Source organism: Pseudophryne corroboree, chromosome 12 (genome assembly GCF_028390025.1).
Source record: "Pseudophryne corroboree isolate aPseCor3 chromosome 12, aPseCor3.hap2, whole genome shotgun sequence".
NCBI lineage: Eukaryota > Metazoa > Chordata > Amphibia > Anura > Myobatrachidae > Pseudophryne > Pseudophryne corroboree.
In genome coordinates this window covers 95225941-95298029 of record NC_086455.1, presented here as the reverse complement: position 1 = coordinate 95298029, position 72089 = coordinate 95225941, and the positions used below count along the sequence as shown (strand labels likewise).

The 72089-nt window shown below is 44.6% G+C and overlaps 1 protein-coding gene across 1 annotated transcript; it reads left to right on the top strand.

Annotated features, from left to right (window-relative positions):
* Window positions 1–21125: 21125 nt before the first annotated feature.
* LOC134979935 (paraneoplastic antigen Ma1 homolog) lies at window positions 21126–55665 on the top strand. Its single transcript, XM_063946544.1, has 2 exons — window positions 21126–21342; window positions 54377–55665. Exons 1-2 carry the CDS (start codon window positions 21126–21128, stop codon window positions 55663–55665), a joined length of 1506 nt encoding a protein of 501 aa, XP_063802614.1.
* The last annotated feature ends 16424 nt before the right edge of the window (window positions 55666–72089 follow it).

The window sequence follows — 72089 nt, the reverse complement described above, 5'->3', positions numbered from 1 at the left end:
GGGTAGATAGATTGTTGGGAGGGGCTGGGAGAGACCCGGCGGTCTTGGTGCACGTTGGCACCAATGACAAAGTTAGCGAAAGGTGGGATGTCCTTAAGAAAGACTATAGGGACTTAGGAAAGAAACTGAAGGCAAGGACATCTAAGGTAATATTCTCAGAATTATTACCTGTGCCACGCGCTAGTCCAGGGAGGCAGAGGGAGATTAGGGAGGTAAATGTGTGGCTTAGAGATTGGTGCAGGAAAGAGGGGTTTGTGTTCCTGGAACACTGGGCGGACTTTTCAGTCAGGCGCCATCTCTTTTGTCGTGACGGATTGCACCTGACTGAGGAGGGGGCAGCGGTGCTGGGGGGAAGGATGTTAGAAGGTTGGAGGAGATTTTAAACTAGGAGCCTGGGGGAGGGTTTAGCTAGAAACTACGGGTCATGCAGTGAGAATAGTGGGGATGGCGGCAGTAAGCGAAATGGGGGAGAAGTTGGGGGGAGGGTAAGAGCAGGCGGTAAGGTTACTAACATGGGTACTAAAAGAGATTTTACCAAAGCACTAACCGACGATTACAGGTCATCATTGCTACATAAGGTGAAAGATGTCCCTAACGCAAGGGAAAATACTTATCTTAGTTGTATGTATGTAAACACCACAAGCATTACTGGTAAAAAGGGTGAACTAGAAATACTTGCAGCAAGCAAACAGTATGATATTATAGGCATTACTGAAACTTGGTGGGATGAATCTCATGATTGGACAGTCAATCTAGAGGGCTATACACTGTTTAGGAGAGGCAGACTAAATAAAAAGGGTGGAGGGGTGTGTCTTTACGTAAAGCCGTTTTTCAAACCTGATATACGGGAAGATATTCAGGAGGGGACTGTAGACACTGTCGAGACATTATGGGTAGAAATTGCATGCGGGGAAAAAGGTATAAAAAAGTTAGTATTGGCTGTATACTATAGGCCGCCTGGTATCAACGCATCTGATGAGGAATTGTTACTAAAGCAAATTGAAAGAGCAGCAGGAATAGGAGACATAGTAGTGATGGGAGATTTTAACTATCCAGAGATAAACTGGAAAAACGATTCATGTGATACTGCTAGGGGCAATATGTTTTTAAACACACTTAATGATAACTACTTAGTCCAACCAATTGAGGAACCAACTAGGTACAGTGCAATCTTAGACCTGGTATTAACAAACAATGGGGATTTGGTATCAGGTATTATAGTAGGGGAACCCATAGGAAACAGCGACCACAATATGGTCACATTCAATATCAGTTTCCATAGACAGCCCTATACTGGCTCAACTAGGACTCTAAGCTTTAGCAAAGAAAATTTTGAAAAGATGAGGATATTTTTCAGGGATATTGAATGGAAGGTTTGTTTTTAGGAAAAAATACTACGGAGAAATGGGAGGTACTAAAATTCCTGCTAGCTAAAAATACACTCAAATTTATTCCTATGAGTAGCAAAAAAAGGAATAAAAATCATAAACCGATGTGGCTTAACAAAAAGATTAAGGAATTTATGGGCAAGAAAAGGCGAGCATTTAAAAAATACAAATCTGATGGGGAAGCAGAGTCATTTCAGCACTATAAGGAATGTAACAAAATTTGCATTAAGGAAATAAGAGCGGCTAAAGTAGAAACTGAAAAACTAGTTGCAAAGGAAAGCAAAGCGAATCCCAAAAAAATCTTTAAATACATTAATAGCAAGAGATTAAAGAAGGAGAGTATAGGCCCTTTAAAAGACAAGTTGGGAGTCTTAAGCAAAAATGATAATGACATAGCAGACACACTAAATTAGTTTTTTTCAACAGTATTCACTAGAGAGGACCCAATTCAGGGACTGACACACAATCTCAATAATGAGAATATCCCACTGATAGGTACTTATTTAAGCGAGGAAGTAGTCTGTGACTGATTAAAACATTTAAAGATTAATAAATCACCAGGGCCCGATGGTATTCACCCAAGGGTTCTAATGGAGCTTCACTCTGAACTGGCAAAACCGCTATCTTTGATCTTTAAGGATTCAGTTATATCAGGTACCAGAGGCGGATTGGCCATAGGGTGTGCAGGGAAGATTCCCGGTGGGCCGGCGCACCCGCGGGGCCTGTTTTGTTTGAGGACATGTGGTCCTATTTATAGACATAATGAATAAGATGCCAAACAATTTGCATATATGAAAATGACTTTGCCACTTAGCCTGAGATTGCAGATGATCTAGTGTATGCTCTGTCTGCCTGCTTGGCTGACATATAAGATTGAGTGAATAGTGATTGGGATACGGTTGGTGTAATAAGCAAGAAAATATATCTTTCTAAAGAATGATATAGTTTCCTAAATGCTGAAGGTGTATCATATAATGTGCTCATAATATGTAATTTTATTTCTTTTTAACTTCCCCCTTGTTGCTGGACATGCCCACTATCTGGAAAGCCTTGGGGGGAGGGTGCCGCTGCCATGGCCCATGGCTAGACCTTACACCTCTGGTGCTGCCCATGTGGGGCCACTAGTACAAATTTTTCCAGGGCCGCTTTTTGTTCCCAATCCGCCCCTGTCAGGTACGGTTCCCAAAGACTGGCGTATAGCGGAAGTAGTGCCTATATTCAAAAAGGGAAATAAAGCTGAACCAGGTAATTATAGACCAGTTAGTCTTACATCTATAGTGGGGAAAGTATTGGAAGGTATTCTAAGAGATAGTATTCAGAAGTTCCTTGAAGTCAATAAGGTCATTAAAAGGAATCAACATGGGTTTATGAAGGACAGATCCTGTCAAACCAACTTACTTGGCTTTTATGAAACAGTAAGCGCAAACCTAGATCAGGGTAAAGACGTGGATGTAATCTTTTTAGACTTTGCCAAAGCGTTCGATACTCTACCACACATGATACTTATCTACAAGCTACAAGAATCAGGGCTAGGAAGCACAATATGCACTTGGGTCAAAAACTGGTTAGATAATAGGGAGCAGCGCGTTGTGGTTAATGGATCTTTTTCAACTTGGACTGAAGTGCTAAGTGGTGTGCCACAAGGCTCAGTATTAGGACCGCTATTGTTAAATATTTTCATTAACGACCTAGCAGAAGGTCTAGAGAGCATGGTGTCAATTTTTGCAGATGATACCAAATTGTGTAAGGCTATAAATACATAGGAGGATGCCGAGTCTCTTCAGAACGACTTAGTTAAATTAGAAGCATGGGCAGCCAAATGAAGAATGCGCTTCAACACAGACAAGTGTAAGGTAATGCACCTTGGTAACAAGAACAAAAATTATACCTACCTACTAAATGGGGTAAAATTAGGGGATTCTGTACTGGAAAAGGACTTAGGTGTCCTCATAGATAGCAAACTAAGCAGTAATACCCAAAGTAGGACTGCAGCAAAGAAGGCTAATAAGATATTAGCATGCATAAAACGGGGTATTGATGCTACGGACGAGAGTATTATACTCCCGTTATATAAATCACTAGTGAGACCACACCTTGAATACTGTGTACAATTCTCGGCACCATACTACAAAAAGGATATCCTGGAGCTTGAAAAGGTACAGAGGAGGGCGACCAAACTAATTAAGGGCATCGAGACGATGGAATACAAGGAAAGGCTTGAAAGACTAGGCATGTTTACATTGGAAAAGCGGAGTCTAAGAGGGGATATGATCAACATCTACAAATATATAAGGGACCTGTTTTTGGTTAGATCAACACAGAGGACTCGGGGACACTCGCTCAGGTTAGAGGAGAGGAGATTCCGCACAATACGGCGTAAAGGCTTTTTAACGGTAAGGACAATACGTGTTTGGAATTCCCTGCCCGAGGGAGTTGTAATGGCGGAATCTGTCAATACCTTTAAGAATGGGTTAGATAAATTCCTAATGGATAAGGATATCCAGGGGTATGGTGCATAGTCATGCATTATAGTTACTATAAATAGGGATAAAATGCAACGGCTGACAGCAGCATCAGTCAGAAATTTTAGTCAAATCATCATGCATAGGAGACCACAAATAGGTTGAACTCGATGGACAATTGTCTTTTTTCAACCTCAGATACTATGTTACTATGTTTTATATATATATATATATATATATATATATATATATATATATATTTACATATATATATATATATATATATATATATATATAATAGGGAGAGAGAATGGCCGGCACTCATGGAGACGGAAAAATAACTTGACACAGCACAGCAGCTATAGTCAACGTTTCAGGACAGAATCCTTTTATCAAGACCAACTGCATAATACAAATACAAACATATAAATACCTTACCAAACACCACGTGCAAAACGCCGTCCTCCGCTCTCCGGGACTCACAGTGACGTCATGGGCGCGCGCCGGCGACCTGCATCCACGGGGGGCGGAGCCGTTGTGAAGTGTACCCATCACCATGGAAACCGGGCTGTATAATGCCTAACAAAAAAACGCAGTGTGTAAGAATATAACACTAATGCGGGTACATGAGGCAACTAGTGCAGAAACAGATTGAAAAGACTGGTCTAGATATAACATGTGAATACACTTGAAGCATATAGCGAGAGTGTAACGTAATGCACTAAATCAGGAGTCTAAAGCCCTATATCATAGGGACTGGGAATATCCACGGGCACTAAGGGATGCACTTAGAGAAAGGGATAGATAAAAAACCATCACTGCCAATATAGCAGCGTTACAGGTATAGTCTGACATCAAAGAAAACAGGTGTATGAAAGAATCTCGTTCAAACCCAAAGGTTTAACAGTTTGTAGAGTATAAATCCAGCGTGCCTCTTTCTGTAATAAAATTTTACCCCGATCCCCACCCCTTTTGGATTCTGGCACACCATCAATGATTTTATAACGAATTGATGCAAGATTGTGGTGGCAGTCCTTGAAGTGGCGAGCCACTGGCTGATTGGAGCCTTTACCATCCAAGGCTGCTCTGATACTGGAGCGATGGAGGGCTATCCTCTCCTTGAACTGGCGGATAGTTTTGCCAACGTAGAGGAGACCGCATGGGCATTTGATGTAGTAGATGACAAAACGGCTGGAACACGTATAGGGGGCTTTGATCGTAAATTTCTTACCCGATCTCGGGTGATAAAAAAACTGTCCGGTTTCCAGACAGCTGCAAGTGGTGCAGCCCAAGCATCTATAATTGCCCGGTTTACGTGTAAGAAAGTGCGTTGAAATCGTCTTGTTGAAATTGGAAATATTATTATGTACGATAATGTCCTTGATATTTCTGCCCCGGCGGAAAGATGGGAGAATGGACGCTTCCTTAAATGTCGGAAGTGTTTTATCATTAGATATAATGGGCCAGATACGTTTAGCTGAGCTGACCGTATGCACGCTGTTAGTAGAAAAGTCCTGCGGCCACACTATATGATCCCCAGAAACTGTGGGGTTTCTTTTTTGAAGAAGGTCACTGCGGTTCATGGAAAGTACCTTTTCCTTAGCTTTTTTAAGATACTTAAGTTTGTACCCCCTGACCAGAAACTTGCGTAACATAGTATCAATCTGGTTGCCTGCATCCAAACTGTCACTACAGATGCGGTAAATCCTGAGAAATTGGGAATAAGGTAAACCCCACTTCATAGCCGGAGGATGATGACTATTGGCGTGCAGGGTAGTGTTCCTGTCTGTTTCTTTTACATAAAGAGATGTATGTAGGCAATGGTTGTGATCTTGTCTAACTGTCACATCTAGGAAGTGAATGGTATCGAAGTTGGAGGAAAAAGTAAATTTGATAGAGGTGTCTTGTAAATTAACCTGGCACATAGCTCTACTGAACTCCTCTTCTGTACTTTCCCACAGGATAAAAATATCGTCGATGTAACGATAAAATGCCTTAATTTTGCTTAATTATGCCCAGCTGTATACTAGATTTTCCTGATAGTCTCTGTCCACAGTGTTGCGTTTATCTTTTTTAAATTCAATGAGATCAGTTCTGTATTTAGCCAGATCGGCTGTTAATTTGTCAACAAGTGGTTGTGACGTGTCCAGATGGATCAGGTCACTGTAGGTCTCTTCAAAAACCTCTCTTCCAATTTCAACAAGACGATTTCAACGCACTTTCTTACACGTAAACCGGGCAATTATAGATGCTTGGGCTGCACCACTTTCAGCTGTCTAGAAACGGGACAGTTTTTTTTATCACCCGAGATCGGGTAAGAAATTTACGATCAAAGCCCCCTATACGTGTTCCAGCCGTTTTGTCATCTACTACATCAAATGCCCATGCGGTCTCCTCTACGTTGGCAAAACTATCCGCCAGTTCAAGGAGAGGATAGCCCTCCATCGCTCCAGTATCAGAGCTGCCTTGGATGGTAAAGGCTCCGTTCAGCCAGTGGCTCGCCACTTCAAGGACTGCCACCACAATCTTGCATCAATTCGTTATAAAATCATTGATGGTGTGCCAGAGTCCAAAAGGGGTGGGGATCGGGGTAAAATTTTATTACAGAAAGAGGCACGCTGGATTTATACTCTACAAACTGTTAAACCTTTGGGTTTGAACGAGATTCTTTCATACACCTGTTTTCTTTGATGTCAGACTATACCTGTAACGCTGCTATATTGGCAGTGATGGTTTTTTATCTATCCCTTTCTCTAAGTGCATCCCTTAGTGCCCGTGGATATTCCCAGTCCCTATGATATAGGGCTTTAGACTCCTGATTTAGTGCGTTACGTTACACTCTCGCTATATGCTTCAAGTGTATTCACATGTTATATCTAGACCAGTCTTTTCAATCTGTTTCTGCACTAGATGCCTCATGTACCCGCATTAGTGTTATATTCTTACACACTGCGTTTTTTTTGTTAGGCATTATACAGCCCGGTTTCCATGGTGATGGGTACACTTCACAACGGCTCCGCCCCCGTGGATGCAGGTCGCCGGCGCGCGCCCATGATGTCACTGTGAGTCCCGGAGAGCGGAGGACGGCGTTTTGCACGTGGTGTTTGGTAAGGTATTTATATGTTTGTATTTGTATTATGCAGTTGGTCTTGATAAAAGGATTCTGTCCTGAAACGTTGACTATAGCTGCTGTGCTGTGTCAAGTTATTTTTCCGTCTCCATGAGTGCCGGCCATTCTCTCTCCCTATTATATGCTATTGGCTAGCAGGGCACCGGAGCAAGTTGGTTTTTTGTATACTACACCGGAGTGCCGAATATCCCTTTGTTTCACTATATATATATATATATATATATATATATATATATACTGGTGGTCAGCAAAATTCTGCACTGTCCTCCTACTATATATTGCGCACAACTACAATTCAGCACAGATATGGATAGTGTACTTGACGACACAAAGGTAGAGCAATGGACTACTGTACCATACTGCTATGTACTGATAAAGCTAAATATTTATCTTATTTAAAACCCTTTATGAGGCCTAAGAACACTGTACACTATTTACGTATGGAGTACCGTAAGGGTACGCACGTTGCGTAGCGATCGCTTAGCCGAGGTCGAGACGCTCAAGCGTCACGTTCGCTCACGGCCAAGAGATCACAGGCAGGCACGCTATTGGCTGCCGATTAGATAAAGTCAAGTATTTATCCTATATAACAGACTATACAGAGGTTAAGAAACACTGTACGCAACTGGCGCACGAGGTACCGTAAGGGTACGCTCTTAGCGTAGCGGACGCTGTATCGGGAGCGAGCCGCTCGAGCGACACAAACGCTCGCGAGAATACGCTGTTGGTATCGGGCACACTATAGGTGAGCGACTACCGTAATGCTACGCTATCAGCGTAGCGGACGCTCGAGACCACGAGGAGATCACCAGCGGCGCAGACGCTCACAATGTTAAACCTTTAAATCTAAACCATAAACAATGTAATATGCTGTAAAACCTTAGTGTAGAGACAGGGTGTAGATGCAACACAGTGTAACCTTATTAACTTAAAAGCTGTTTGAGCGTCACCGACACTCTGTGAATACTTAACACTATAAGAAATACACAGATACCGTGCTTAGGGTCTAACGCCTTATATGAATGTTATACTTGCAAAAAGAATAATACAATACAAGTCACACACTACAATATAACATAGACTAACTAACCAGGTAACTACACAGTAAATACAATACAATACTATTACGTTTAAGAGAATACGAGCGAAAGAGAAGAGAGAGAGAGAGAGAGATATGGCCCATAATAACAAGAAAGACAATGTGATTGCGGAGAAAACTTACGCACAAGGGGAACGATCGCATGCGCCTCTGGACATCCAGCTCCCGATTTTCAGCAATGAGAACCGTTGAAGAGTGAGCTGGATGTGATCGGCTTGTCTATTTATGCCCCACACACAATACAATTCAATGGTCCCTACAATCTCATTGTTCATTGGACACAGGAATTCCTCCTCGCATTATAACAAAAGGTCATAGGTTGATTCATACAGGTGGGCTGTGACAATTTCCAACTGCTCAGGTGGGTGGGAAACTGGGTTTCCCGCCGCATGGATAAGTAAGTGCAAATAATAGTAAATGGACATAAACTTCTTATGTCCATAACTATTCGCACGAGCGATTAATCCGCTTCAAACCAACACCGGAATATTGCTAATTAAATACTCTTCCGATGGATACTAAACACCACTGTATTACTCCTGTCTGACCCTTCGTATCAAACAAAGAGGGATTTCTCTGTCCACGAACATGCTACATTAACTAAACTTTCAGATTCTATCAAAGGGACCATGATCTACAAAATACATTATATAGTGAAAATATGTAACGATTGAGTCGCACGCTACGAGCACATGAACTCTACCGTAAATGCACATACTGCGCGCTCGCGGGTGCCCGCAACAGCGAGTATGCACACGCACGGGAGAGCGCACGCATGCGCAGCGCGGACCTGTATGAGGTGCAAATATGGCAGTGTGCATCGTGATATTTTTCTGACTTTGACAGTACACTGCTCAAAAAAATAAAGGGAACACTAAAATAACACATCCTAGATCTGAATGAATGAAATATTCTTATTAAATACTTTGTTCTTTACATAGCTGAATGTGCTGACAACAAAATCACACAAAAATTATCAATGAAAATCAAATTTATTAACCCATGGAGGTCAGGATTTGGAGTCACCCTCAAAATTAAAGTGGAAAAACACACTACAGGCTGATCCAACTTTGATGTAATGTCCTTAAAACAAGTCACAATGAGGCTCAGTACTGTGTGTGGCCTCCACATGCCTGTATGACCTCCCTACAATGCCTGGGCATGCTCCTGATGAGGTGACGGATGGTCTCCTGAGAGATCTCCTCCCAGACCTGGACTAAAGCATCCGCCTACAACTACAATGCAGCACAGATATATATAGTATACTTGACAACACAGAGGTAGAGCAATGGACTACTGTACCATACTGCTATATATATATATATATATATATATATATATATATATATAGTGGTGGTCAGCAAAATTCTGCACTGTCCTCCTACTATATACTGCGCACAACTACAATGCAGCACAGATATGGATAGTATACTTGACGACACAGAGGTAGAGCAGGTAGGGAGTTTTGATCATGTTACAAGACAAGATTTATGTGAAACCTGTGTGCACCCTTCCATTGAATGTATAACAAAGAAAAAAATTATAATAAAGTGAATGTCACGGGAACTCGGACGCTCATACTGTACATGTATTTCAAAAGCACGGTGTTTATGCATTGTACATACTTCCTTTTACACAATTACTTGCGTCTCCATACACAATCTTGCGTCTGCATACACAAGTGTTTTAACAAGTTCGTTTGTGTCTGTATAAACTATTTATTTATATTGAGAACTCTCACCGTCTGATCATTGGTCACCATCTATTAATATTACAGTCGTCACTGACCATTTGCCAGAGCTGTAGATCAATCCGCCACTGTATGATCGTAAGTACTGGATTAGTGGAGCATTAGCCACCCAGTGGTGGAGATGTGTAATGCATGCTGAGTATCTAGAATCGCCTCAACGCGCCTGCCTGTGATTAAACTCAGCAAGCTAAGCTATCGCCTTAGCGTGACTAAACGTCCGTCTAGGCGGAGAATCGGTCAAGATAAAGGTGGCTACATATGTAAGAAAAGTTTTTATGATGTTGACTGACTGACCTCAGTCAGAAGAATATATGTTTTTTAGGGTCCATCTACACAGAAATTTCCTTAACACTAGTGTGTGACTATATAAGGTTTATAAAAAATAGAATAGTGTGACCATCATCTTGTTAATTATATAGCCCATATATAAGTATCCAGGGCAAATAGTTTGAATCATAGGTCATAGGTGAGATGTTTTGATTAAGTCATATGTGAGGAGGTATGAGGCACAAATCTCAGACAGAAGGGCCTATAAAACTGTCCTATGTTGAATCACACAACATATGAGGAGGTATGAGGCACAAATCTCAGGCAGAAGGGCCTATGAAACAGTCCTATGTTGAATCGCACAGAAAAGTAGGTATGAGGCACCAGTGCCTGGAGAATGACTATCTCCTCAATGAACAGTATGTTCAGTATCCAATGATCATGTGGTGGTCATGTTTGTACAACACATAAATAATGGTAATTTAAATCACACTTTACAGCGGTACGAGGTACACATGCCTCAAATCTCAGCAGCTATCAATAGTTTAAAAAAATGCTGAATTCTTTAGTGCCGCCTGTGTAAGGAGGTATGAGGCACCAGTGCCTAGTAGATAACTTCCTCCTGGGTAAACATTATGCTCAATATCAGATGATCATAAAATAGTCATAATTGAATAGCACACAAAAATGTCCTAGTGTTAATTCCAATTACGCTCTACAGAGGTATGAGGTACATATGCCTCAATTCTCAGCAGCAATCAATGGTTACAAATTACTGAATACAATAATTCCCAAAACGTTTTTTTTTTGCCAATGAATAGTGGTTATTAATTCTTGCTGGGGAGGTACAGTAGGGAATGCCGAAACTATGATGCAGATTTTGTCCTCCTTCTACTGTTTTTTTCTCGTCTTGCCAATATTTGTATTAGTTAGTTCTTAACTGAAGATTCAGTAGAGAATATACGTAGTGGCTATGATACAGGTGTGGCCTCCCTTCTGCTGTTCTCTTGTCTTGCCAAGCTGGTATAGGACGAGGAATGCGAGAGAGTAGGTGCACCCAACTTAGCCAGAAGGAAGGAAGAGGAAGTATCAAGCATGGAGACTGCAGCAGGTACCCTCTGATGCCTTAACTGCGGGCAGTGCAGGGGGTTTAAACCTGCATATTAGTCCCTATGGCGGTACACTCCTGAAAATTAATTAAAGAGAGGGGAGAGATGTGGACAGAAAAGTAACTGGCAACTGTGAGATAACCAATTTACTCAGTACATATTAAATTATATTGGCCCTCATTCCGAGTCGTTCGCTCTGTATTTTTCATCGCATCGCAGTGAAATTCCGCTTAGTGCGCATGCGCAATATTCGCACTGCGACTGCGCCAAGTATCTTTGCTATGAAGATAGTATTTTTACTCACGGCTTTTTCATCGCTCCGGCGAACGTAATGTGATTGACAGGAAATGGGTGTTACTGGGCGGAAACACGGCGTTTTATGGGCGTGTGGCTGAAAACGCTACCGTTTCCGGAAAAAACGCAGGAGTGGCCGGAGAAACGGGGGAGTGGTTGGGCGAACGCTGGGTGTGTTTGTGACGTCAAACCAGGAACGACAAGCACTGAACTGATCGCACAGGCAGAGTAAGTGTGGAGCTACTCTAAAACGGCTAAGTAGTTTGTGATCGCAATATTGCGAATACATCGGTCGCAATTTTAAGATGCTAAGATACACTCCCAGTAGGCGGCGGCTTAGCGTGTGTAACTCTGCTAAATTCGCCTTGCGACCGATCAACTCGGAATGAGGGCCATTGTACTTATCATTCAAAACGCCTCTGCAAATCAATTTATTGTTGTACCAAACGCCACAGCAGAAAAGGTAAGAAAATAATGAGTAGGAGCCTTAAATTGGACTCACTGCATGTTACAGTCAACTGCTCCCTCTTAAAAAGAACCAGCTACTAACAGCAACAAAATAACAATGTATGTGAAGTCATACACACTGCAGTAGAAGATACAATGATATTATGTGCTGCTTAAAGATAGCTTACTGAAAATAGCAGTGTAGCAGCTTATCATGGTTTTGTATATATCCTCACTGCCTCACTAACAGCAATAAAGTACCAATGTATGTGAAGTCATACACACTGCAATTGATAGAAGATACAATGATATCATGTGCTGCTTAAAGATAGCTAATGAAAATAGCAGTGTAGCGGTTTATCATGGTTTTATAAATATCCTCACTGCTACAACCCCAACAGCATGTAGCAATATTAAACACTTTGGACAATTTGGGAAGAAAAAGAAGGAGCCATAAATTAGGCTCACTGAAGTCGCAATAGGCTATGTATAGCTACCACGCATAGAACTGCTTGTAGAGAAGGTGATGGAGAGGGGAGAGGCGGGGATGCCGCCTTGGAGTCCTGTATATGGGCGTCCTTGGTCACGGGTAATCACAGGTAATCCTTACTGTTATCCTGGCTGCGTTTAGCCCCGTCTGTTTGAGCCGCTCCGATCAGCGGTCATCAACTACTCCCGCTACTCTCGCTGCTACAGCGTTGAGCCGCTGACGGACCTGGGAGTCACGTGTGCGCACCACGTGACTCTCACACCTAACCTGACGTACGTTTCACAAAGCTTGATCACAGGTAATCTGGTAGCCTGTGATCCCATCCTTTTAAAGGAAAACTTCCACCCATCCTAAATCTTCCTTGATTATTAATCAAATCAAGGTGCTGAGAATGCTTCAAGGTGATGGGGAAAGACTATGACTACCAGTTTGAAAATTCATTTATTTTCAATTTGGATTAAAAAATAATCATGTTGAATATAAAAAAAAATATAAAAACAGGGGTCCCTGCACTCTCACAAACCACAGCCAGCTACTAGGGTGCCATTCAAAGTCAGAACCCCCTAAGGGGTATGACCAAAAGTACAATACAGTATTTTCCACAGCCGTGGAAAGAATAGCACTCTCTAGATTTCAATCAACCAAGTGAACGATTTAATGTAAAGGTCAATCTCACAGTTCCATAAGGCGATTTCCTCCTCCAACGTTTCGGTCCACACCAGGACCTTTGTCAAGGAGTTAACAGCTCAGTCAGATGGGCAGCATAACATCACAGATCAACAGTGCAAAATAACTGGAACCCATCTGTGCTAGTCTGTACTAACTTATCTGTATCATCTGTCTTTCCCCATCTGTGCCTTCTCTGTACCACCGTTTCCTTCTCTCTGTGCTGCTCAGTGTTTCCCTCTCCGACGTCACTCTGCCTCCTCCAATACATGGCAGACTGTCTTCTCTCCCATCTGTACCAGTTTTCTACCCATCCGTGCCAGTGTTTTCAACCTATCTGCATCGTTTCCCCCATCCGCACCACTGTCTCCCTTCCCATACTTGTTGCTTAATCTACCCCTTATCTACACCACTCTTACCCTATTCATGTAGCTGACATCCTGAAGGTAAGTTTTGTGGCTCACTATTGGGTGGGTTGGATAGGGCAACCCCACCATGATTAGGCCTAGCTGCCACCCCCTAAGGGAAGGTAAAAATACTTATCCCCTCTGATGTTGGGACTGTATTCCCCTCATCCATGCTGCTCTGCCTTCCTCATCCGTGCCGTTTCTTTCCATCTGTACTGCTCTTTCCCCCTCATCCACATGGCACTGTCCACCCATCCACACAGCTGTCTCCCCACCATCTGTGCCATTGTCTTTCCCCCATCTGTTGTACTCTGTCTTACCTCCCCAGAGTCGATCGTAGATGTGCTATTCTACGATCATTTACTCTGACATGCGGGGGGACGCACAGCCACATGTATAAAAGCATTGCATGGCGGCAATGCTTTTGTACCTGACAAGTACCCCCCCCCAATGGTCCGGAAACACCTCCATTGTGCAGACTTTGCCCCGCCAACAGCATTCTAACGCCGTTGGCATACCCCCTCCTTCCCCGCACCGCCTCTGGCTGTCAATCAGGTAGGGTGATTGCAGCCAGTGAGATGCTGATAGCATCTCACTGGGCTCCCGGGGTATGCACGCGCAGTGCGGCCATTGCGCGTGCGCACCCCACAAACTAATTCAGACTGCGATCGCTGCAGTTTGAATTACCCTGTGTTTCTTTGTCCCCCCCATCAGTGCTGCTTAGTGTTCCCTCACACACTTCTGTCCCCCCATCCACACTGCTCTGTCTCCTCCCTCCAATCAACACCACTCATACCTCATCTGAGCAGCTTTGTCTTCCGCTCAGACCTTCAGTTGCATAGACTGCATGTGTGTATTTCAATGAGCATTTCAATGTGAATTAGCAGCTCCACCATTGTGTGAGTGACAGCAATGTCACTCTGTGAGAGTGCTGAATCTGCACTTACCCACAGGCTGTGATGGCATACCAAATCTGTATTGTGCAAGGAACACGTCCATTAAGGCGTCAGCCTTAATGATCGGAATTTCATTGCTTTTTGGAGTTTGAGTGGAAGAGTTACAACAGGTTTCTGAAATGCCAGATCATGTGTAAGAAGCCTTAATGGGACATGTGAAACCGTAAGGTTTTTTTGTCTATGGAATTTTATAGCTTTTTTTCCAATTAATTTTTTTAAATTCAGAAATGTAAAAATTTCACTGCAAGAATAAACATTTGATTTTTTAAATGTTTAATGAAAATGTTCGTATAACATCACTGTTCAGTGCAAAATGCAAAAATAATTTTATTTACCAAACAGAATTGTTATACTTTTAACTTTGGTCAAAATACTTTGCTGCCTTTGCGGATGATGCAGGGAGGGGGTAGGCAGTAGCAGCCTGTGACTGAGGCTAGAGGCATGTGTGAAATGCATTGCGTGTACGTGTGAGGTGCCATGCGTTTACCTGTGTGTGTCAGGTGCCGTGATATCTATGTGTGTTTGTCAGGTGCTGCGCGTATATATGTGTCAGGTGCTGCGCATATATGTGTGTGTGCTTCAGGTGCCGTGCGTATATTTATATGTGTGTCAGGTGCCGCATGTATATATGTGTGTGTCAGGTGGCGCGCATATATATGTGTGTGTCAGGTGCCGCGTGTGTACATGTGTTTGTTAAATGCTACGTCTGTGTATGTGTGCCAGGTGCTACATAAATGCTATGTGGGTGTGTGTGTGTCAGGTGCTGCATGTATATGTGTGTGCGCGTGTGTGTGTCAGTTGCTGCGTGTTTATGTGTGTGTGTGTGTGTGTGTGTGTGTGTGTCAGGTGCTGCGTGTTTATGTATGTGTGTCAGGTGCTGCGTGTGTGTGTTGTTTGTCAGGTGCTGCGTGTTTGTGTGTGTCAGGTGCTGCATGTTTATGTGTGTGTCAGGTGCCGTGCATGTATGTACACGTGTGTGTCAGATGCCGCGCGTGTATGTACGTGTGTGTGTGTGTGTGTGTGTGTGTGGTGCCGCACATGTACGTACACGGGTGGGTGGGGTGCAGCGCGTGTACGTGTAAGCATACAGTGCATACATGAGTGTGTGTCAGGTGTCGCGGGTGTACATAAACGTGTGTGTGTGTCAGTCAGGTGTCGCACGTGTACGTGCACATGTGTGTGTGTCAGGTGTCGCACGTGTACGTGCACATGTGTGTGTGTCAGGTGTCGCGCGTGTACGTACATGTGTGTCAGGTGTCGCACGTGTACGTACACGTGTGTGTGTGTGTGTGTGTGTCAGGTGTCGCACGTGTACGTACACATGTGTTTGTCAGCTGTCGCGCGTGTACATACACGTGTGTTTGTCAGCTGTCGCGCGTGTATGTGCACGTGTGTTTGTTAGGTGGCGCACGTGTACGTACACGTGTTTGTCAGGTGGCGCGCGTGTACGTACACGTGTTTGTCAGGTGGCGCGCGTGTACGTACACGTGTGTTTGTCAGGTGTCGCGCGTGTACGTACACGTGTGTTTGTCAGGTGTCGCACGTGTACGTACACGTGTGTTTGTCAGGTGTCGCACGTGTACGTACACGTGTGTTTGTCAGGTGTCGCGCGTGCATTTACACGTGTGTTTATCAGGTGTCGTGCATGTACGTACACGTGTGTGTGTCAGGTGTCGCACGTGTACGTACACATGTGTATGTGTGTGTCAGGTGTCGCACGTGTACGTACACATGTGTGTGTGTCAGGTGTCGCACATGTACGTACACATGTGTGTGTGTCAGGTGTCGCACGTGTACGTACACATGTGTGTGTGTGTCAGGTGTCGCACGTGTACGTACACATGTGTGTGTGTCAGGTGTCGCACGTGTACGTACATGTGTGTGTGCGCGCGTCAGGTGTCGCGCATGTACATACACGTGTGTGTGTGTGTCAGGTGTCGCTCGTGTACGTACACGTGTGTGTGCCAGGTGTTGCGCTTGTACGTAAAAGTGTGTGTGAGGTGTTGCGCGTGTACGTACACGTGTGTGTCAGGTGTCACGCATGTACGTACATGTGTGTGTGCGCGCGTCAGGTGTCGCGCATGTACATACACGTGTGTGAGTCAGGTGTCGCTCGTGTAAGTACACGTGTGTGTGTGTGAGGTGTTGCGCGTGTACGTACACGTGTGTGTGTCAGGGGTCGCGCATGTACGTACACGTGTGTGTCAGGTGGCGCGCGTGTACGTACACGTGTGTTTGTCAGGTGTTGCGCGTGTGTGTCAGGTGCTGCATGTCAGTGTGTGGATGTGCACAGAAAAGCTCCTAGGCCCTGGTTCTGTTTAAAAGCCTGCAGTGTTTCCCTGGGAGCTTCCCAGGGGAGGATGGATCCTACTGGGGAAGAGGATGAAGGAGAGTCCCAGGCTGCAAGGCCTGGTGGAGGCCCTGGAAATTCTGGCCTGCTGAGTGCAGTGGAAGCCTCGGTTCAGAAAGATTTGGACAGTGCAGCTGTTCCAGTGACTGTGGACCCTGTGATGGAACAGGATCCCCAACTGGAGACCCCAAAACCACAGGTTGCCGGCTCTCTGGGTGAAGTAACTCAGGGAGGTGAAAAGGCAAATAAGCTTACCTGTGGTGAGGCGGGGGTTAATGCTGAAAATGCCCAAGTTTCTTACAGCAGCCTAGAGGATTCTTCATCTTCCACTGATGAGTATAAGAACATGGATCTAGAGCAGTTGAGAATGGTACAAAATCGTATATATGCCCGCATTACTTTTAAAAGGAAAAAACGTAACTCTTGCAAAAATTGGGAAAAAGCTGCCCTGCAAGATGAGCTGTTGGAGCTTGCTGACAATTTGGCTGCAGTGAAAAAGAGAGTTATGATGTTGCAGGCTCAGGCCTTGCAGAAAAAAAGAGGTACTTTTAAAATCTGTGCCTGGACAAAATGGCGGCTGTACAAATGATGGTAGCCTGGTCCCAGCGGGTTCTGCAGTGACATCTGGGCCCAAGGATCACATGGAAGAGATGGAGGTATGCGGCCAGACAGCAGGAGTGGCAGCCGTTGTGAGCCGGGATGGAGGTGAAGCTTCTAAGATTGCAGTGAATACAGAGAAGAACCTTAAGATGGCAACATCCTGTGCGTTCCATGAGGGGGAGGCGTCTCTCCCAGAGAGGGTGCTGGGTGGTGGCAGTGCAGGGGGTGTGGTGGTTGCTGGGGTGACGGAGGGTGCTGGAGCTCTGGTAACAGCTGCTGCATCCGGTGGACTTGCCCCCTTGGCACCTGTCTCCAAAGCTGCGGATATAGGGGCGGCACGGGCCGTGGTAATGGTAGATGCTGAGGCTGGCTTTCCCTGTAAGCCTGTGGTGGCTAGCTCCGGCTTAGTCGCTGTGGTGGCTGAAGGAGGCAGGGCCAAAGAACATCACAAGTGACATCACTGATGGCATCAGTGGGAATCCCGAGGTCTGAAACCATAGTAAAGACTGGACAGAGATTAGCCCAAGGACTGCCAGCAGTTAATAAAAACAGTTTAACCCCTGAAGAGACTGAACTGGTGGAAACAGTTTATGGGAATATGGATATGCCTGTGAGGGCTATAGCGGCTGTAAATTTGATTCAGGCAAACCAAGCTAGGTTGGCTGGTAATGCTGGTGCAGGGGTCAGTAAAAATATAAATGTTCAGGCACCCAAGTATCTCCCTGAAATTCCTCCTGTGATAGTTAGACCAGGATCAGGCTCATATGCCGGAGCTTTGACTTTTGCTGGTCGGGCTAATACTGGCTCAGCCTGGGGTAAGTGGCGGTCAACCTATCAAAAGGCGTAATGTGGTCCAGTTTAGATGGGTGGGGGGGGGGGGAGGCTCCTTCAAAGTCAGAGTTCCTGGATATGGTGTTCTCGCTGGGTTTTAAGGCAGCAGACCTTTTTGCGTGCATTCATCCAGTGAGATCTCCTGACTTTGATCTTAGCTTTCTCTCTCTGAATGGCTTACAAGCACTTGGCTCCCAATGGGAGAAAAATAAGACCAAAGAGCCTTACTGCCATTTTAAGACCAACACTATCACAAGGCAGGATAGGGTAAAGGTTACAGTTCTGGTGTGCAATGAGTCGCTGCCTCCCTCGGATATTGTGTATTGGTTATCCAGGTCCTGCACAGTATTGTCCCCGCTTGAGAAGTTTGATTATACTAAGGGTGTCTGGGGTGGAGCCTATTCAGCTTTTGTGAGGTTGCACCAGGTAGGGGCTGAGACAAAGCACATTCCATCTGCTGCTTATATTGGCCGTGACCGGCTTCAATGCTTCTACCCTGGGCAGCCCAGAACATGTCACAAGTGTGGTGATTTTCGCCACTTTAGTAATGATTGCACAGTTGTAAAATGTGCTGTGTGTGGCCAGACAGGCCATGGGTCCCGTGAATGCAATAAGGTCAAGTGCAATCTTTGCGGAGCGGATGGCCATCCCTATAGTCGGCGCCCTAAGGCATCACATAATTATGACATGGCTGTGGTTGGGGAGGCATTGGAAATCAGTCCCAGCTGTGACAATAGCATGGTGGAAGTTTTACAGCATCAGGAGATGTTGAGACAGCTAGAAGTTGGTGGAAGAGGGGAAGTCCAGGTGGAGGAGGGGGAAGCATCCTTTCAGACGGCTTATAAGGGCAGGAGAAAGAGGTTGAAAAAGAAGGGGGTAGACATTGTATGTGCTAACAAATTTGACATTTTGTCCTCTTCTGATGATGAGGATGAGGGGGAGGTAGTTATGATTGGGGGAAAAGAACTGGTGTTTGTCCCAAATACTCCCAAGTGTAAAAAGTCAGAACAGCCTTCTAAACTTTCTGTTAGTAAGGTGGCAGTTACTGTCAAGACTAAAGAGAAAAGGGAGAGGCGTGGTAAAGCACAAGCCAAAACCAGACACCTGGATGGTTCCCAGGGGGACCTAGAGTGGGATCCTGCAGGGATAGAATTGAGTCAGGCCTTAGGATCTCTATTAAATGAGGTAGAGGTAGTGCAGAATTCTGAGGGGAAGGCCCCTCAATCTCCACGAGATGAGATGGTGGTGGAGGAGACTACTGACCTTGAGTTGAGAGGCCCTACCTCTCCTTCCTATTCTCCTCTAGAGTCCCCTGGTGGGGACGATCCTGGGGGTGGTTCATGTGTTGTTGTTCCAAAAACCCCTGATCCGGATCCTCCCCCGGACATGGTGACAAATGGGGAAGGGGGTGATGTTAGGGAGGGTGTTGTTGAAGAGAGGCCTAAGGGTCTGCATGGCAAGGCTACAGTCTCAGATGTTAGTGGTGTGTGTGGGGTGGAGGAAGGGGAGGTGGAGGAAATTGTTTTGTCTAATGAGGATGCTCTCCCCTTTGGGATCACATGTAAAAGGGTAGGGTCCTCAGATGAGGACTCTGAAAGGCAAGCAAAGAAAAAGTGAATGGGGTCCTACCTCTATAATCCAAGAAACATGGATCCCCAACTATACAATGTGCTACCATTAATGTGGCTTCCGTGTTTTCTGAACGTGCTCGTTTCTTGGCCTTTGATTTTTTCAACACGGTTGATGTTGACTTTTTATTTTTGCAGGAGACCAGAGTAGGTGACTTGGCCACACTCCATCGGGCCAAGTGTCAGTGGAAGCAGGGGCCATCTTTCTGGTCTCTTGCGGCCGAGACGTACAGTGGGATGGCAGTGCTTTTTACTGATATGGTAAACGTGCACAGGATTATAGAATTACAGGTAGGTAGGTGCATGGTTTTAGATGTCACCCTGAGAGGACATGACCTGAGACTAATAAACATCTATGGGCCCCAATCAGCCTGGGACATGAAATGTCTTTTCAGGGAGATAAAACCGTTTCTTTTTACGGCCCGGCAGATTGTCTTTGGAGGTGATTTTAACACCGTCATTAGGCCAAAAGACAGGGGAGGCACACTGGCAACCCTGGGCTATGATTCCAATTTTCTAGTTAGCATGGTTAGATAGGCTGGTCTGGTGGATGTGCACGTTCGCCATTTCCCAGACCTCACGGGTTTCACCTATCATTGTGGTAGTCGTAGATCTAGGATAGATAGGTTTTTTGTTAAGGAGTCCTCGAAAACTTTGCCTCCTGAGGCAAAGCCAGTAGAGTTCTCCGATCACGTTTTTCTGTGTGTTACTTTGAACGTCTCAGAAACCCCTCAGAAAGGGCGGGGCCTTTGGTGTTTGAATTCCGAGCTCCTGAAGGAGGAGGGAGTCAGACAGTCCTTTAGAGACTTTCTTCAACTGCAAGAGACACTTCTGGAGGCTGGCTGGAGTAGATCTGAGTGGCGGGAGGAGTGTAAAAAGAGGACTCGAAGGTTTTTTCAGCGGCTGGTAGCCAGGAAAAACTTGACAAAAAGATGTATCTACCAGAGCTTGAGAAAGAAACTGGATTTCTTGATCTCTGAGCGTGGAGACAGTGGGAAAATCTCCCGGGTGAAGGCTCAGATGAAGGAATATCAGTACGATCGTCTGGCTTCTTTGATTCTGGAGAGGGATTATGGGAAGTACCACTCGCCTGATCCCTACCAGAGTTGCAGAAAATCAGTTGATTTGAGGGAGGCCTGGGACCTGTTTGATGACCAGGGTATTCTTCATGAAGATAAGGAGTGAATTTTGGGAGTCATCAGGTCCTATTACTCCAACCTTTTGTCTGAGCAGCCACTCATCAGAGAGAGGATGGATTTGTTTTTGAGGGAAACACCTGGGCTTGAGGAACTTGATCCTTCTTTTGACTCTTTGGGGAGTGATGTGACAGTGGAGGAAGTCAAGAAAGCCATAGACGGTTTGTCTATAAAAAAGTCTCCAGGCCCAGATGGGTTAACATCTGAATTCTTCAAAGCCTTCTCAGACATCTTGGCTCCTCATCTCATGGAGGTATTTAATGAAAGCCTGGGTAAGGGATCACTCCCTCCCTCTATGAGATCCTCTGCTCTCATATTATTGTCTAAAGGTAAGGACCCGGCCCCTATTGAGAACTGGCACCCCATCGCTCTTCTCAATACAGACAGAAAGATTCTGGCAAAGGTACTCTTTAATCGGCTGATGGAAGTTTCCGGGCTGTTACTTTATCCATCTCAGCATTGACCGTGAAAGGCCGAAGCACCTTTAGTGCTGTCCTTGGCATCCGGGAGGCTGTGGAGCGATGTCATGCTGAAAAGTGGAGTAAGTATTTGCTGGCATTGGATCAGTCCAAGGCTTTTGACCGAGTTAATCATCAGTACCTGTGGGCTGTGCTGGAGAGGTATGGTCTTTCAGTGAGGGTGGTAGATTGGTTATGTGTCATTTACAATCAAGCCGAGAGCTTCCCACTTGTCAATGGCTGGGTAGGCCCTGCTTTTGCGGTCGACTCGGGTGTCCATCAGGGGTGTCCCCTGAGCCCCCTTCTATATGTATTTGCAATTGATCCTTTTGTGCGGAGGATTGAGAACGGTGCTGTGGCAGGGGTGCAGCTGGGCCCTGGGTTGCCGCTGAGGGTGGTGGCCTACGCAGACGATGTTACTGTGGTCCTGTCATCTGTGGCAGAGGCACGTGGCATGGAACATCTTATCTGTGAGTATTCTGAGGCTTCATGCTCCAGAGTCAGTCAGGATAAGTGTGAAGCTTTCTGGATGGGGGAGGAAGTTGATGAGTTTGCCCTTCCGGATAGCCTCCCTCGGGCCAGCCCAGAGATAAAAATTCTAGGTATCAAATTTGGCCGTGGTGATTGTCACTCAAAATTGGGAGAGGAGGCTGGAAGATGCTACCAGGAAGGTGCAGTCCTGGAGAAAATTGCAATTTTCTCTCAGGGAGAGGGTTGACTTATGCAAAACCTATCTGATTCCACTTTTTCTGTATGTCAGTTATGTGTGCTTCTTGCCACAAACTTTGTGGACCAAGATGAATTATTTATTCTTCTTGTTGTTATGGGGGAATAGAATGAATCTGGTCAAGAGAGGGATCACCTACAGATCAAGGGAACAAGGTGGGCTGAGTATGGTCAACCCAGTCGTGTTTTTTGGTACAACTTTTTTAAAAATTAACCTAGGGAGTTTGTTTCTAAAAACTCCCCCTCGATGGGTAGAAAGTTTTAGGGCCTGGGTGTTTCCCTTCCTCAGGTTATGGATGGATGGTGGCCAAGTAAAAACCCTTTGAGTCCGGCATGACTACCTCCCGATCTACTTTATATTGTGCTTGAAGATGATGAGGCGTTGGGGTCTGGAGGTGGGTGAAGTCAAAAACTTCTCTAGAAGGGAGTTGGAGAGAAGAATTTTGCAGACTCACTTTTATGTTCCGCTGTCGTTAAGGGACTGCCCAGATGGTGTCTGCTCAGATGGGTTGGCTTTGATTAATTCTCAAAGAATACCACTGAAGTTCAGAGATATTGCATGGCTTTCCTTCCAAGGGAGGCTTTACGTGCGGGGTAACCTCAAGTGTCGAAGTGCCGATGATCGTGGCTGCCCATGTGAGGAATGTCTAGGGGAGGAGGAGACAATGGACCACTTCCTCCTTGAGTGTCCCTTCAATAGAAAGGTTTACAGAGCGGTATCAAGGGCCTTATGCATCCCGTGCCTTTCAGGGCTTAGTTACCCTGAGTGGGCTTATGGGGCGTTCAAAGGGTATAGAAGGTTTGATTTAACCACAATTTTTATAGTTAGTTTAGTAGTTAGGTTTCACACATGGAATGCACGGTGTCAGGTTTCCCTCAGAGCAAAGGTCCTCCCCTGTGAGGAGGTGGTGGGAAATATCCTGCACAAGGTTAAGAGGATGATGGATATGGATAGGAAGAGGATGGATGCTGTCAGGTGGTCTAGGCTCTGGCGCCACCTGAAACCCCCTTGAGTGGGTGGCAGAAGTCCTTTTTCTTGTTCATCTTATGGCTTCCTATACTTCACTTTCCCGTAGATTTTCTTTCTTTCGGATTTTTTTCATTAAACGGTTTACATGTGGCTAAAAGACTTAATTCATCTTTTCATTGCTTAAGGTTATGATAGGTGTTGTGTGTAGTATAGTATGTTTTTGGATATAGAAGGTTGTTTATGCTTATCTGTTTATGTTAAGCAATACTGATATTACGTATAGTTATATAAGCTTTGTTGCTTTTTGAAAATTGGGCAACAATTCAATGTATATGTCCTATTTTATGCATTTTTATCATATTTATGTAGTTTTTAATATGTAAGTTGCAATTTTTCTTAATAAAGAAGAGTCAGGTGTCACGCGTGTACGTACACGTGTGTTTGTCAGGTGTCACGCATGTACGTACATGTGTGTGTGTGTCAGGTGTCGTGCGTGTACGTACACGTGTGTGTGTGTCAGGTGTCGCTCGTGTACGTACACGTGTGTGTGTGCCAGGTGTCGCGCTTGTACGTAAAAGTGTGTGTGAGGTGTCACGCGTGTACGTACACGTATGTGTGTCAGGTGGCGTGCATGTAAGTACAGGTTGAGTATCCCATATCCAAATATTCCGAAATACGGAATGTTCTGAAATACGGACTTTTTTGAGTGAGACTGAGATAGTGAAACCTTTGTTTTTTGATGGCTCAGTGTACACAAACTTTGTTTAATACTCAAAGTTATTAAAAATATTGTATTAAATGAACTTCAGACTGTGTGTATAAGGTGTATATGAAACATAAATTAATTCTGTGAATGTACACACACTTTGTTTAATGCACAAAGTTATAAAAAATATTGGCTAAAATGACCTTCAGGCTGTGTGTATAAGGGCCCTCATTCCGAGTTGATCGGTCGCAAGGCAAATTTAGCAGAGTTACACACGCTAAGCCTACGCCTACTGGGAGTGAATCTTAGCTTCTTAAAATTGCGACCGATGTATTCGCAATATTGCGATTACTAACTACTTAGCAGTTTCAGAGTAGCTCCAGACTTACTCTGCCTGTGCGATCATTTCAGTGCTTGTCGTTCCTGGTTGACGTCACAAACACACCCAGCGTTCGCCCAGGCACTCCCACCGTTTCCCCGGCCACTCCTGCGTTTTTTACGGAAACGGTAGCGTTTTCAGCCACACGCCCCTGAAACGCCGTGTTTCCGCCCAGTAACACCCATTTCCTGTCAATCACATTACGATCGCCGGAGCGAAGAAAAAGCCGTGAGTAAAAATACTTTCATCATAGTAAAGTTACTTGGCGCAGTCGCAGTGCGAACATTGCGCATGCGTACTAAGCGGATTTTCACTGCGATGCGATGAAAAATACCGAGCGAACAACTCGGAATGAGGGCCAAGGTGTATATGAAACATAAATGCATTCTGTGCTTAGATTTAGGTCCCATCACCATAATATCTCGTTATGGTATGCAATTATTCCAAAATACAGAAAAATCCGATATCCAAAATTCCTCTGGTCCCAAGCATTTTGGATATGGGATACTCAACCTGTACACGTGTGTTTGTCAGGTGTCACGTGTGTACGTACACGTGTGTTTGTCAGGCCTACCTAGACTTTAGGTCTGAATTCGAATGTACTTGTGAAATAACTTAATTTCCTACTTCTAAATTCATTCCTAAATTCAATACTTACATTAATCCTGTAGTTGGGCATTTTGGGCCTTCGATTGTGGGCATTGTTTTGTGTCCAGATCAGCAGCAGGTGGTGTGCATTTGCTGGAAAGGCATCGAAGACCTCCGATATGCTGCATCTCCTGATGTGTGTCTCCCTCAAGTGGCTGTCAGCAAATGCATGCTAGACACCCCATTCCAAGCTAATTCTGACATCACGGAACATGCATCATAGAACAGGCATGCTAGAACATGGGTCTTCAACCTGCGACCCTCCAGCTGCTGTGGAACTACACATCCCAGCATGCCCTGCCTCAGTTTTAGCATACCTTAATAGCAAAACTGTGGCAGGGCATGCTGGGATGTGTAGTTTCACAGCAGCTGGAGGGCCACAGGATGAAGACCCATGTGCTAGAGCCAAGCCGCAGGTACATTGAATGCTAGCAAGCTGAATGTTTAAATCCTTTTTGTTCCACAGCATTCCAATGCGGAAGATTCCATGGAACCAGAGATCCTTCTATTGAGAAGAACATGCTGCCTGGATGACTGCACTGTGCAAATTAAATCACGGAGCCAGTTGGCTTGTGGGTGGCTCTGGTGACTGGGTGGTTGGGTGGGCGGTGTTTCGGAGGTGGAGCACATGCAAATAATTGTGTATAATCCAGCTAGTGAGAGAGAAAACTCACGCAGGAGTGTGCCTGCTTGTCAGTGGGTTATGCACCTTGCCAGACGTCAAATCTACATGGAGCAGCTGGAGGGGACAAGAGCAGGTTTGCAAAATATAGATAGAAGAGCATATATGCTGGCACATTCTCCATGATTGTGTCAGCTCATGTTTTGGTGCACTGCACTTTCCTCCACCCAATTTCAGCCTATAGCTAAGTTTTAGCCATTTTGGTTAAGATCAAGTGTAGTCGCTTCTCTGCCTTTTGGCTGTGATCTTATATCGTGGTTGAAGGGTCTTCTGGAGAGATTGTTTTCTTCATTGGTAAAAGACCGAAGATATTCCAGGATGGAAGGCTTGGGAACACTACCTGTTTTTCAGTTGTGGAAGAGCAGAATGTCAAAGTCGAAAAATATAGTGACCTATGATGCCTTGCATTAACCCCATGCGCTTGCCCGCTGCACGTGCACATTCTCTCCCGTGCGTGCGCATATTCGCAGTTGCGTGACGGCGCCTCCACGGTTGTGCGCTGGGCGCGTGGTATGTGCATTTACGGTAGAGTTTGTGTGCGTCTGGCGGGCGACTCGATCGTTACATAGTTAATCCAAATAGTATATTTTATAGGTTATGGTCCCCTTAATAATAACTGTAAGTTTGTGTAGTGTAACTGGTTCATGGACAGAGAGATCCCTCTTTACATGATACGAAGGGTCAGATAGGTTTTGAGCAGTGGTGTTTAGTATGCAACGGAAGAGAATATTATTAGTAACATTCCAGTGTTGGTTAGAAAGAGATTAATCGCTCCTGCGTATAGTTATGTTTATAAGAAGTTTATGGACATTTACTGTATTTGCAGTACATTATCCATGCGGCGGGAAACCTGAGATTCCCTCCCACCTGAGCAGTATGAAATAGTCACAGCCCACCTGTTCGAACCAATCTATGACCTTTTGTTATAATGTGAAGACAGATTCCTGTGTCCAGAAGATTGTAGGGCCCAATGAGATTGTAGGGCCCTTTGTAGTGTACTGTATGTTGTGTATATAAGAAACAGCCAGGCTGGACCAGCTCAGTCTACTCTCCACAAAAGGTTTTCATCATTGACTAACTTGAGAGCTGGTTTCCAGGACTGCGCAGCGATCATTCCCCAGTGTGTAAGTTTTCTCTGTGACCACCTTAATTCTCTGTCTGTATTTTGCCATTTACTCTCTCTCTCACTGTTATTGTTTAGGATTAAGACGCTATTGTATATTTATGTGTAGTTATTCTGTTTAGATATTGATGTTAGTTTGTAGTGTATAAGCTGTAACTGTTTTCCCCTTTTTTACATACTAAATTATCGTTAGTAAAAGTTTTGGAACCTTACAAGGTATCGTGTGTTTATCATTACATTGCTAAGGGTATACTGAGCGTCTCATTCGCTCAAGCAGCTTTTATATTAACAAGGTCTATAAGCGATACGTTAATTCAGTGTTACGGTACTAAGATATACAGTGAAAGCATATTCTGTGTTTAAAGTTCATAAAGGTCACCGCCTGTGTGTACGCTCGCTGTGTGTATTCCGTACACCCAGCGCAGCGTGTGTACGTAATTTGCGTACCACGTGTGAGGTCTTCATATGCAAATGGCGCACGGAGTGCGAAGCACGTGCACATGGTTTAGCGGCCATTACGGCTATACAGTGTTAGGAAATAGCTTGTGTTATAAGATAAATAGTTAGCTTTATCAATTGGGGCCTCGTCCGTCCTCCATATATCCGCACTAGCGAAAACACGCAGACTTTATCCATCAGCAAAGGGCGGGAAGGTAGTGTCCCTTCCTATCCGTGTTGGTGGTGAGGGATACGGTAGTGCTGACTAGATAGGCGTCTGCATCGCTACGCTGTAGGAGTGCTGGTGGAATCCGGAACCGGAAGGTAAGAACAGTATGCTATTGCCTTTTTTAAAACTGTTTATTTCTGTTTGATACACATTGCGTACGCAACACACGCACACACCTGCATTTCTTTTTCATTTGTATAATTTCACATCTCGCCTTCCTGTTTGCCATTTATCATTGATAACGTGCTGAGAAAGATTTGTTGCTATTGGTAGTTAAAAGTAAAATTAATGCGTAAAGGAGTAATTTGTAAAACACGCACACGGCTTTGCCTAAGATACAAGGGAGACCTGTGGGGTGCTTGGTAAATGATTACAGTTAAAAATCATTTGCATTGATAGAAACGTGTTACTTGTGTTACTGTGGACGTGTCTGGCCTGTGTACACGTGTCCCTAACAAAGGGCGGGACAAGCGTACGCGACGCAAGGGCTTACACACGTAGCGTATATTACGCAATGGAGCGTACGGGTACGCCCACGTAATACATATCACACGATATTATTGTTTTAGTAGGCGATACGGAGGCAACGCGATAATAGCGCAAGTTAATCTCAGTGTCCTAAAGTTTAGCATAAAAGAATCCTTCTCTAAGTTGTAACTCCTCTGGGACTAGACTGCGATACTGAATGAAAGGGATTTCTGTACAGAAATGAAAGTAAAGAGTTTATGAGGTGAAAGAGTGTGTGCATATATATATATATATATATAAGTTTCTAATTTTTTGGGTTGGAACCCCCGGAAGTCGAGTTCTCGTGAGGTACATCCGTGAAAGTGACGGCGCGTGGTGGATTGGGAGGCATCCCTTGTTAAATATTGAAATAAGAGCATTAGAGTATAATAGACCAGGAGGTCTACTGTTGACACAGACCAGGAGGTCACGGACCAGGAGGTCCAGAGAGACAGACCAGGAGGTCTAGGCACAGCAGACTAGGAAGTCCGCTATAGATAAAGTCAAGAAGCACAACCCCAGGCGGGTTGGTGCAGTACCCATATAGGCCATTACGCTCTGGCTGAAGGAATTCGCAGCCACAATTATCGATTCCGTTGGTCGTTCCGCACATGAGATTAGTTGCTTATCTGCAGTACGATTGTACCGCATGTAATTGTGTGCATTAGTTTGTAACTTGACCCAGTACCGTTTGCGTACGCTAGAGGGGTCATAAACGCTATTTGTACATTCTAACGTGATTTGTGTAATTTTTTTATTTTAAGGGAGGTTCGCTGGTCACTCGGGAATTCTCCAGCAACTGATATTTACTGGGAAGGGTAAGTGCTCTTCGGATCACACCCACATGTTCCAGTAAATAGAGGTTCAGGTCGCAGGGGCCCTGGGTTGAGTACGCCAGCGCTAAGGCTGCGTGTGGGCATATTGGTCGACGTGGGCGAGAGTGGGTGAAAGCACTCGGCTGAACTTTCACCGTCGGCCTACCCCGGACAACTTGGTTTTTGTAAGGGTTCGCTGAAGACCCTGATTTGAAGGTCAGAGGTAGTGAACGCAACACCTGCAAAGATGGGGGACAGTTGTTCAGGTAGGGGGCGATCAACCTTGGTTCAGGTTGATTTAGTAAGCCGGCCAATAGGGTCGGCAAGGTATATCATGTGTGAGAAATACGGTTCACACACAGAGGTTTTGTGCGATGAATGGGAAAGAATGACTGTGCATGACGGGGAAAAGTTCCCACGGGTAGGCAGTTTTAGCCCCGAGGTGTTACAAAATCTAAGGAGAAGGATATGTCTCATTAAATCTGCAAAGAGACGGATCAGACATTATGACTATTTACAGTTATGGCAACAGGAGGGTGAAATACAAAGAGGATTGGCTCAAGCGGCTGGATCTAACCCTATCAGGAAACTGGTAGCCACCGAACCACCACCACCATACATGACGGGGGAGAAGGTGGTTTCAGAGAATGGCACACTGGTGTATGATAAACATGCACTTAGTAAATGTATAGATGTTAAGAATAATGTAACTAAGATTGTTGATGCTAATACTAACCCATGCAAGCTGTACCCTGTTTTAAACTTTCCCCAGGATTGCGACCAAGAGGATGAGCCCACCACAATATCGGCACTCACTCTAGCAGCCACCATAGCAGAAACGACAGTGGGCACGGCCCAACCCGTAAGAGTAGTATCAAAGGCCCCTAGCGGAGGGACAGGTGAGGTCGTATCAACTGGTAAGTACGGCACTGTACACTATGCAGAAACCATTACACCACATGTTGTAGAATCTACTCAGAATGACGTTATTGAACTTAATCCCGTTAGGGTAATTGCAGTACCAAATGGGAAAACTGACACTTCAGGAGTCACTCCTGTCAGAAACATCGCCATGCATTGCCCTTTTTCTCGAACGGAATTATATATTATATATGATGTCTGAATTCCCTGATCCTAGGAAAGATCTAGCTGCAAGCCAGAGATACATTAGAGAGCCAGGTAACTCTGCAGAGCCCACTAACAAAGATTGGCGGACATTGCTGAGGGCATGTTTACCCTCCAATGTCGACTCAGTGAAATTTATCGCTGACTGTAAATTAGACGAAGAGGTACCCCTTACGGATGCGTACAACCAAGATAATGTAAAAAGAATCAATTTACAGTTAGGAGAATATTTCCCAGCTGTTGTCAAATGGAACAAAATTTTCTCCATCAAGCAAAAAGAGGGAGAAGTAGCTGCTGATTATTTCCATCGGGCACTGCAGGAAATGGCTAAGTATACAGGGATAGAAGACATTAAAACAAATGTGAATCATAGAGAAGTAGCAGTATCTGTGTTAATGGATGGTTTAAAGGAAGTATTGAGGACGAGGGTACAGACCACACAACCATGTTGGCGAGGTTTGTCGTTGGCTACTTTGAGAGAGGCCGCTATTGATCATGATCGGAACATCACCAGACACAGGGAGTCGCAGAGTGATAAGCTGATGGCCGTAAGTATACAGGCCCTAACCACAAGGCCACCTCAGCATAAGTCTCAGACCCCTGTGGGTAAGTCAAATGTGGTAACTTGTTATTACTGTCATAAAGAGGGACATTTTGCACGAGACTGTAGATTGAAAAATGCACAAAAATCATATCAACCCCCTAGACAACGACATGACAGACGAAATTGGGATCAAGGACCGCAGAGACGGAGTTATGAGCCACACGCAGGGGAAACAAGAAGGTATCCCCCAAGAAGAGACTGGCAAGTCTCTGATGGTTCCCAGTTACCCCCTTCACAGGTAATAGCTGCCAGTGCGATACAGGGAGGGCACCACACACCATAGGGGTGGGGCCATACCTGTAATCTGCAACCAGTGAAATTAATTGCGAGCCTTGGAAGTGAACCCGAGGTCACAATTGATGTAGCTGGTAGATCTCTAAATTTCCTTGTAGATACGGGGGCGGCCAAGTCAGTGATAAATTCGACCGTGGGCATAAGAACCACTGGTAAAACAATTCCAGCCATGGGGGTAACAGGAGTAGTACAACACTATCCTTTAAGCAAACCAGCAGAGATTACGATAAGGCCTTTGCATACCAAGCATTCTTTTCTGCTGGCTGCATCGGCTCCGACTAATCTCCTAGGGAGAGATTTACTGTGCAAAATGGGATGTGTCATATATTGTACTCCTGAAGGTGTGTTCTTGGACATACCCGAAAACCACGCTCAGGAAGTGCAGGATATGCTTAACTCCCCAACAAGATTAATGTCACACACTGTTGTTGTAAATAGGTGTCCGTCCAAAGTAGAGGAAATGATTTCCCAGATACCGGAATCACTTTGGACAAGACACTGGATTAATGGCAAATGTAGCCCCAGTAGTTGTGCAAGTAAAATATGGTAGGATAGCTCCAAAAATCCCACAATACCCTCTGAAGCCAGAGGTGGAGTTAGGAGTTTACCCTGTAATAGAGCGCTTGCTACAACAGGGCATTCTGGTAAGGACGTCCAGCACTGCCAACAGTCCCATCTTCCCTGTTAAAAAGAGTGGGGGGAGGGGTTACAGACTAGTGCAGGATCTAAGGGGGATCAATAAAATAGTTGAGAGTCAATTCCCTGTAGTGCCAAATCCAGCTGTCATCCTCATGCAAATCCCTCCCACTGCCAAATTTTTCACTGTGATTGACCTCTGCTCCGCCTTCTTCTCGGTACCTCTGCACCCTGACAGTCAATACTTATTCGCATTTACATACAGAGGAGTTCAGTACACCTGGACTCGGTTACCACAAGGTTTCATTGACAGCCCAAGTATTCTCTCACAGGCCTTGCATGATTGTTTACAGTCTTTCCAACCTGAGAGCGGATCAATATTAATACAATACGTAGATGACTTACTGCTATGTTCGGACTCGCTCGAATCGTCCTTGAGAGATACGAAACAGCTTCTGTTTCATCTTTCAGATACAGGACACAAGGTTTCAAGGGATAAGTTACAATTATGCCGGACCAGGGTAAAATATTTGGGGCACTGTCTGACACAAGGACTGAGACACCTCACCGCTGATAGAATTCAAGCAATTCGAGACATGACTCTGCCACAAACCCAGCAACAGATTAGAACGTTTCTAGGAATATGTGGGTAATGCCGTAACTGGATCCCAGGGTTTTCCATACTAGCCCTACCTTTGCAGGAGATGGTCTCATCAAACAAACCTGATCGGATTTCGCACACAGACGAGTCTGAGATGGCATTTGAGAGACTTAAACAGTGCCTAACGCAGGCACCGGCATTAGGTATGCCAGACTATGGGAAACCCTTTGAGCTGTACGGAACAGAGAGTGCTGGGTGCGCGGCATGCGTCTTAACCCAGAAGCATGGTGATGCCAGCAGGCCGGTAGCCTACTACAGCGCTCAGCTAGACACGGTAGCGCGATCCCTCCCCACATGCTTGCGAAGTGTTGCAGCGATAGAATTGCTAGTAAGTAAAAGCGAAGATGTAGTGCTAGGACACAACCTCACAATTCATACACCACATGCAGTGTCAGCCTTACTGAATTCTGCCCAAACCAGACACGTCTCATCAGCACGGTTTACAAGATGGGAATTGGCATTAATGGCCCCGGTAAACATTACTATAAAGAGATGCAGCGCACTAAATCCTGCAACATATCTCCCAGGTGTGCCTGGACAGCCACAAAGGGTGGAGGATGAGAGTGCTGGTGAAGGAGGATTTAGTAAATGACACACATGATTGTATGGAATATTTGACCCAAAATTTCACGGCAAGGCCTGACATCAGTGACAACCCACTGGGAGATGTAGATTTTACTTTCTACACTGACGGTAGTTGTCACAGACAGACGGACTCGGGAGACTTGTGTACTGGATACGCAGTCGTAGATGACCAAGGGACCATAGAAGCGGAACCGCTAGGCCCACCACACCCAGCACAAGTTGCTGAACTGGTTGCCCTAACCAGAGCATGTAAATTGGCTAAGGGCAAGTCAGCCAATATCTACACAGATTCTAGGTACGCCTTCGGAGTAGTCCATGATTTCGGGGCCCTATGGCGCCTCAGAAATGTCATGACGGCAGCTGGCACACCCGTAGCGCATGCAGCCCACATCAAAAGACTTCTAACAGCGATACAGGAACCCGACAGAGTGGCTGTTATCAAGTGTAAAGCTCACACGTATAGCCAAGACCCGGTATCACTTGGTAACAGCCGAGCAGACAAAGCTGCCAAATCAGCAGCCGGTACCCCCATACAGACAGACATCACACAACTGATGGTATTCAATACTGTCAACACACAGAAATTGTGTAAAATGCAACAGTTGTGTTCACCACAAGAGAAGGCAGTCTGGAGGTTAAAAGGATATGGTCAGGAGTCCTCAGGACTCTGGACAGATGGACAGGGTAAGCCAGTGGCACCCAGAGCATACCTTCCAAGTCTAGCGGAAGCGGCACATGGGCTGACTCATCTAGGCAAAGGAGGAATGTGTAAATTGGTAAGAGCTTATTGGTGCGCCCCATGATTTTCTTCCCATGCGGGTAAAAGAGCGATGACATGTCTCACCTGCTTGAGGAAGAATATCGGAAAGGCAATACCAACAGAGCCATCCCATATCCCTCCTACAGATGGCCCTTTCCAGGTAATACAAATTGATTTCATACAATTGCCACCTTGTAGAAATTTAAAGTATGTATTGGTCTGTATTGACGTGTTCTCAAATTGGGTTGAAGCATTTCCCGCGGCCACAAATACCGCTGTGTTTACTGCAAAGAAAATTGTGCAGGAATTTGTGTGTAGGTACGGTATCCCTAGAATCATTGAGAGTGATAGGGGTACCCATTTTACAGGTGAAGTTTTTCAAGTAATGTGTAAGTTGATGGGAATTAATAGTAAGCTGCACACTCCGTACCGCCCCCAGGCGAGTGCGAAAGTGGAAAGAGTAAACCGCACTATTAAAAACAAATTAAGCAAGGTAATGGCTGAAACAGGATTGTTGTGGCCCGAAGCTTTGCCAATCGTATTATATAGCATCAGTACCACCCCCAGGTCCCCTCTTAATCTGTCTCCTTTTGAAATTCTGTTTGGTCGACAACCCCATGTTATGATTAACCCCCAGGATGATTTGAAATGTAACAATGAAGTGACTGTAAAGTATTTGGTTAAGATGAGTAAGCAATTGAGGAATCAGAATGATAATCTAAAGTTGGTGATTCCTGATTTACCAGACAGTAATTGTCATGACATTGAACCTGGGGATTATGTAATGATACGGAATTTTCTACGCTCAGGTTGCCTTATTGACAGATGGGAAGGACCATACCAAGTCTTATTAACCAGCACAACAGCATTGAAGGTTGCCGAGAGGGAGACTTGGGTCCATTCGTCTCATTGTAAAAAGGTTGCTGACCCAGAGAGGTCCCGTGATAAAGAACAGACGGTAGAGGTTGTATCACTAGAGTGTCTGTTCCGGGAAGATTGAGACGACACCTGAGCGCTGAGAATAATAAGACCAGAGGCGTTTGTCGAGCCAGATTTCTTTTTCCCTTTTGTTATTTTCTCCAGTTCCCATCTCCCTCCTATTTCCATCCCCCCTTCTTATTTTTCCCCTTTTCCTCCTCTAAGATGGACTTGCCCCAAGAGACTGTGATCCGGATTTTCCTGTTGACCCTATTGTTGACCAGAGCAGTCTGTTTCGGTGAGAGTACCATGGAGGTCGAGAAGGGATCTGGAATGAGTTCTGATGACCAGGATGGAGGCGTAGTTTTCCAAGAGCAGCACAATCACCGAGTAAAGGCGAGTATCAGAAAACGATCTGGTAGCATTGACAATAGAAGGAATTGTGAAGGATTGTTAGCTGAAGAAAACTGCATCTGTAGGCATTGTGACAATATAGTTGAGGATGGGTGCATCAAGAAATGCCAGTCCAGTTTTAATATCCACATGGACCGGCATCCATTGAGTGACTATCACTCCTTAGTGGGTAAAGTGTTAAACCAGACAGACTGTTGGGTATGCTCTCAAGTACCTCAAGGTCACAGCAAATCAGGGCTAGTACCATTCCCTTTAACTGTAGGAGAGGTACTTGAGTTAAGTGGTGGGAGGCCGGTGGACAAGAGGTTTAATATCTCTAGTCCTCCTAGTTTGAAGCTCCACCAGTATCATGTGGATAGGTCGTTAGTATGCTTTAACATTTCCAATCCCCGAAAGCCGGGAAATTGGGAAGTGTCATGGAGTAATCAAACCATGACCTTTTCACACAGAGCCGACAGAATGCCCATAGACACAGAACTTATACGCCAGATAGCCGACAGTGGAAGATTCTTCCGGTATAGGTAAACTCTAGGAAGTAGGACCATGCGAGTTGGAGAAGTATCACCAGGATACTGTGCACATATCGTACAACCAGATACGTGTACTAGACAGATGGGAGAATTAGGGTTAGGAGATTTCACATGGAAAATTTGTAACATAGTTATGTCATACTCCGTCCCATATGTTCTCCCCGATGATGCATATTTCATATGCGGGAGAAAGGCGTATAAGTGGCTTGCCCCAAACTCAGAGGGATTGTGTTACATTGGAAAAGTACTGCCTGAAGTAATGACTGTATCCCATATCAAAATGAAAGACATTCACCGCGGTGCCCAAGCTCCTTATACTCACACTCATTACGAGCACGTCGTTAAACGGCACCTGATAGAGAGGACAGAGCATCCAGCCTCTGATTTGATCCATAAATCCACCGGGATTCAAGTCCTACTTGCGTTAGATATCACTCGTACCGCCAGAGGAGTGATAAATTATAGGTATATATCTGCGCTAGCAAATTTGTTAGACAATATCACCGAAATGTATGACGACACGTTCAGGTATACTGGGAGAGAGTTACAAGCCTACAAAACAGAGCTGGTTCAGCATAGGATGATTCTCAATTACCTCACAGCAGTGACAGGCGGGTATTGTGTTACCCTAGCAACTCAGTATGGAGTAAAGTGCTGCACGTATATTACAAACAGCACTGAGGACCCGGCCGAGGTCATAGACCAAAAGATGGATGACATTTTGCAATTGAAGTGGGAGTTCCGAAGGAGACATTATCTCACTCTCGCTGCTGTGAGTAATGAGCTGACCAGTTGGGTGTCATGGTTGAACCCACGAAATTTGTTCTCTGGTTTAGGAGAATGGGCCCAAGGTATTATCATGGATGTAGGGAAATTTCTCTTGTGTATTCTGGGAGTCGTCATATTGGTTGGTCTGATATTTAGATGCGTTCGGACTTTAACGAAGTGTAAAGGTAATACCAGAGTGATGAGTCTGAGGAGCGAGGACACTGTAATAACAACAACTAATTTGATTTATGACCCAACGATAGAGACAATGTTGTGATGAAAATGTGATTCCACGGTCCGTTTCTTTCACCCGTTTCTCCTTTGTTTTCCTCCAAGGTACAAAGACATCCGCTTGGAAGAAGAATTTGACAACCTCTTTTATACAGACCATTGATGAACTGTATCACAGACCCCCAATATCCCTAGTGACTTTAACTTTTTACGAAAGCCCAATACTTTAGAGACTATAATTTTATGGACACTTGAAGAAGCTTTCGATTGCTATTACGATCCAGACAAGACATCAGACAAGACTCCAATCGGCGAATGCATACTAAACTCACATAATTGTATGACTACATTTATAACGTTGTTTCTTATCTTCACCACTACAACCTTCAGGTAATGACACACATAGTCGACACGGAATATAGACACATATATCAGCATTCACATGTTCCCCCTATTCATGTATCATCAACTAAATGTGCTCCCCCATTTGTTGCAACCAAAAGCCGAAAAGAGCTCGGTAGAGTTTGACAGCCCATCCACAGACCCTTAATACGTGATAAGAAGGATTCAAATGTATACTTCGCAATACCTCGAAGCTTGATTTAGAACACGTACGGCACGATGATACATGACCCCTCAAACATAGATTTCATACACACATGCTTTTACTATCTCACTAGGTCATACCTTTCCCACCTTCTCCTCTCCTCCCTTTACCCAATCATAAAAAGGTATTCCATGATGACATATATTTTTCTGTTTGAATTGTTTAGGAAGTGGCAGTTATTGATGACTGCCAAAGGGTGGACTGTCAAAGTCGAAAAATATAGTGACCTATGATGCCTTGTATTAACCCCATGCACTTGGCCGCTGCACGTGCACATTCTCTCTCGTGCGTGCGCATATTCGCAGTTGCTTGACGGTGCCTCCACAGTCGTGCGATCGGGCGCGTGGTATGTGCATTTACGGTAGAGTTTGTGTGCGTCTGGCGGGCGACTCGATCATTACATAGTTAATCCAAATAGTATATTTTATAGGTTATGGTCCCCTTAATAATAACTGTAAGTTTGTTTAGTGTAACTGGTTCATGGACAGAGAGATCCCTCTTTACATGATACGAAGGGTCAGATAGGTTTTGAGCAGTGGTGTTTAGTATGCAACGGAAGAGTATATTATTAGTAGCATTCCGGTGCTGGTTAGAAAGAGATTAATCGCTCCTGCGTATAGTTATGTTTATAAGAAGTTTATGGACATTTACTGTATTTGCAGTTCATTATCCATGCGGCGGGAAACCTGAGATTCCCTCCCACCTGAGCAGTATGAAATAGTCACAGCCCACCTGTTCGAATCAACCTATGACCTTTTGTTATAATGTGAAGACAGATTCCTGTGTCCAATGAACAATGAGATTGTAGGGCCCTTTGTAGTGTACTGTATGTTGTGTATATAAGAAACAGCCAGGCTGGACCAGCTCAGTCTACTCTCCACAAAAGGTTTTCATCATTGACTAACTTGAGAGCTGGTTTCCAGGACTGCGCAGCGATCATTCCCCAGTGTGTAAGTTTTTACTCTGTGACCACCTTAATTCTCTGTCTGTATTTTGCCATTTACTCTCTCTCTCACTGTTATTGTTTAGGATTAAGATGCTATTGTATATTTATGTGTAGTTATTCTGTTTAGATATTGATGTTAGTTTGTAGTGTATAAGCTGTAACTGTTTTCCCCTTTTTACATACTAAATTATCGTTAGTAAAGGTTTTGGAACCTTACAAGGTATCGTGTGTTTATCATTACATTGCTAAGGGTATACTGAGCGTCTCATTCGCTCAAGCAGCTTTTATATTAACAAGGTCTATAAACGATACGTTAATTCAGTGTTACGGTACTAAGATATACAGTGAAAGCATATTCTGTGTTTAAAGTTCATAAAGGTCACCGCCTGTGTGTACGCTCGCTGTGTGTATTCCGTACACCCAGCGCAGCGTGTGTAAGTAATTTGCGTACCACGTGCGAGGTCTTCATACGCAAATAGCGTACGGAGTGCGTAGCACGTGCACGTGGTTTAGCGGCCATTACGGTTATACAGTGTTAGGAAATAGCTTGTGTTATAAGATAAATAGTTAGCTTTATCAAGAAAGACCGGATTGGACTACATTCTATAGTAAAGGATATCTTTCTATTTATTGACCCTCCCCTTATATGTGTCTGTCTTTCAATAAAGCTTCGGGCTTGTGATTCCCTCACCCTCTTACACTCCGCACCCATAGCCTTATTAACTGTTGTATTATTGTATAGTTTAAATGTATAGTACAGTTCATGATTTATAGTGTAGGCTGGCCTGTGCTGTAGTTCTTGAACTGTACTATACCGTCAGCATTTGTATTGTGTTTTGGCTGTGCTGCAACACGGTACTTATGTGTGTAATGTTTATGTATGTTTTTTTGCTTCTTTATGTCAATAAAGACTGCTTTTTCAATCCAATATCTGAAAACAATCAATGTTTATCTTTGATGGCAATAGAAGTGGTATGATATTTGCTGCTTTTGAAAGCCAATATCTGATATGTCCCCTATCTGGGAACCATACATTAAATGGCTTTTCATAAAAGGGAGATGGGAGAAGAGCTTTCAGTACTTGTAGGACCGATGCACATTTCCTATTCTAGCCTCCAAACAGTTGCATTTTCCAGCATGTTTTGGATGCGCCTTTGCAAATGTCTTACATCGACAAACTTATTTAGTACTATTTTGCAAATAGGGTTACATTGTCGCAACATTGTGTTCCCTAATTGTTCGATTTTTTAAATGCAACAATTGATAAAGACACCTGAAAAGTGCTCTGTGGAGTCTTATTTTGTGTCTATTTCTTATTTACATTTAATTCACTACCTCTAATCAAGGCATTTTTACATACTGGGGGCTGCCAGGACGTGAGGCCTACCTAGACTTTAGATCTGAATTCGAATGTACTTGTGAAATAACTTAATTTCCTACTTCTAAATTCATTCATAAATTCAATACTTACATTAATTCTGTAGTTGGGCATCTTGGGCCTTCAATTGTGGGCATTGTTTTGTGTCCACATCAGCAGCAGGTGGTGTGCATTTGCTGGAAAGGCATCGAAAACCTCCGATATGCTGCATCTCCTGATGTGTGTCTCCCTCAAGTGGCTGTCAGCAAATTCATGCTAGACACCCCATTCCAAGCTGATTGTGACATCACGGAACATGCATCATAGAACAGGCATGCTAGAACATGGGTCTTCAACCTGCGACCCTCCAGCTGCTGTGGAACTACACATACCAGCATGCCCTGCCTCAGTTTTAGCATACCTTAATAGCAAAACTGTGGCAGGGCATGCTGGGATGTGTAGTTTCACAGCAGCTGGAGGGCCACAGGATGAAGACCCATGTGCTAGAGCCAAGCCGCAGGTACATTGAATGCTAGCAAGCTGAATGTTTAAATCCTTTTTGTTCCACAGCATTCCAATGCGGAAGATTCCATGGAACCAGAGATCCTTCTATTGAGAAGGACATGCTGCCTGGATGACTGCACTGTGCAAATTAAATCATGGAGCCAGTTGGCTTGTGGGTGGCTCTGGTGACTGGGTGGTTGGGTGGGCGGTGTGTCGGAGGTGGAGCACATGCAAATGATTGTGTATCATCCAGCTAGTGAGAGAGAACTCACGCAGGAGTGTGCCTGCTTGTCAGTGGGTTATGCACCTTGCCAGACGTCAAAGGATGCGCCTTTGCAAATGTATTACATCGACAAACTTATTTAGTACTATTTTGCAAATAGGGTTACATTGTCGCAACATTGTGTTCCCTAATTGCTTGATTTTTTAAATGCAACAATTGATAAAGACACCTGAAAACTGCTCTGTGGAGTCTTATTTTGTGTCTATTTCTTATCTACTTTTAATTCACTACCTCTAATCAAGGCATTTTTAAATGCTGGGGGCTGCCAGGACGCGAGGCCTACTTAGACTTTAGATCTGAATTCGAATGTACTTGTGAACTAACTTAATTTCCTACTTCTAAATTCATTCCTAAATTCAATACTTACATTAATCCTGTAGTTGGGCATTTTGGGCCTTCGATTGTGGGCATTGTTTTGTGTCCAGACCAGCAGTGAATAGGAGTACAGTACAGAAGGCCACTGCTGTACCTACCTCTGTGTCGTTAAGTATACTATCCATCCATTTCAGTTTTGCACAGTTTGCTGACACAGTGACCACCAGTATATATATATATATATATATATATAGCAGTACGGTACGGAAGGCCACTGCTGTACCTACCTCTGTGTCGTCAAGTATACTATCCATCTACATTCTATACCTGTGGTGCATTATAGTTTTGCAGTTTGCTGACACAGTGACCACCAGTATATATATATAGCAGTATGGTATGGAAGGCCACTAATGTACCTACCTTTGTGATGTCAAGTATACTATCCATCTACATTCTATACCTGTGGTGCATTTTAGTTTTGCAGTTTGCTGACACAGTGACCACCAGTATATATATATAGCAGTACGGTACAGAAGGCTACTGGTGTACCTACCTCTGTGTCGTCAATTATACTATCCATCTACATTCTATACCTGTGGTGCATTTTAGTTTTGCAGTTTGCTGACACAGTGACCACCAGTATATATAGCAGTACGGTATGGAAGGCCACTGCTGTACCTACCTCTGTGTCGTCAAGTATACTATCCATCTACATTCTATACCTGTGGTGCATTTTAGTTTTGCAGTTTGCTGACACAGTGACCACCAGTATATATAGCAGTACGATATGGAAGGCCACTGCTGTACCTACCTCTGTGTCGTCAAGTATACTATCCATCTACATTCTATACCTGTGGTGCATTTTAGTTTTGCAGTTTGCTGACACAGTGACCACCAGTATATATATATAGCAGTACGGTACAGAAGGCCACTGCTGTACCTACCTCTGTGTCGTCAAGTATACTATCCATCTACATTCTATACCTGTGGTGCATTTCAGTTGTGCGCAGTACATATAGTAGTAGGCCATTGCTATTGATACTGGCATATAATTCCCCACATTAAAAAATGGAGAACAAAAATGTGGAGGTTAAAATAGGGAAAGATCAAGATCCACTTCCACTTTGTGCTGAAGCTGCTGCCACTAGTCATGGCCGAGACGATGAAATGCCATCAACGTCATCTGCCAAGGCCGATGCCCAATGTCATAGTAGAGAGCATGTAAAATCTAAAAAACAAAAGTTCAGTAAAATGACCCAAAAATAAAAATTTAAACCGTCTGATGAGAAGCGTAAACTTGCCAATATGCCATTTACGACACTAAGTGGCAAGGAACGGCTGAGGCCCTGGCCTATGTTCATGGCTAGTGGTTCAGATTCACATGAGGATGGAAGCACTCATCCTCTCGCTAGAAAAATGAAAAGACTTAAGTGCCACTCCTAGATGGGCCAGGTGTTTATGTCGGCCACTTGGGTCGCTTAGCTTAGTCACACAGCTACCTCATTGCGCCTCTTTTTTCTTTGCATCATGTGCTGTTTGGGGACTATTTTTTGGAAGTGCCATCCTGCCTGACACTGCAATGCCACTCCTAGATGGGCCAGGTGTTTGTGTTGGCCACTTGTGTCTCATAGCTTAGCCATCCAGTGACCTCGGTGCAAATTTTAGGACGAAAAATAATATTGTGAGGTGTGTGGTGTTCAGAATAGAATGGAAATGAGTGGAAATTATGGTTATTGAGGTTAATAATACTATAGGATCAAAATGACCCCCAAATTCTATGATTTAAGCTCTTTTTTAGTTTTTTTTAGAAAAAAACACCCGAATCCAAAACACACCCGAATCCGACAAAAAAAATTCGGTGAGGTTTTGCCAAAACGCGTCCGAATCCAAAACACGGCCGCGGAACCGAATCCAAAACACAAAACCCGAAAAATTTCCGGTGCACATCACTACATGTAGGCCCTCATTCCGAGTTGTTCGCTCGGTAAAAATCTTCGCATCGCAGCAATTTTCCGCTTAATGCGCATGCGCAATGTCCGCACTGCGACTGCGCCAAGTAAATTTGCTATGCAGTTAGGATTTTTACTCACGGCTTTTTCATCGTTCTGGCGATCGTAATGTGATTGACAGGAAATGGGTGTTACTGGGCGGAAACAGGCCGTTTTATGGGCGTGTGGGAAAAAACGCTACCGTTTCCGGAAAAAACGCAGGAGTGGCTGGAGAAACGGAGGAGTGTCTGGGCGAACGCTGGGTGTGTTTGTGACGTCAAACCAGGAACGACAAGCACTGAACTGATCGCAGATGCCGAGTAAGTCTGGAGCTACTCAGAAACTGCTACGAGGTGTGTAATCGCAATATTGCGAATACATCGTTCGCAATTTTAAGATGCTAAGATTCACTCCCAGTAGGCGGCGACTTAGCATGAGCAAATCTGCTAAAATCCGCTTGCGAGCGAACAACTCGGAATGAGGGCCGTAATGCATGTCTTTTAACAACAGTAGTACAGTCTTCCAATATGCTTGTTAGTGAAACCCAATAGATAGCTTTATTTTATTTTGTTTATTCAAATATTGAATGCATATGTTTTATAACTTTTTTTTTTAATATATAAACATTTTTATTATAAGATTTTCAATGACACAAGTACATCCAAGTTGCAGATTATGGATTGTGAAGGACAAATCAACCATATAAACAATTTAAGCAATTTAAATTGCATGCAGGTAGTAGAATATCAAACTCCTTGGATGACAGTTGGTCGTAATAAACTAGGATAGAAAAGAATAAAGTAGAAAATAAGATTTTTAAACCTATCGGTAAATCTTTTTCTCGTAGTCTGTAGAGGATGCTGGGGACTCCGTAAGGACCATGGGGATAGACGGGCTCCGCAGGAGACATGGGCACATGGGGATTATACCAAAGCTCCAAAACGGGCGGGAGAGTGCGGATGACTCTGCAGCACTGATTGAGCAAACATGAGGTCCTCCTCAGCAAGGGTATCAAACTTATAGTATTTTGCAAAGGTGTTTGAACCCGACCAAGTAGCAGCTCGACACAGCTGTAGTGCCGAGACCCCTTGGGCAGCCGAACAAGAAGAGACCACTTTCCTCGTGGAATGGGCCTTGACCGATTTCGGTAACGGCAATCCAGCCATAGAATGCGCTTGCTGAATCGTGTTACAAATCCAGCGAGCAATAGTCTGCTTTGAAGCAGGGGCACCAATCTTGTTGGTTGCATACAGGACAAACAGCGCTTCAGTTTTCTTGACTCTAGCCGTCCTGGCCATGTAAATTTTCAAAGCCCTGACCACATCAAGTAACTCGGAATCCTCCAAGTCACGCATAGCCACAGGCACCACAATAGGTTGGTTCATATGAAAAGATGAGACCACTTTTGGTAGGAATTGAGGACGGGTCCGCAATTCCGCTTTATCCACATGTAATACCAAATATGGGCTTTTATGTGACAAAGCCGCTAATTCCGACACTCGCCTAGCTGAAGCCAAGGCTAATAACATGACCACCTTCCACGTGAGATATTTTAACTCCACCGTTTTAAGTGGTTCAAACCAGTGTGATTTTAGAAAACTTAACACCACGTTAAGGTCCCAAGGTGCCACCGGAGGCACAAAAGGAGGCTGAATATGCAGCACTCCTTTTACAAAAGTCTGAACTTCTGGAAAAGAAGCCAATTCTTTTTGAAAGAAAATGGATAAGGCCGAAATCTGGACCTTAATAGAGCCTAATTTTAGGCCCAAATTCACTCCAGTTTGTAGGAAGTGAAGGAAACGGCCCAGATGGAATTCTTCCGTAGGAGCATTCCTGGCCTCACACCAAGAAACATATTTTCGCCATATACGGTGTAATGTTTTGACGTTACATCCTTCCTAGCCTTTATCAGCGTAGGGATGACCTCAACCGGAATGCCTTTCACTGCTAGGATCCGGCATTCAACCGCCATGCCGTCAAACGCAGCCACGGTAAGTCTTGGAACAGACAGGGCCCCTGCTGCAACAGGTCCTGTCTTAGAGGAAGAGGCCACGGATCTTCTGTGAGCATTTCCTGCAGATCCGGATACCAGGTCCTCCATGGCCAATCTGGAACAATGAGGATTGTTCTCACTCCTCTTTGTCTTATTATCCTCAACACCTTGGGTATGAGAGGAAGAGGAGGAAATACATAGATCGACCGGAACACCCACGGTGTCACTAGGGCATCTACAGCTACTGCCTGAGGGTCTCTTGACCTTGCGCAATACCTCTGTAGCTTTTTGTTGAGGCGGGACGCCATCATGTCTATCTGTGGCAGTTCCCACCGACTTGTAATCTGTGCGAAGTCCCCACTCTCCCGGATGTAGGTCGTGTCTGCTGAGGAAGTCTGCTTCCCAGTTTTCCACTCCCGGAAGGAACACTGCTGACAGTGCGCTTACGTGATTCTCCACCCAGCGAAGATTTCTGGTGGCTTGTGCCATCGCCACTCTGCTCCTTGTGCCGCCTTGGCGGTTTACATGAGCCACTGCGGTGACGTTGTCTGACTGGATCAGAACCGGTTGGTCGCAAAGTAAGGTCTCCGCTTGACGTAGGGCATTGTATATGGCCCTTAGTTCCAGGATGTTGATGCATCTGTAAATGTGACCCGGACCACTTGTCCAGTAGGCCCCATTGGAAAGTCCTCGCATGGAACCTGCCGAATGGAATGGCCTCGTATGATGCCACCATCTTTCCCAGGACTCGAGTGCAGTGATGCACTGACACCTTTTTTGGTTTCAATAGGTTCCTGACAAGAGTCATGAGTTCCTGGGCCTTTTCTATCGGGAGATAAACCCTCTTCTGGTCTGTGTCCAGAATCATGCCCAGGAAAGACAGACAAGTCGTAGGAACCAACTGCGACTTCGGGATATTGAGAATCCAGCCGTGTTGCTGTAACACTTTCAGTGAAAGTGATACGCTGTTCAGCAACTGCTCTCTTGATCTCGCTTTTATGAGGAGATCGACCAAGTACGGGATAATTGTGACACTTTGCTTGCGCAGGAGCACCATCATTTCCGCCATTACCTTGGTGAAAATTCTCGGGGCCATGGAGAGACCAAACGGCAACGTCTGAAATTGGTAATGACAGTCCTGTACCGCAAATTTGAGGTACGCCTGATGAGGTGGATAAATGGGGACATGAAGGTATGCATCCTGTACACAAATGCGGACAACAGGTATCAAGCCGTGTGTTGCCTTTGTCAAGCTGTAATAAGTAGGGGTAAGGACGTTAACCACCTCGGAACATCATCCCTTATATGTCACCTGCCGCGCATTCTTCATAAGTCAGTGACAAGTTCAAAAACTTTGGATGACAACGGAAGCAGTCCACTGACCACTAAATCCCTTCCTCTTGTAACCAAGCTCCTGCATACCACACCACCAACTCCCTCAGTGTCAAATTCCTCCTTAGACAGGAAAGCCAATAGTCCTGCAGGCCATGTCACTGGCAAGTCTGACGAGTCCTCTCCTGCCTGGGATTCCTCCAATGCATCCTTGAGTGTAACGCCTACTGCTGCTGGTGCTGCTGTTGTTGCTGCTGGGAGTCGATTGTCATCCCAGAGGGGAAGTTGGAAGACCACTTGTACTACTTCCAGTAAGCAATTGACTGTCCAACAGTCCTTTGCGAGGAAGATGAAATATCACAGCAGTCATCCTGCTGCAAAGCGGATAACTCAGGTCTTGTCAGCCTGGGTGGTGAGAAACGTGGTTCCGGTATCCATCGTTAATTCAGAGACAACTAGAGACTTGATTGAGGTACTGTGTCCCCGGTACCAAATACCAGCTAGGTTCATTTCTCTAGGCAGGCGATACCGAAAATGTACACAGACCTCAGAAAAAGAGTCACCAGTGTCCTAAAAAATGCAGTTGTACCCAATGTCCACTTAACCCCGGACATGTGGACAAGTGGAGCAGGGCAGACTCAGGACTATATGACTGTGACAGCCCACTGGGTAGATTGCCTCCCGCACCAAGAACAGCAGTGTTGGCACCAGTAGCAGTATCTCGCAAACGCCAACTCATTCCTAGGCAGGCTACGCTTTGTATCACCGCTTTCCATAAGAGGCACACAGCTGACAACCTCTTACGGAAACTGAGGAACATCATCGCAGAATGGCTTACCCCAATTGGACTCTCCTGGGGATTTGTGACATCGGACAACGCCACCAATATTGTGCGTGCATTACATCTGGGCAAATTCCAGCACATCCCATGTTTTGCACATACATTGAATTTGAGGTGCAGAATTATTTAAAAAACGACAGTGGCGTGCGAGAGATGCTGTCGGTGGCCCGAAGAAGTGCGGGCCACTTTCGGCATTCAGCCACCGCGTGCCGAAGACTGGAGCACCACCAAACATTCCTGAACCTGCCCTGCCATCATCTGAAGCAAGAGGTGGTAACGAGGTGGAATTCAACCCTCTATATGCTTCAGAGGATGGAGGAGCAGCAAAAGGCCATTCAAGCCTATACATCTGCCCATGATATAGGCAAAGGAGGGGGAATGCACCTGACTCAAGCGCAGTGGAGAATGATTTCAACGTTGTGCAAGGTTCTGCAACCCTTTGAACTTGCCACACGTGAAGTCAGTTCAGACACTGCCATCCTGAGTCAGGTCATTCCCCTCATCAGGCTTTTGCAGAAGAAGCTGGAGACATTGAAGGAGGAGCTGAAACAGAGCGATTCCGCTAGGCATGTGGGACTTGTGGATGGAGCCCTTAATTCGCTAAACCAGGATTCACGGGTGGTCAATCTGTTAAAATCAGAGCACTACATTTTCGCCACCGTGCTCGATCCTAGATTTAAAACCTACGTTGTATCTCTCTTTCTGGCAGACTGCAGAGTCTGCAGAGGTTCAAAGACCTGCTGGTGAGAAAATTGTCAAGTCAAGCGGAACGTGACCCGTCAACAGCTTCTCCTTCACATTCTCCCGCAACTGGGGGTGCGAGGAAAAGGCTAAGAATTCCGAGCCCACCCGCTGGCGGTGATGCAGGGCAGTCTGGAGCGAGAGCTGACATCTGGTCTGGACTGAAGGACCTGGCAACGATTACTGACATGTCTACTGTCACTGCATATGATTCTGTCACCATTGAAAGAATGGTGGAGGATTATATGAGTGACCGCATCCAAGTAGGCACGTCAGACAGTCCGTACATATACTGGCAGGAAAAAGAGGCAATTTGGAGGCCCTTGCACAAACTGGCTTTATTCTACCTAAGTTGCCCTCCCTCCAGTGTGTACTCCAAAAGAGTGTTTAGTGCAGCCGCTCACCTTGTCAGCAATCGGCGTACGAGGTTACTTCCAGAAAATGTGGAGATGATGTTCATCAAAATTAATTATAATCAATTCCTTCGTGGAAACATTCACCAGCAATTGCCTCCAGAAAGTACACAGGGATCTGAGATGGTGGATTCCAGTAGGGACGAATTAATAATCTGTCAGAAGGGAGATGTACACAGTGAAAGGGGTGAGGAATCGGAGGATGATGATGAGGTGTACATCTTGCCTCTGTAGAGCCAGTTTGTGCAAGGAAAGATTGATTGCTTCTTTTTTGGTGGAGGACCAAACCAACCAGTCATTTCAGTCACAGTCGTGTGGCAGACACTGTCGCTGAAATGATGGGTTCGTCAATGTTTTTCTTTTCAATCTAAGCCCCTGCAGTTTTCTGTAAGCATCTGCTTCGCTATGATGATCAACAAGTCACAAGGGCTAAAACTCAGGGCTGGAGGTGTAGATCTTAGGACCAGCTGCTACAAGCATGGCAGAGGTGTCACTATCACTGGTGACACCCAGAGAAGCTGCGAGGGAGATGGTAATGCAGTGCGCGCAGATAAGCAGCGCAATGGTAAAAAGGAGGCATGGTCTCATAGGTAGGGGCGTGGCCTGGTGGCCTGAATCTCCATTTTGTCGCTCCGGGTATCTCGGGGGTTGCGGGCTGCACCCAGGGACTAGAGTGGTGCTGGCTCCTGCACAGTGACAGAAACTGGGTGTTGCACGTAATGTCACAGTGCAACACCCAGATTCTGTCACTGAAGAGAAGCCGGCACTTTGGTGTCACCCCCCTTGGCGGGTGACACTCGGGTGTGGGCCGCAACCTCGTTGTGATGCCACTGACCCATGGGAAGCTTTACGTGGCTTACCCATGTGTTAGTAGCCCCAAGCATCTTTTGTGTTAGTCCAAGAAGAAAAATTGCAAATATTGTTTACAAATAAAATTTGTAATCAATGGGCCTAATTCAGTAAGGATTGCAAATTCTGCTAAGTAACAGAATTTGCAATCATTTGGTTCGCATGCTGGGGCCACCCATCACAGGGCATGGCCACCCAGCATGCCGCCTCCCTTCTTGACCACGCTGAAAATATAGGAGAAAAAGCCCCAGACCTGTGCTCTTTAACTGTCCCTGGTGGCTAGTGGAGCGGCTGCCCAGTAATCAGTGTCCACGCCAGTGCGCACACGGCCCACCCCCTACGGCCACGCTGGATCACGGTATAGTGTGAGCACAGAAGCCCCTTACCTCCCTTTCATCAGCGGCCTTGTGATCCCGGAGGGCGGTGTGTGTGTGTGACTGACCTTAGGAAGAAACCGAAGCCTCCGCTGCAGTGACCCAGCAACCAGGGCACGGGAGTATACAGCACCGCTGGGAGTGATGGAGCTGCAGTAAAGATGTCTATTAGACCTAGCCTGCTGCAGCCCTTGTAGATTCTTATAAAAAAAGTTCTTCTTTTCTTGTCAAAATGAATAGCTAAGAATAGGCTGTCTGAGGCAGCCCCCTGTTAAGTGGCCTGCTACTGAAGGCACCAACTACAAACTGAGCTCCCTGTTCATGGACGCGAGGTTATAGAGGAGGGGGCGCTGAGCATCTTGGGAACAGTCAAAAGCTTTGAGCCTGTTGGTGCCTTAGATCAAGATCCTACTCTACACCCCAATGTGAATCCTTGTGGAGTCCAGTGTACCCCACAGAACATATGAATGTGTAACACCCATTGGCAGCAACATTAGAATAGCTGCTGATGGGCACAATTGAGAAAGGAATGGGGGGGAAACATTTGAATCCAGCACATAGATGTCATTCAAATATGTAATTTGTACCTTCCTACTTTAAAATGTAATGGATGAGCCTCAACCTGTGAGAACTATTTTCATGATCAAGAGATCTCATATGCAAGATAAGTATGTGTTGGGATAGGGCTGGGGAGGGTGGCTGCTCGGGCACACCCCCCGTCAAGTTAAGGAGATTCAACTGAGGAAGCAAAAGGGAACTCTTGTCTGGGGACAACAACTGCAGGGAGACCACATCTTTTCAGATGAACATGGGAGGGCGGAAGGCTGCCTAATACTGAAGCACCCTCAAACATCAAACCATATGCAACAACTAGTACAAGCATTCCTGGGGGATGGTCTGCAGCAGACGGATTTGCATACGGTGATGTCATCCAAGCAGTGGGCCAAAGTTGTCTGGAACCCTCATCTGCATATGAAAAGAGAAAAGGGGCATGCAGGACATGGCGGCCTTTGTGGAGTTGCGCTTGGATGACCCCTAGATCGCTTTATACACCCCCATCAGTGTGGGGCTCATGTTGGCCATGCCCCATCCCCTGAAGCATTCAAGCTGATTTCTTGCAGCAGCTGGACCCAGTAACAGCTCCAGAGTTGCTCTACAAGACAAGTAAGAGGGTGTGAGCACTGCAGCACCACCAGTAGTTTGCACACACACATAATGTGTTGGAAGGCACAAAGTAAGTAGACGGAAGGAGAAGTAAGTATAGTGCGCAGAATCTAAAAAAAAAAAAAAGAAGGCTCAAGAAAAGAGACCCGAGACAAAGAGATCTGACTTATACCAGAAACAACCAGGGTAAAGCAAAAATGCAGTTCCTCACTCTCACAAATTATTCAATAAAGTTTTCCACATTTTGGGAAATCACAGGAGCAGTACATCCAGAGTGCAATGGGTGAGTCTTGCCCTGAGAGAAGCACCTTTGTAACCATAATATCACACCCAGTGCCAGATTAAGGTCCACATTGGCCTGGAGCTGAAATTTATGAAGGTCCTGTTTGTGCTTTGGCAGGATGTGTGACAAGCGCTGTGACGGTATGTGTGTGGGGGAAGGGGGTGACCAGTGTGGTGTGGGTGTGGTCTATGTAAGGGGTGTGGCTATCTCTATGACGGATATAGCGAGTGTCTACCTTCAACCACTTAATAGTTGAGCTATAACAAGAAAATGTTGGCGGCCATTTACTTGTGCCCACCAAGTTGGGATGACTGTCACAGGCAGCCCCTGCAACAAGTGTACGGGTGGTCGGCTGACTGTACACACAGCATGATACGTTGATATATCTGAAGATATGTGCTAGACAGTTGACATGGTATGTCTGTGTACGAAGTTATTCACAAACATATCGCTGGTACACACCCAATGCACCCACGAATGGCCAATATATTAGCCAGTGTGTACCTAGCATTAGGTAGGCAACAGCTGCTGTCACCAGCTCTCTTACAAAAAGGATATTACTACAAATATAAATAACGCACTTACCAATCTACGTTTAATGGACATAAAGGAACTGAGACCTCTGCTAAATAAATTCTATGCTCACCCTTATTAAGGATCACCTATCGCTTGGAAATGACTGTAGTAATTCTCTGCATACTGTACATTTTAACTAAGGACAAACTAGTTATCCAAACTGCATGTGGAGATCACATGTACTAGTTAGATCCAACTCTATGGGTGGAATTCAATTGTTTTTTCAGGCGCAATAATTAATGGGCATCCACTGTTGCTATTCAATTTATTTGGGCAATTGGGCGCTATGGTAAGAGCTGTTTTGGCGCCCAAACAGCACACATTTCTCAAATGCCGGCGCCGGCAACTGTTTATGCCCAAATGGAGCAACAATTGAATTGCTCTGTCAGGCTCCCGACACTGACAGTTGCCGTGCACAACAATTGAATTCCACCCTATGTATTATATTTAGGCATATACAACTGCTTAATAGTGATGTTTAGTGTTTTTATGTTTATTTTAAGTATCTGGAAAAGTTTTTAAATACAATTTTTATATACATTTTAACCTGTGTTTTTGATACATTAAATAATTGTAATATGATTACGGTATCTCCACTATGAAATTTATATGCCTGATGTATATATATATGTTTATGTGTATAAGTTATATTGTAAGATGAAATATGGTGATATTTGATAAATGTGTATATAAAAGGATTTGGAGGGGATAACTAAATTGATTTTTTTTGGAATGATTAATTTAATACGACAAGAAAGAAACAGAGTTCATATATTGTGATTTTTTTAGTCAGCCACTGTGGTGTACTATTTAATATAAGAACGAGGCATTGTGAGCCAGTAATAGTCTGCAGGGTAGTAGATGGTAATATGTGGGTCTCTAGAGTTGTCCACGCGCTGCAGGAGTAACAACCTGCAGGGCGGGAAGAGCGGGTCCGCGAGCAAAGAGAAAGGCTGACCGCGAGGCTAGGGGAAAGATAGATATTGATTGGCGGCGGCAGGGGGATCGCGCGGCTCCGGCGGGAAGCGGGCGGCACGAGCCGGAGGTCTGGGGGAGAATAAATAGAGCTCCCCGCCGGCAAAGAGGCAGACTGCTGTTCCCCCTGTGAGTGCGCACACCTGATTCTCCTACTCCGCTGACAGCGGCATATTGTCACTGCAGCCGGCGGAGTTCAGGTGATGTAGCCGGAGCAGGGCTAGCGGAGGAGCGCTGAGTGGCGGCGGGGCGAGTACTATAGATTGTACTCACCGCTGTGCCAGTGTTGACGCCTGCGGGATCCAGGAGACCGGAGAGCTCAAAGACCTCGGCGCTGAAGAGCAGAGGGGTTACGGCGCTGGTCCAGGCGAAGGAGTGCTGAGGGAGAGGCTCGCTGCAGCGGTGACAGCAGGACCTGAGAGGCGGCGAGTACAGAAGAGTCTTGGTGTTGAAAAAGGCAGAGAGAAGGACTGGCGCCAGCAGAATCGACAGTCCATAGCAACCAGAGAAGCTATTCTGGTTGGCAGGGGCGGAGTGGAACAGGCATCCGTGTAGCACAGAGGGACCTCAGCCTACCTATCATCGCATCACTGAGCAGAAGGAGGAGTCGGGGGAGCGCTCGGCAGCAGTACTACTAAAAGAGTGAGTGTAAAATCCTGCACCTCTCCCACATTTAAGCTAAGCACAATAACACTAGTGCTAGGCATCACTCATGCCACAATTAGAATACGATTGAGGGCACATTTGCTAAGCAGCAATTATTGAGGAGGCAGGGGCAGTGATTACTGTGAAAGTATAACAAGCAATATCCCAGAGACTTATGATAACTATATTATAGCCCTATGTGGGATAATCATTACAGAGCAATAAAGTGATTGAAAAGTGCTGTCAGGACTGCTGCGAAAATATAGCAAGCTATATCCCAGAAACTTTTAATAACTGCATTATAGCTCCATATGAGACAGCCTAATAGATCAGTAAGGAGGTTGAATAGTACTACTAAGAAGTATAGTGCATGACTTGGGATGAGACTGTAACTTTGCTCAGATAACTATAAATTCCCTATTGTTCTAAGTAGTCACTTTGACACAAGAAAGGAGAGACTGTGACATGATTTATTGCAGCACCAATTATTACGCCAAAGTTTTAGATATTTTTTTGTATATTTAATGGATATATCTCTGCACAAGAATTGACAAAGACTTGTAGCGTTAGTAAAGAATTAATTTGCATGGCATTAATAGCAGAGAATGAACATTTCATGCCAGAGGATTTAATTCATCTGCAGCTAAATAACTTTGTAATATCACACATAAATTGTGCACCTACAAGGGAAAAATTCTGCACAGGAGATATATATATATATTTATATTTTTAATTGTATACAAAGCTGGAGAGTTCAAGTGTAGTGAAACAAAATATATTCAATGCGAGTAAAACTAGCACGGATATTACCCGAAGGAAAATTCTATCTAATTCTACAGGAGCAGAGAGGATACATTATTTAAAGTGCAAGGAAATAACCACGTCAAGCCAAGGGAGCATGGCTATTGGACGTAAATTATATCCATTTCTTTAAAAGTCTAGTATGGAGCTGAACTGTTGAAATTTCTCTTCACTAAGTAGATGAGACATTTTATGCTACAATACTTATAGGAGAGCAGTTTTGTCAAAGGGATGCTTTCTACTGAAATGTGATACTGTACATTGAAGGAAAAGATACTTTTGTTTCTTTAACAGAGAGGAAAAGAAACCTCATTGACACTATATAATACAGTGAGTAATACAGTTGTGTTTCATGCTAGGTTAGGTGATCCAGGCACAAAAAGGAAAGTAGGGAAGAACAAAAGTAGTTATTACAGGGTAATGCTAAACTGTGGATATTGATTATTATTGTTAATTGCATGTATCTTAAGGGTTTCTTTTTTCTTAGTGCACTATCACAGTAAGAGTACCCGGGTCACTCTAACACCTAATGGTGTTGCCTTAAGAAGGTAATTTTTGTACTGCATGCAAGATAACTTGTATAGGTTCTAAAGGAGGGATTAGTGGGCAGGATTGTAAATGTGATTTAGGTTACTATACCCGTGAAATATGTTTGCTTTTAATTCTTTAAACAATTTTGTGATGAATAAATATACTTACCCATACTTATCATATGTAATGTGATTTGAGAATACCATCTGGAGATCCTGAAAAGAAAACGCAAACAGAAGAACAGGTATAATATTGTAAGAAAAGTGCATATAGATACATTTATAAAACAAACTGATTTACAGTTAATCTTCACTATTAGAGAGAGGCTTACCCAGGCAAGCCCAAATAATTAGCTTGGGTGGAGGCACAGCTATTAGGTAACCATCCCTTAATAGAATACATAGACAGCTCTCGTTCAAGGTATTGAGGGTAGGGTTACATTTGGAGGCAAGTCTGCTGAGATTACGAGTTAGTAAGGATGGAGAATTTAACAGGAGAGGATATATATACTTGGTGTATGCAAAAAGAGAAAAATCCTAAAAAGTGTTTAGCAATAGGAGGTAATTTTTCTGAATTTTCAGATGAAGAAGTCATTAGAACAATTATAGACAAATTATATGGGGTTAAAAAGCCTAAGATTGTGGATAAATGGAGAGAGGAAATAGCTATATTAATAGAAGCTGAAAGGGAGTTAGACCCATGTATGATACCAATGATGATAATGGCAAATGAGGAAATTGGGAGGCGGTGGTATATTATCTGGCCTAAGAGAAAAGATGAGGAAGTTAGTAATGCACATATATCCACTTCTAGGGATACCCCTGAAAGGGAAAATGCACATAGTAATACACAAGGAAATAGTGCAAATGTAGATGGGTCACAGTTTGAGACAATGGTAGATAGAGTGGTTACCCAGTTAGAACGCTGGCACTATGAAGGGAGCTATAGGAGATTACGAATATTTTCGGGGATAGTGCCTGTACCACTAGGTGAAGAAACGTACGAGTCCTGGAAGGAAGCTGCTGTTCAGCAAGCTGAGGAATGGCAATGCCCTGATAAAATAAAAAGGCAAAGAGTGGTTGAAAGCCTAAGAGGGCCTGCCATGGGAATAATACAGGCAGCTAGACGAAGTAATCCACAAGCTACTCTTGAGACGTATTTCGAGGCTCTAGATTATGCCTATGGTACATTAGAAGATGTAGGAGATTTAACATCTAGGTTACATCATACATTCCAGGAACCTGGAGAAAAGTTAAGTGCTTACTTAATAAGATTGGACAAACTTTTGTACAAGATAGTAGAGAAAGGCGGAATCACCCGGGAGGAGGTAGATAGAAGTAGAATGAAACAGTTACTGAGGGGAGCACTGACCACTGATTCTGTGGCCCAGAAAATTAGATGCTCTGGAACAAGGGAACCTATTCCTACTTTTAATGAATTATTGAAAGAAATAAAGCAGGAAGAAGTATTAATAGAAATGAGAGAAAAAACTATAAAAAAGGTTAAAGTCGTTCAACCTTCTATAGAAGTAAATCCTTTTGAAGACAAGATAGTTAAAATGATAGAGGAGCAAAATAAGAAATTTGAGCAATTTATAGCCTCTCAAGGTAGCAGAAACTCTGGAAACCTTTCTCAGAGGAATAATAATAATTCATCTGATCGAGGCATAGGAAGAGGAAACTCTTACAATAATAGGGGAAGAGGATGTTTTAGATGTGGTAGAATGGGACACAGAGCCTTTGAATGTAGTGCTAATACTGACGGATCATATACAAGAACTCCTGTAACTAGTCATAACGCAAATAGAGGAAATACTACGGGGCAGGGAAACGAACAGGGGAGGGCTGTGAACCCCTCACAGTCCCCCTAGAAGTCAGCTACTGTGCCATGGGGAATTCCTGGTGGAATGGGAAGGTGCCAGAGGGTTTATTGGGACCAACCCCCATAGTTCCTGCATCCATTAATGGGAATAATTGTAAGGTACTTTTAGATAGTGGATCCCAGGTGTCTATAATTTTTGAAACATGGTATAATGATCATATATCAGATGTACCCATACAACCACTCAGTGGGTTAGTCATCTGGGGGTTAAGTGTCGAAAAATATCCATACTTGGGCTATGTACAAGTAACCCTTGAGTTTAATAGGAAAGCCCCTGGAGAGCCTTTAGAAGTACCTTTTATTGCTCTTATATGTCCTGAAATTCAGGGGGAAAGAAACTGACCCCCTGTGATTGTGGGGACTAACACTCAGTTATACCACGAACTATCTAATTGGTACCAGAAGGAAGATGAACGAGTTATGGATGTAGGACATACCTTGTTAGTGCAACCAGAACTAAATCTTAGTGAAAGTGGGAACGAATTTGATGTTTGTTTTCAGGAAAGTGACATGTTAGAAGAAGATAAGATCTCTTTAATCAAAGAATTAGAAAACAGAAAACAAGCGTTCTCAACAGGAGAATGGGACCTAGGAGAAGCAAGAGGAGTAAAGCATGGCATAAAGTTAAATGATACAAGTCCTTTTAGAGAGCGCTCCCGTAGGATAGCACCTGCAGATTTTGAAGACGTTCGTTTACATCTGAAGGGATTACTGGAGAACCAAATCATTATAGAATCCCGTAGCCCATATGCCTCCCCGATTGTAATAGCAAAAAAAAAAAAAATGGAAAGATCCGTATGTGTGTAGATTATAGGACACTGAATTCTCGAACCGTACCAGACCAGTACACAGTTCCTAGGATTGAGGAGGCGTTAGATTGCTTGCAGGGGAGCAGGTGGTTTTCTGTACTCGACCTAAGAAATGGGTTTTACCAGATTCCTATGTGCCCAGAGGACAGAGAAAAAACAGCATTTATCTGCCCGTTGGGATTCTTTGAATTCTTGAAGATGCCGCAAGGTATAAAAGGAGCTCCCGCTACTTTTCAAAGGACTATGGAGAAAGTTATAGGAGACATGAATTACAGAGAAGTTATTGTCTACCTAGATGATATTATCGTTTTTGGAAATTCCCTAGCTGAACATAACTCCCGTCTATTGGAAGTGTTGGACAGATTAATAGAGGGAGGATTGAAATTATCCATTGATAAATGCCAGCTGTGTCGGTCCTCCGTGAAATACCTGGGACACATTGTAGGTAGGGAAGGGGTGTTAACTGACCCTGCCAAAGATGATGCATTAAAAAATTGGCCCTGTCCAACTAAATTGAAAGAGCTTAGATCTTTCTTTGGTTTTTGTGGTTATTACCGCCGTTTTGTCCCGAACTATTCTAAAATTTCAAAACCTCTTACTGACTTAACTAAAGGGTATCCCCCAAATAATAAGAAAAAAACCTCTAAAACAATATCCAACCAATGGTTCAAACCAAGTGAACCATTTGGGAACCGATGGGATTTTAAATGTGAAATGGCTTTTCAAGCTTTAAAAGAAAAACTGACCGGTGCTCCAGTCCTAGCATATGCGGATCCAACCCTTCCATATGTACTTCACATAGATGCTTCCTTAGAAGGAATAGGAGGGGTATTGTATCAGAAGCAACAAGGTGAACTGAAACCTGTGTCTTTTACGAGCCGGGGCCTATCTATTAGCAAAAGGAACTATCCTACCCATAAGTTGGAATTTTTGGCTTTAAAGTGGTGTGTGGTAGAAAAATTCCATGACTATTTGTATGGTGTACCTTTTGAGGTACACACTGACAATAACCCCTTAACTTATATACAAACAACAGCAAAGCTCGATGCTACTGGACACAGGTGGCTTGCAGCATTGGCCTTGTATAATTTCTCTCTAAAATATAGACCTGGAATTAATAACATTGATGCTGACTCGCTGTCTAGGATCCCCAACCAAGGCATTAGAAACATTAAAGAAGAATGGATTGAAGTGCCTATGGGAGATGTGAAAGGGATATGTCATCAAATACAAATTGGAGAAATGATGCCAGGAGAAATGTTGAGTCCTTTGGGAGCCACTTCTAAAGCTCTCCCATTATCATACTGTTGGCTGAGTAATTTAGAGCTAGAGGGGTTGCCAAGACTCCGTAGGAGCCAGATACAGGATGATCAAAATCAGGATTCAGACATAAGAGATGTACAGTAGTAAAAAAAAATGAAACAGAGTTGGAATCCTAAGCCCCCACTAGCTACCAAGGAAGCTAAATTATTGGAACGACAGAGGAACAAGTTATTCCTAATAGATGGGTTATTATATCGTATATCTAAGAAACATGAAGGAGGTGAAAGGAAACAGTTAGTGCTGCCTAAAAAGCACAGAAATACAGTGATGAAAGCTTTGCACAATGACCATGGCCATTTAGGATATGATAAAACCCTAAAGTTAATATCTGATAGATTTTATTGGCCAGGAATGAAGGGGGAAGTAGAAAGCTACTGTAGAAACTGTGGAAATTGTATAGTTCGTAAAACTGTAGTTAAGCAAAATGCCCCTTTGGTAAATTTTAAAAGTAGTGGGCCTATGGATTTGGTATGCTTGGATTTTCTGACATTAGAAGTGGAGGCAGGAAAGAAATGCCACATATTGGTGATAACTGATCATTTTACCAGGTATGCCCAGGCATATGTAACACCCAATCAAAAGGCATCGACGGTGGCAAACACTTTATGGACCAAATTTTTTGTCCACTATGGGTTTCCAAACAGACTTCATTCTGACCAAGGTAGAGAATTTGAGAGCAAACTGATAAAGGAGCTTTGTGAAATCTGTGGAATAACTAAATCAAGAACAACCCCATATCATCCACAAGGCGATCCCCAACCTGAAAGGTTCAATAGAACCTTGTTGGATATGTTGGGAACATTAAATCCCTTTGATAAAAGGTACTGGAAAAGACATACTGACCGTTTAGTACATGCATATAACTGTACGCAAAATGAAGCCACAGGGTACTCCCCCTACTATTTAATGTTCGGCCGTGAAGCCAGGCTTCCCATAGATGTATGTATGGGGATATCCACTAGTGACAAACCTGCTATCTCCCACTTAAAATACATAAAGAAATTGCGAGAGGAATTACAAGAGGCTTATGATATGGCTGAATGTGCAGCCAGGAAATTGGGATTAAAAAATAAGACCAGATATGACAGGAGAATACGTGACCATGAGTTAGTTCCAGGAGATCGAGTTCTACTGAGACACCTAGGGACACCTAGAAAGTTTAAAATTTCAAATAGGTGGAGGAAAGATCCTTTTGTGATTGTTGAGAAATTTTCAAACTTACCTGTATATAAAATCAAGCCTGAGTCAGGAGAAAACAGGATACTGACATATCATAGGCAGCATCTATTACCTATAGGAAAAGAAGTTCGGTTAGAAGGGCTTGAACAAAACAATACTACCAGTACAACTAATGAAAAAACAAGGAGTAGAGATGAAATACATAATAAATTGAGTAAGATAGATGACCTAGATGATGAACCAGAGATACAGGGGTATTATTATAAGGATGAATGTTCGGGCTTTGGTAAATTTACTGACGACCATATTACTGAGGGTCCCCTAGAATATGTGGAAGGTAATATCCAAAAGTCTGAAGATAACTATACATGGGAAGGAAATCTAGACTATTGTAATACTGAAAGTCCCAGAGTATCCGATGACTCTGATAGTTATTCATATCCTTATAGTGAAATAGAGAAGGAGCAGGTATGGGATAGATCAAAAAGGGTATGTCGACCCCCATCTATGCTTACTTATGATGAATTAGGAGAACCTAGCATTGTACCCAGAATAATACATCCTAATATGGTAGATGTGTGGCCTTACTATGGGTACTTACCAATACAAACTTGGAGTTAGTCAAAATAGGGATGGTGATCTATTTAAATAGATCACCAGGGGGAGAGTGTAATATGATTACGGTATCTCCACTATGAAATTTATATGCCTGATGTATATATATATGTTTATGTGTATAAGTTATATTGTAAGATGAAATATGGTGATATTTGATAAATGTGTATATAAAAGGATTTGGAGGGGATAACTAAATTGATTTTTTTTGGAATGATTAATGTAATACGACAAGAAAGAAACAGAGTTCATATATTGTGATTTTTTTAGTCAGCCACTGTGGTGTACTATTTAATATAAGAACGAGGCATTGTGAGCCAGTAATAGTCTGCAGGGTAGTAGATGGTAATATGTGGGTCTCTAGAGTTGTCCACGCGCTGCAGGAGTAACAACCTGCAGGGCGGGAAGAGCGGGTCCGCGAGCAAAGAGAAAGGCTGACCGCGAGGCTAGGGGAAAGATAGACATTGATTGGCGGCGGCAGGGGGATCGCGCGGCTCCGGCGGGAAGCGGGCGGCACGAGCCGGAGGTCTGGGGGAGAATAAATAGAGCTCCCCGCCGGCAAAGAGGCAGACTGCTGTTCCCCCTGTGAGTGCGCACACCTGATTCTCCTACTCCGCTGACAGCGGCATATTGTCACTGCAGCCGGCGGAGTTCAGGTGATGTAGCCGGAGCAGGGCTAGCGGAGGAGCGCTGAGTGGCGGCGGGGCGAGTACTATAGATTGTACTCACCGCTGTGCCAGTGTTGACGCCTGCGGGATCCAGGAGACCGGAGAGCTCAAAGACCTCGGCGCTGAAGAGCAGAGGGGTTACGGCGCTGGTCCAGGCGAAGGAGTGCTGAGGGAGAGGCTCGCTGCAGCGGTGACAGCAGGACCTGAGAGGCGGCGAGTACAGAAGAGTCTTGGTGTTGAAAAAGGCAGAGAGAAGGACTGGCGCCAGCAGAATCGACAGTCCATAGCAACCAGAGAAGCTATTCTGGTTGGCAGGGGCGGAGTGGAACAGGCATCAGTGTAGCACAGAGGGACCTCAGCCTACCTATCATCGCATCACTGAGCAGAAGGAGGAGTCGGGGGAGCGCTCGGCAGCAGTACTACTAAAAGAGTGAGTGTAAAATCCTGCACCTCTCCCACATTTAAGCTAAGCACAATAACACTAGTGCTAGGCATCACTCATGCCACAATTAGAATACGATTGAGGGCACATTTGCTAAGCAGCAATTATTGAGGAGGCAGGGGCAGTGATTACTGTGAAAGTATAACAAGCAATATCCCAGAGACTTATGATAACTATATTATAGCCCTATGTGGGATAATCATCACAGAGCAATAAAGTGATTGAAAAGTGCTGTCAGGACTGCTGGGAAAATATAGCAAGCTATATCCCAGAAACTTTTAATAACTGCATTATAGCTCCATATGAGACAGCCTAATAGATCAGTAAGGAGGTTGAATAGTACTACTAAGAAGTATAGTGCATGACTTGGGATGAGACTGTAACTTTGCTCAGATAACTATAAATTCCCTATTGTTCTAAGTAGTCACTTTGACACAAGAAAGGAGAGACTGTGACATGATTTATTGCAGCACCAATTATTACGCCAAAGTTTTAGATATTTTTTAGTATATTTAATGGATATATCTCTGCACAAGAATTGACAAAGACTTGTAGCGTTAGTAAAGAATTAATTTGCATGGCATTAATAGCAGAGAATGAACATTTCATGCCAGAGGATTTAATTCATCTGCAGCTAAATAACTTTGTAATATCACACATAAATTGTGCACCTACAAGGGAAAAATTCTGCACAGGAGATATATATATATATTTATATTTTTAATTGTATACAAAGCTGGAGAGTTCAAGTGTAGTGAAACAAAATATATTCAATGCGAGTAAAACTAGCACGGATATTACCCGAAGGAAAATTCTATCTAATTCTACAGGAGCAGAGAGGATACATTATTTAAAGTGCAAGGAAATAACCACGTCAAGCCAAGGGAGCATGGCTATTGGACGTAAATTATATCCATTTCTTTAAAAGTCTAGTATGGAGCTGAACTGTTGAAATTTCTCTTCACTAAGTAGATGAGACATTTTATGCTACAATACTTATAGGAGAGCAGTTTTGTCAAAGGGATGCTTTCTACTGAAATGTGATACATTGAAGGAAAAGATACTTTTGTTTCTTTAACAGAGAGGAAAAGAAACCTCATTGACATTATATAATACAGTGAGTAATACAGTTGTGTTTCATGCTAGGTTAGGTGATCCAGGCACAAAAAGGAAAGTAGGGAAGAACAAAAGTAGTTATTACAGGGTAATGCTAAACTGTGGATATTGATTATTATTGTTAATTGCATGTATCTTAAGGGTTTCTTTTTTCTTAGTGCACTATCACAGTAAGAGTACCCGGGTCACTCTAACACCTAATGGTGTTGCCTTAAGAAGGTAATTTTTGTACTGCATGCAAGATAACTTGTATAGGTTCTAAAGGAGGGATTAGTGGGCAGGATTGTAAATGTGATTTAGGTTACTATACCCGTGAAATATGTTTGCTTTTAATTCTTTAAACAATTTTGTGATGAATAAATATACTTACCCATACTTATCATATGTAATGTGATTTGAGAATACCATCTGGAGATCCTGAAAAGAAAACGCAAACAGAAGAACAGGTATAATATTGTAAGAAAAGTGCATATAGATACATTTATAAAACAAACTGATTTACAGTTAATCTTCACTATTAGAGAGAGGCTTACCCAGGCAAGCCCAAATAATTAGCTTGGGTGGAGGCACAGCTGTTAGGTAACCATCCCTTAATAGAATACATAGACAGCTCTCGTTCAAGGTATTGAGGGTAGGGTTACATAATTAACAAGTAGAAACTGGATATTTTTTGTACGGCAAAAGCTTGTATTCACCCATACTCACACGCGGGATGGGGGAATTCTGAGTACTTGGAAACCCCCTCTATGCGCCGATCTATTGACTTAAGATGACGATGTCACTGGTGCGTTATGAATGCTTAGAACTCCCCCACGCTCGCCAGGCCGATCCATGCTGCTGCCGAGCTGATGTTTTAGTTTTTTTTAAATCTAGTCCCAGCGCTGCTATCAGGGCTACAGACAGGGATCACGGCAGGGGTAGCCAGGAGGTTCTGGGTTCAGGGAAGCTGCTGTACAACATACAGTAGCTCCTTGGCAACAGCGCAGCGACAGACACAAGGTAAGGAGGGAGGTGCGGTGGCGCACACGGGGGGTTGAACCTTGTCTGTGTTTTTCACTGGGCGCAGGTCACCCACTGCCACTATTGGAGAGGCCGTCAGCCAGGTTTGGCATCGACCTGTTTGTTAAAGTGGTACAGGTTGTGACAGAGACTGGGGCAATTGGGGGAGGGTATTTTAAGCTGATATCGGGGGCACAGGGTCTGCATCCGTGAGTGGTGAAGGAGGGTCTGTCCATGAGAGGAGGAGGAGGAAGGCATCTGCGAGTGGGGTCCAACATTGAGGGGTGAAGGGAGGCATCCACGAGTTGGAGAGTAGGGGCTGACCACCACTGCCAATCGGATCACTGTTTGACAGAGAAGTACAGTACAGTGATTATAACTCTGAGCTACTCAGCTGTGCCTGTCCTGTGGCCAGCCAATTAGCATGCAGTGTCAGCCTACACAAGAAAAGGTGCAGGCATAGCAGCATGTGTGGTGAGGTCTGATCTTTGAACTAAACCGCTAAACCAACACGTGCCCTGGCCCAATCCAATGAAGCAACCCTGATGCCCTGTCCTAAATGCCTTAGCCCCTTACCCAAACACTTAATCTGGCCCAGACCACTGTACCAAGCCTAATACCCTATCCCTAATTCCCTCACCCAAACCCCTAAACTAGCTCTATTACCCAAACCACCAGCCTAGTTCACTAAACTGTCCCTAATACTCTAACCCAAACCACTAAACCAACCCTAATAGCCTAACCAAGACAACAAAATTATGCTTGGTGTGTGTGTGTGTGTGTGTGTGTGTGTGTGTGTGTGTGTGTGTGTGTGTGTGTGTGTGTGTAGTGTATATCCTGTGTGTACTGTAAGTATGGTGTGTGTGTGTGTGTGTGTGTGTGTGTGTGTGTGTGTGTGTGTGTGTGTGGTATATATGGTGTGTGTGTGTGTGTGTGTGTGTGTGTGTGTGTGTCTGCTGTTTGTATATATACTACATACATACATGTGTATATATATATATATATATACACACACACACATACAAACACATGCATGTACGGCAGAAACCCCCCCACGAAAATCCTGCGTTTGCCCCGGACACCCGTAGCGATGGTTATAGCACCAGCATACCCAAATGGTCACAGCACTCGCACCACTCTGCCCTTACTTCCTGGCTAATGGTGACAGCATTCACAAAATCCCCTCCCCCTTGCAACCCTTGATGGTACTATCCAGTATCCACACCAGCAGTGATGGTCAGAGCACCCGCATGCACCCCTCCACCCAGCAATCCCCATTGGTCACAGTATCTGCACCCACCGCTCCACCCTGCAACAACAGATGGTCACAGCATTCACAGCCACACTCACCCCCAAAGGTCACAGCACCTACACTCCATACCCCCCACTTTGATGGTGACAGCACATGCACCAACCCCCCAACCCACCCCCCACCCCTGTGTCCCAGACTGTGAACTCACCTGACAATGGTGGTCATTCAGACCCGATCGCTTGGCTGCTAATTTTGCTGTCCTGCGTTCAGATAGTCACCGCCTCCAGGGGGAGTGTATATGCAAGTGTCCAATTGAATTTTCGCACCATCCCATCGCTGACCGGTGACGCCCATTGTTGTTGTCCACCGCGTGTTGTCCACTGTGCGAAAACGCATAGCAGTAATCAGATCTGAATGACCCCCAAAGTCGCTGAATTCTCTGAAGACTCTGCTTTGTGGCAGCGTGATCCAGTCTTGCAGTGCAGAAGCTGCTGCTCCTATGTGGACTCCAGGACATCATTAGCATAACCCGGCCCATCCTGGTAATGCACTGAACGGCCGACCTATCGTGTGATCAGCAGTTCTGCCATACACACAGCACGATACACTAATATTTCTGAAGATATATTGGTCATCGCCTTTGCTGCAGGGCCAACGAGATATGTCTGTGAAAAATATTATTCACAGACATATTGTTGGTATGCATGCGCTGATTAGTAAATGATATATTGGACGTTTTAACTGAACGGCCAATATATCGTCCAGTGTGTACCCTGTATTTCTGACATGGACACCATTTACTGTCAGATCCCACTTATTGACACACAGGGCGGGATTTACTGATGCTAATTGCGAGCCATTGCCGGCTATTGCAGTGATGCTAATTGCATATGTCGAACATATCCGGGATTGCGACAGGGAGGCTGCCTACAGTCAGGTACTGTATGTAGGGGATGGTATGAGCAGCTGTGAAATGTGGTTATAAACCCATAGGCTATAAGGTATTGCCATAAAAAGCTGGTGATACCCTCCACATTAAAAAGTGGGCAGTCGGGTGTTAGTAGATTTGAACATGCAGTAAAAACCCAATCCCTTCCACATTCCACTAACTGACACAAATACTTATTGACAGATCCTTACTAACACATATTCCACTATCTGATACACACTGACACTGATCCACTTACTGACATTTACTAACACACACACCTCTTACTGACAAATACCCCTTACTTACACAGATACCACTTATTGACACACATACATACATACTTACTGACAAACACCACTTACTGACACAGATAAAACTTACTGAGACGGACTCCCGTTACTGACAGACACCCCTTACCGACACGGATACCCCTTACTGACAAAAACATTGACACACACATACTTACTGACACAGACACACTTACTGATAGAAACCCCTTACTGACACACAACAATTACTGACAGACATTACTTACTGAGACACACACACACTTACTGAGACCAGTTACTGAAATATGGGGAGAGGGTGACCTCCAGGCTTGGTGTGCGCTGTACCTGATCAGGTGCATGTCCGCTCCGCTGTGAAATCCACGACCCAGATGATGGCCAGATCTCTTCACAGAAATCCAAGACCCAGCCTACTCCCCAGAGCAGATCTTTCCCCTTTTCATTTAGCATCAGAAGCAGTAACTTCATTCATACAGGCCAGGCAGCAGAGGTACAGTTGGTATAACTATAAAGATGAAGCATTAAACTGGTCAGGGCCTGGGGGCGGAGCTTTGGTGGGTCAGGGGGCGGAGCTTCAAGCTGGTCCGGGGGCAGAGCTTCAATTAGATGAAACATTGGACTGTTTGGGGGCGTAGCTTCGGCGGGTCCAGGGGCGGGGCTTAGATGAGTTCGTGGCAGGAGCTTCGGCTGGTTAGGAGACAATGGTTCTGACTGGTATGGGGGCGGAGCTTCGGGGGTCGGGGGCGGAGCTTCAGAGGTGGTGTTCAAACGGGGGCCGTGGCGTGGCAGCAGACTGAGCAGAGTAACTGGCCTGGGTGTTCGGCACCTCGGCCGGAGGTACCTTTGGCAATTGGGAGGTGGGTGAGGTAAACTGCTGGTGGTGACAGGAAATGTTTTTCCTGTCAACACAGGCTGCACTGCAGGGAGCTCTGTGGGCCTATTTACAATGGGGGGCCTGGAGCTGCAGCTCCATCCGCCCCATTGTTAATCCGGCCCTGATCACACCTAGCAGGTAAGTAGTAGTTGGGCTAGGGCTGGTGAGGGCCACTGCTCAGGCACCCCCTGTCAAGTGAAGGAGATTCAACTGAGGCAGCACAAGGGAACTCTTGTCTGGGGACAACAACTGCATGGAGGCCACATCTCTTCAGCCGGACGTGGGAGGGCGGAAGGATGCCTAATACTGAAGCACCCCCAAACATCAAACCAAATGCAACAACTAGTGTAAGCATTCCTGGGGGAAGGCCTGCAGCAGATGGATTTGCGTACAGTGATATCATCCAAGCAGTGGGTCAAAGTTGGCTGGATCAGATAAGATTGGACATATCAAGTGTGGTGTGGCTGTAGATGAGCTGTTGTTTTCTTTTTTTATATAAAGAGAAGTAGCAACACACCAAATAACTTAATTTTATTAAAAAAGAATAAATAAATTAAAATAAAATAATGATTGCATGCCACACTGGGTATCAAACCCAGGAATGCATGCATTGCAGGCAGACATTGTACACATTAGGCCACAGCCTACCATGGTACAGACAGGCCCTCCGGGTGTATATGTGATGTGTTTTATCTGATTACTTTTTAAAGAAAAGAAAACGGATTGAATCCACTTACAGTGTCAGAAAAGCAATGGGGACCATCTGGGAGTCATATTAATGAGATAGGGACCCAGTGGCACTGTGCATTAAATATTTCTGCAAATTTGAAGCAACTGAACTGGAAATGCTGTCTGAAATATTAATGCTGTTTATGCTATCGCTATTCGGGATTTTGTACACAACATAACGACAAAATGAATTGAGTGAACAGAGCGGCAGCATGGCATTGTATTTTGTAGAAGTGGACTTTTTTTATATAAAGAGAAGTAGCAACACACCAAATAACTTTATTGTATTAAAAAAGAATAAATAAATACATTAAAATAATATAATAATTGCACGCCGCACTGTATCGAACCCAGGAATGCATGCATTGCAGGCAGACACTGTACTCGTTAGGCCATAGAAAACCATGCAACAGAACTGCCCTCCAGGTGTTTATGTGATGTGTTTTATCTGATTGCTTTTTTCAAAAAAACTGATTGAATCCGCCAAATGTTGGAAAAGCAATGGAGACCATCTGGGAGTCATATTGATGAGATAGGGACCCAGTGGCACTGTGCTTTAAATATTTCTGGTCATTTAAAGCAAATGAACCGGAAATGCTGTCAGAAATATTAATGCTGTTTATGCTAATGCTATCCGGGATTTTGTACACAACGTAATGACAAAATTAATTGAGTGAACAGGGTGGCAGCATGTATTTTGAGTGAATTGAGTGAACAGGGTGGCAGCATGTATTTTGTGGAAAGGGATTTTTTATAAAGGGAAGAACGTGATTGGCCAGCCTCTCACAGATCACTGCCTACTGCCACAGCATTGTATTCAGCACTGTAGACTTAAGGTGAGAGCATTCGCCACCCAGCGGTTAAACTGTGTATTACATGGCATGGGACACAATGCACGCCATAACGTTATTTCCAACTCGCGACACAGGACCCTAAATAGTATGCTATGAGCAACGATGTATGAGTATACATCTGTAGCTGCATCACACTGGATATGTCCAATGTCATCTGATCTTGGAAGCTAAGCAGTGTTGGCCCTGGTTAGTGCTTGGATGAGAGACCACCTGGGAGTACCAGGCGCTGTATGTTGTTTTACACTACCAACACTGTTCTCTTGATGTATTCCATTTTGAAACATATTCATTAATGTACCAGTAGTTAGGAGTAGAAGAGCTCTAACAGAAACCACAAAGCTTATCTAAAGCCACACCACACTGGATATGCCCAATCTCATTTGATCTTTGAAGCAAAGCAGTATTGGACTTTGTTAATACATGGATGGGAGACTGCTTGGTAGTATCAGATTCTTTAGGTGTTTTTAAACTACCAATACCCTTTTCTTGGTACATTTAATTTTTACACGTATTCTTTTATGTACCAGAAGTTAGAAGTAGAAGAGCTCTAACAGAAACCACCAGCTCATCTACAGCCACAGCACACTGGATTTGCCCAATCTCTCCTGATCATGGAAGCTGAGCAGTGTTGGTCCTGGTTTTAGTACTTGGATAGGAGACCACCAGGAAATACCAGGAGTTGTGTGTATTTTTACAATACCAACACCGTTCTCTTGATGCATTCCATTTTGAAACATTGGGGCAGATCTATTAAACCTGGTGAACTGATAAAGTGCAAGGTGATAAAGTACCAGCCAGTCAGCTCCTAACTGTCATTTTTCAAACCCAGCCTGTGACATGGCAGTTAGGAGCTGATTTGCTGGTACTTTATCACCATGCAAATTATCATTTCACCAGGTTTAATAAATCGGCCCTTATTCATTTATGTACCAGTAGTTAGAAGTAGAAGAACTCTAACAGAAACCACTAAGCTCATCTACAGCCACACCACACTGTATATGCCCAATATCATCTGATCTTAGGCCTGGTTTGGTCTTGGATGTGAGACCACCTGGGAATACCAGGTGCTGTAGGTAGTTTTATACTACCAACACCGTTCTTTTGATGCATTCTATTTTGAAACTTATTCATTTATGTACCAGTAGTTAGAAGTAGAAGCTCTCTAACAGAAACAGCAAAAATCATCTACAGCCGCATCATACTGGATATGTCCAATCTCATCTGATGTTGGAAGCTAAGCAGTGTTGTGCCTGGTTAGTTTTTGGATTTCAGGCCCTGCCTTCTGGTTTGGCCACGGCACCTCGGATATTCACCAATGTCATGGCCGTGATGACGACCCTTCACCATCAGAGAATCGTGATCCTGCCAAATCTGGACGACTTGCTGATCCTGGTGAACTCCCAAGAGGTTCTCCACAGTTATCTGGAACTGGCGGTCCAATTCCTACAAGTCCACAGGTGGCTCATCAACTGAAAAAAGTCCTAGCTGGTCCCTGCTCGGAGCATGGTGCACCTGGGGGCACTGCTGGACACACACAGCCAATGATTGTTTCTGTCTCCAGAGAAAGTCCTGAAAATTCAGGACAGTATCAGATACTTCTTCTCTCACCCAAGAGAGTCGCTACACATGGCGATGCAAGTACTAAGTCTCATGGTGACGGCTTTCAATATGGTAGAGTACGCTCAATTTCATTACCGCCCTCTGCAGAGGTTAATCCTCTCCAAGTGGGACGGCCTGCCTCATCGGATAAGGTCTCAAATGATGATCTTGACTCCGGAGGTTCGTCTGTCACTGAGCTGGTGGCTACAGGACCAACAGTTGAGCAGGGGCCATCCCTTCTGGATCTCCAACTGTCTCCTCCTGACAATGGATGCCAGTCTGCTGGGCTGGGGCGCGGTGTTGGAGCAACACTTTCTCCAGGGTCGGTGGACCAGGGAGGAATCTCTCCTCCCGATAAACATCCTGGAATTGCGGGCAGTGTTCAATGCATTGACACTGGCTCTGCCTCTAGTACAGAACAGGCCTTTTCAAGTACAATCGGACAACGCCACCACGGTAGTGTACACAAATCATCAAGGTGGCACCCGAAACTGCATGGCAAAGCTGGAAGTATCAAAAATCCTCCGTTGGGTAGAACGCCATCTGCCAGCAATATCGGCAGTGTTCATTCCCGGAGTCCTCAACTGGGAAGCAGATTTCCTCAGTCATCAGGATGTTCACGCTGGAGAGTGGAGTGTCTGCAGCAGAAATGTCTGCACTGGTGTCAGTAGGTGACTGAGGCAGGGATGACTGGGAGATAGTGGGTGACTGAAGCATGTATGAGTGGGAGATTGTGGGTGGGTGACTGAGGCCAGGGTGACTGGGAGGTAGTCAGGACTGAGGCAGAGGTTACTGGGAGATAGTGGGTGACTAAGGCAGGGGTGACAGCGATAGTGGGTGACTGAGGCAGGGGGGGGACAGGGAGATAGTGGGTTACTGTGGGAGGGGTTATAGGAAGGGGTTGGGTAAGTATGGGAAGAAAGTGGGTGACAGGGATAATAAATGACTGAGGAAGGCGTGATAGGGAGATAGTGGATGAGTGTGGCGGGGTGACAGGGATAGTGGGAGACCGAGGCAGGGGTGACAGGGATAGTGGCTGACTGAGGCAGGGGTGACTGGGAGGTAGTGGGTGACTGAGTCAGGGGTAATAGAGATAGTGGGTGACTGAGGCAGGGGTGATAGGGAGATGGTTGGTGACTAAGGCAGGGATGACAGGGATAGTGGGTGACTGAGGCAGGGGTGATAGGGTGACAGTGGGTGACTGAGGCAGGGGTGACAGGGATAGTGGGTGACTGAGGCAGTGGTGATATGGAGATAGTGGTTGACTGAGGCAGGGGTGACAGAGATAGTGGGTGACTAAAGCAGGGGTGACTGGTATAGTGGGTGACTGAGGCAGGTGTCGCAGGTATAGTGGTTGACTGAGGCAGCGGTGAAAGGGAGATAGTGGGTAACTGAGGCAGGGGTGACAGGGAAAGTGTGTGACTCAGGCAGGGTTGATAGCGAGATAGTGGATGACTGAGGCAGGGGTGACAGAAGGATAGTGGGTGACTGAGGCAGGGTTGACAATAGAGATAGTGGGTGACCGAGGCTGGGGTAGCAGGGAGATAGTGAATGACAGTGCCATGGAGATAGTGAATGACTGAGGCAGGGGTGACAGAGAGATAGTCGGTGACTGGTGAGGCAGGGGTGACAGGGAGATAGTGGGTGACTGAAGTAGGGGTGAAAGGGAGATAGTAGGCAAGTAAGGCAGGAGTGACAGGAAGATGGTGACTGGAGAGGCAGGGGTGACAGGAAGATAGTGGGTGACTGGTGAGGCAGGGGTCACAGGGAGATAGTGGGTGACTGAAGTATTGGTGACAGGGAGATAGTGGGTGACTGAGGCAGAAGTGACATGGGAAAACCAGGTGACATCTAATCAGCACACAGGTAAGGAATTAAGAAAAGCTTTCTTTAAGGGTTGTCAAAGTCGAAAAATATCATGATGCATATCCCTTGTACTAACCCCTCATGCATACGCACGCTGCTCATGCACCTGGTCCCCCGTGAGTGCACATATCCGCAAGTTGCGTAAGAGATGCTCCAGCGACTCGTGCGCATGATATGTGTATTTACGGCGGAGTTTGTGAGCGTGTAGCGTGCGACTCGAACGTAGCATATTTAACCCAAATAGTGCATTTTGTAGATATTGTTCCCCTAGACCATGTCAGCGAGTAGTGTTAGTTTAAACAGTTCCTGGACAGAGAGATTCCTCTTTGCATGATAGGAAGGGTCAAATAAAGGCTGAAAGGTGGTGTCTAGTATCCAGCTATAGGGTATTTTAAGGGTAACATTTCGGTGTTAGTTAGGAAAGGATCGCTCGCTCCTGCGTATAGTTATGTACAGAAGTAGATTATGAACATTAACTGTATTTGCTATAAATTACACATGCGGCGGGAATCCTGAGGATACCACCCACAAGAGCAGTTGGGGAAAGACACAACCCACCTGTTCAAATCCACCTATGACCTTTCTTGTAATGTAGAGACACATCCCTGTGTCCAATGAACAATGAGATTACAGGTACCATTGTATTGTGAATGTATGTTGTGTATATAAAGACCACTGTTGCCTGGCCAGCCTGATGACTCTGAAGGCTTTCTACCTGAATAGCTAAGGACTGGATCAAGGTCGCGCTTGCGAAACATTCTCATGTATGTGTATTCTCTGTAGCCATCTTTATTCTCTGTTATTCTTTTAGATTTCTGTGTTAGTTTGTAGTGTATGACTTGTATTGTTTAACCTTTTATTAGACTCAAT

Excerpts from the sequence above, each read along its gene's own strand:
- LOC134979935 (XM_063946544.1), top strand. The coding sequence starts at position 21,126 with ATGGATTTGTTTTTGAGGGAAACACCTGGGCTTGAGGAACTTGATCCT. Across the intron at positions 21,343-54,376 it reads GGTATTTAATGAAAGCCTGG|ATGAAGAAGTCATTAGAACA; the intron begins GTAAGGGATCAC and ends CTGAATTTTCAG.